Below are 70,401 nucleotides of genomic sequence, written 5' to 3' on the forward strand. Positions count from 1 at the left end.
CGTTCCTAGTCTTGTTAGTGGTGAAGAATCGTGCAAATCTTTGAATGAAAAAAAAAGGAAAAAGACTCCGATCCGTTAAGTAGTAGACAAAGACGCGCGGGACTATCCTGGGGTGGGGGGGGCAACTCTCAAGCGAACTCCCTCTCGCACGGAGATTAAAGAACCGACGTCCGCATCCCAGTCTCTCCGTGTCAGCTTCACGGCTGCACGCTGGTACGGTTGCCGTCGCCTGCTTCGATCGAGCTCGTTGGGTGTGTATCATGGTGGTGCGCAGACGGTCGAAAGAAAGAAGTTTTCCTTGAAAAGCGGTCCAAGAAGTGTACCGGCGGTCATGTGTGCGTGTGTATGCGTTTACCGAGAGTGCTATACGGCGGAGGGAATAAAATCGCAACAGGCACCACACCGGGATGCGCATAAAAAAAGGGCTAACGCAAAGGTACGCAGCGGTCCACGGTTTGGAGCATTCGTCGCCGTTGTTAAACTTTGCGAGCCCTTGCGGAACAGCTTACGCACACACACACACACACACACACACACATACATCGAACCTGCAAAAAACGAACCTCCGACGCATGTGGCCCGGGGGCGGAGGGATCGTACAAAACAAAGGGAATTTCCCAATGAAAATCGGTTCATCGCGAGCATACGGTGTGCTGGGCTGTTGAAGACGAAGCACACCGAACCAAGCAAGACCGGTTCCGCGTTGGTTAAGGTCACATCTGGGCGATGATGATGCCAAACGTCGTAAGAGAGCAGCCAGTAGTTCGAAGTCAGTAAAAAAACCGCTTGTTCTTGTTGCGAAGTTTTATTTTTTTTGGCAAAATTTGTGCGCAATCAGAATCCCAATTCCTAATCATACTTTTGACAGTTCGTTCGCGATGTGCGCAAGGAGCTGTCTTTTTTTGTTGGGAAAATCTAGTCCAGAAAATAGAACCCCGAACTGGGGGTTTAGCGATCGAAAACCTACACGTTCTGCGTTCCGCTTCTACTCTTGCCTTGGATCCTGCGGGCGAAGGGGTCTCAAAGCGGAGTTTGTCAAGCCGACGAATCAGATTTGTTTTCCCGACCTCCTGCATTCTCGGCGGTGCTAGATGGAAAGAGAGAGAGAGAAAGAGAAAAATAAAACCCCTAAAGGTGGTGGCCTCCTGCGCCGTCGCCACTTGGCTTCGTCGCGGTGTTCCATAATAGCTGGTATTTACCGGGGTCGCCCGCAAGTATGGATAGGAGGGCCTTTCACAAGCAGCATTGAGCAATTAGGTTGTTTTTCCATCGCATTTTTTCGTCCATGGATCTTGCATTTCGGAATCGTAGTAATCCGTGATGGTTTAACGGTTTTCCAACATCCCCTTCAACTGCTCCAAAACCCTCTGCAGCTGTGCGGTTGTGGTGGTTTTGGGTGCTTGTGTGTGTCGTGTATTTTTTTGTTGTTGCTCTGACTCCTTGCCAGCCATCCTGTGCGTGTGCATCTATGCGGGAGTGCCCGCCGCCGTCATCGGTTCGTTGGGTACACGAAGGGTCTCTGCACCAAAAAGGCTCGCCTTCACGGGAGGGAGGAAAATGAAATTATTTTCCCCCGAAGCAGCTCTCAGGCAACATCGCGCGGGGGAACCATTTTTAGTTTCTAGAGCCTTTTCGAATGTATGCTGCTCAAATGATTGCTTACAATCGAAGTAGGTTAGCTCATGGTTTGATTATTTGGGCGGATTTCTCCGTGTCCTTATTGTTTTTGCAAATTTCCCGGGGCTTTTGTCCCCTTGGCACGCGTACATTGGAAATAATGTGCATGGGTGCGGCGTATTAGATGTACGACGTGTGTGTAAGATAACGTAGCTTGTGAGGATACGGATTGACAAGGACCAAAAAACAAAGCTCTCATTACGTCCCTGTGTGCAGTTTAATTGGTCAATAAAACAGGCTAATGTAAGGTAACATATTCGCGATTACGCTCAGACATTTTAAACATATTTTCCATGTTGTGGATTATGCTGTAAACCGCGTAACGTCGTGGTACAAGGTACAACCACGTAACATTTCGCTTCCACTGTCTGCGATATCGAGGTCGATCAAACTGCTTCATGGCTGCCGCTTTTTATTTCAAGTGTTTTCCCCATCGACAGTTTTGAAAAGGTTGCTAAAGGTTGCTTTTTTTGCGCGCCGCGCGACAACGTTTTGTTTCCGGTTCTTCGGGAAAAGAGGGCGTATTGCCTCGTCGGGGTCATGTGTGCACGTGTGTATGTGCGTGCGGTTGCAGTGTATAAGTGGGCTGTTACCTGATGTTAAGGTGTGTGCGAGTATGTTTGTGCGTCCGCAAGGATAACGAAACACACGACAAATCACGTGCACTGTTCAAAAAGGATACATATGCGCTCGCTGCGCGAAAGAGAGCAGGCTCGACCCGAGTGGCTGTAGTGGTGAATCGTTTGTGCGTTTATTTTCTTCCTTTCAAGTGCGTACGCGCATTGGTGTGTGTTTGTGGGAGAAATATGTGTTTGTGCGTGGGCTCACTGAAGTGTGTATAACATCCTGAACGGGTGTTTATGTGTATCCTTTTTTACGATGGTGCCCGATTTTAAGGATAATCATTGTATGCCACTCGCGCTGGCTGGCTTTTACAATTAATGATCCTGTTTGTGAATCCTAACGATATTTATTTTCCTAACAGGAGCACTAAAAAGGAGGCGGATGTGCGAGTGTGTGTGAGTGGGTGTAGCGAGAGGAGTGCAAAACGGCAGTCAAATGTGTTGGTGAGCAGCGGTGATTGAAATAAAAATAAATGAATAAGACGTCCGGCGACGGGAAAGTGAATGAAAAACAACCCTGCGCGGGACGCGGAAATTTGGGTGGTTTTGTTTGTTGTAGAATTATAAGCGCAACACACATTTTCTCCCGGTGTACGGAGCAACGGGTGGGTTAGTGCTTTTTTTGTGTGTGAAAAATCCACCGCCCGTCTTCGTCGTGTAACGGAGTGAAGTTAAAGTTAAGAGTGGAAAACGCCTGCCTGGTGATATTGTCCTTTTACACCACCCGTCGCTGATGTGTTAGTTTGCATCGTCAGTGCTCCTTCGTCAGCCGTAAGTAGGCTACGAGATTTTGCGTCCAAGGATCTACGCACCAGCTGCACCACTACTGCTGCATCTTCATCCTTCGATAAACTGCAGCAGCCGGTTCTCGGTCGACCGCTTGCACCACTACCATCGCAAGCGGCTAGGTAGGGCCAACCGCAAGGAATCGCAACCAGAAAATCCCCTAGCAGGGGAAATAGACGTATACATTTTTCTGCCACCGGGAGAACCGGCCTAAGGGTCCGGCTGCCGCCTACCGTTTCTCGTCAGCTGTTGGGTTGTGCTGTCCTTAACGCGGTTTTGGGCCAGTGTGAATTCCACTGACGACGGTGGAAAAGCAAACGCCCAAAGGCTGCTATCCGCACAGCGAACAGGCACACCTAAAATTCGTCTGTGCAGTGAAACCCGAGAAAAGGAACACAGCAGCACACGGAGATGAGGTAAGTTTTTGCAACCCAGCAGTTTATAGTAGGGCACAATTCGGAATCCCATTTTTGCTCCCTATCCAGCTTTTTATGTGTTTCCCCCTTTTTCCGTCACTCCCTTTTACGTCATTGCGTTTTCCCTTTTCCTCCGATGAATTGTGCATCCCGATTCGCCCTGCAATTCTTTCGGCTGTGAAAAGAACACTAATAAAATAGGGCATCCAATTAGTGGCGTGCTTGACCGTTACCATCCTCTTCCTGGTGGTGCACGGTTGTATGATTTTTATGATTTTCCTAAACATTCTGAGGATATAATGCAGGGGGGTGAAGCGAGATGAAACAGAGTGGCTCCTCATTTATGATTATTAAATAATGCATTATTCATTTCGCTCGCTATCTTTCCAACGGGTGCTGGAATGAGTCTGCAAGTGTAATCGAATCCCAAAGCAATGAGTATTAAAGTTAATTATTTTCATCGGAGGCGTTTTAAATTTTGTACAAAACGTGCACTCCCAACAGTGCAAAAATAATTCAGAAATAGTTTCGTTTTCCATATGATTCATACGTTGCTTTTCCGCCATTACCATAGGTTCATTTTCCACCAGTCATGCAGTTCGAATCCATTTCGTTTTAGTTCCCTATCGCTGGAGGACTTTTCCAGAATTTATTCTTAGGGGACGTTTTGCCAAAATTTGTGCATACACACCCCGCCTTCCGCGGGTCGAGGGTGTCTAGGGAATCGGTTATGTTTGTCCTCCAATTTTCACCAATTCTCGCCCGCAGGATACTTCCGCGTGGTCTCCGGCCCACGGTTGGCCTTGACAATAAAAAGCAATTACCTCTAAACGGGCGGAAATCGATAAGGGGGAGTGTGTTAGACAGGGGTGACGTGTTCGCGTAGGGTGTCGAAACTGCCTGGTCGAAAGGGACAGTCCGGTGACCGAGAAATGGGTTGCCAGTAAAACTGAAAGCGAGCTCTGTTGGGGTGGAAAACCATAAATGCGAGAATCGGGTGGAAATTCATACCGAATGGAAAAAAATGCCACATGACTCACTTCTGATTATCCTTTTTTTTATTATTAGTTGCTTCCTCAATATACAGATGTATCCGTTTCCCCGTCCTAGTTCCATTAATTCTATTCCATTCTGTTCTATTTTACGTCCCAGTGAGCAAAGCATAATCGGCGCCCGGGCTTCGGTCATGGTGTACGACGATGTACAGAAAAAATGGATCCCGTCCGGCAGCTCGTCCGGTCTCAGCAAGGTGCAGATCTTCCACCATCAGCAAAACAACACGTTCCGCGTCGTCGGCCGGAAGCTGCAGGACCACGAGGTCGTCATTAACTGCTCGATCATCAAGGGCCTAAAGTACAACCAGGCCACGGCCACCTTCCACCAGTGGCGCGATTCGAAGTTTGTGTACGGATTAAACTTCTCCAGCTCGCAGGATGCGGAAGCGTTCGCCCGCGCCATGATGCATGCCCTCGACGTAAGTAGCGCGCATGAGAGAGAGAGAGAGAGAGAGAGAGAGAGAGGGAGGAAAGTGATCGATACAAAATGGATATTGATTGACTGACCTTTTTTTTCGCGGTTGTATTTTTCATCCCCTCAGGTGTTGAGTGGACGAGTTCCACCACCGTCATCGATGCAAACGACCAACCCGAACCCAAACCAGATGTCGTCGGCGTACGAAGAGGACATGGGCTATCGTACGATGACCCGCGAGGATGCGGCCATCATGCAACAGCAGCAGCAAATCACAAGCCAGCCACCGGGTGTAGGACCTCCACAGCCACCAAACTCAATGCCAGGCCCGGGTGGTGGCATTCTGTCCCCACAAACGCCCACTTCACAGACGCTGCCCTCACAAGCCGGCCAGCAGCAGCAGACGCATCATCGTACAAATAGGTAAGTCCGGATGCCGGCAAACGTTTGTCCAGCTGTCACGAAACTCTCGGGTGTTTCTCGTATGCAATCTGTAGCGGAGGACTCTGGCAACGTGGATGCTGCTACTAAATTACACTACTACTGTCGAGTTGGACACTTGAGTGGGTCGCACTTTCGTGGGACTCGCAACTACTCATCTATCAAAAATGTTGACTATGCTTCTGATGAAGGATTTGAATGCCTGAAGGCACTTCATTATTCCTGACCGGGAAAAATGTCTCTTATGGATGATATTTGATACAAAATTGGGTTGATTCAGCGAAAAGCTCGAGATTTGATATAATGATAACATTACGCCACATTAACATACGCCATTGATAACATACTTCTGATAATGTTCCGCCAATCCAATGAATGATTAAAATCATGTCTCACAAACAAGAGCAATGGTTGAGGACTGTTATGCAATCCTTTTTCTGAAAATCTAATTTTCAACAACCTTCTAACCGTTGATAATGATTTAATCTCCGCCAACGTGAATTCATCCTCTTCTCATGTGAGATTCCTCGCGCCACGCGGTCGAGTATTGGACGGGCGTGGCATCCTCCCGGGCAGAGAGGCACGTACGCTTTAGATTCCATTTTAGGTGAGACCGGAAGGATGGGTAGAATTCGCCCTAGCGTGACGAAAACGACGCTGCTGCTACTACTGCATGCCACACTGGCGTGCCTGCGTCATTTTTCACGTACCCTTTCTGAAGGTCCACATTCGCATGCACGATGATGGTTCCACGGTGCAAATAGCGATTGCATATCATCACCGGTCTCAGCTTCACGCCGTCGGATCGGTTTCAGAAAAAGGGTATCCGCTCGAGCGTTTATGGTGCGGCGCATTTCTCCTGCAATGGAATAAATAATACCCCCGCCCGATGGGTTATTGCTTCCTTGCCTGCGAATCGCCCGGCAGTCGTATACTTTGAGTGGGAGTAATGCACATTCGCTCTCTCTGGCACTCACTCGTGCTTAATTGCTATCTGTTGGCGTGTTGCAGCAGCATTCCTTTGTGCAGCTGTTTTTTTTTACTGTTTTTATGATAAGTCTGCCCGGCAATCTCGAAGAAAGTGAGCTACTGAAAGAGAGATTATAATAAAACTTTACTGGACACATCTGCTTTGAAGTACGAAAATAAGGGAGTAAAGGATAACACAGATGTTAGAATAGGGACCATGGTTAAATTGTTGATTTTTGTACAATTTTAGGAGCTCATTGCACCATTTGGTGGAGTACAGCTCAGAACTGTATGTTTCTTAGCGCACTCGTGAGAATATATTGACGGGTTTTATTATACTTTCCGATTTATAGTGCTGAGAAAGAAGGCCACAGTTACCATTTCTCGTTTTGCTAGATTGCAGCTCTCTACTGCCCGCCGTCAATCAACGGCCGAGGTTGCAGTAGATTGTGAACATCATCTCAACCGGAACCGGAACACACATAGCACCCAAGTATTGCACGGGCGGCGTTTAAACCGATCGGATCCAGCTGAAAGAGAAAGAGAATGAGGCGGGAAAAGACGCGTATGAGTAATTGTTTTATTAGAGTGATTTTCTGCCACTATCCGGATGGAAGAAAGTGCCCAAGAAAGTACACCTTTCAGCGCTGTCTGCTCTCTTTTATGCATGCGGCCAACCGCGCCAGCATAGAGTCCTCAATTATGATTGAACGGTGAAGGGGAAAAGCATTTCCACTCGCTCACGCCCCTCACACCCCATGCCACGGCGGCATGCTCGTTTGGGTACATATTGACTTTGTCTGGCCGGGTTTCGTGTTTTGCGGTGCGATGATGCTATCCGGATCGTTCTGGAAATGATCCGGACATGGAAAGTGCCGAAGGTGATGACCTTTGACGAAGCGCAATCTCGCTGCGATGGTATGAAGAGAGAAGAAAAAGCAACATCACGACGACAGAAGTTGATTAATCTGATTTGATATAGCCATTTGAGGATGGTTTTGCATTTTCTGTATACTCTCGCCGTCCTTGCCACTGATGACGGATAAATTGAGCTGAAGGCTGAATATGCATTATAGGAGAAGTATAGTTATTATAGGTATTTTTGCGGGTATTTTCTCTTCTATTTGTTGCAATTGAGTAAATTTGCCTTATATTGAAACAATCAGCAGTACAATTTAGACATTAAGTTGTGTGTAAAATTTTCATTAAGGTTGGATTATTTATCTGAAAGCTGAAAATATATTCATATGATTCTGTTGTATTAGTTCATTTGTCAGTTATGTTACTGAAATACTTATTAGTAACGTTCAGACTTCATTCTCTGTTGATGCCCCGCTAATCTCTTTCTTTCGTGTTCCTTTGGAAAGGGCTACAATTGTATGTGGTCAGCGGAACAAGAGAAATAAATTGGGTATCTGAAAAGTAATCTCTTGTGTCCGTCGCGCTCGAGGGTTGTGAAGATATCGTGAATGTGCCACGATATCTATGCATCATCTAGTGCAACTTCTATCAAGGATGCAATTCAAACTTCCTGCTACTTTCCCTTGGGTTGTTCTTCATTCTCGTACCTCGTACTTGTCGAATGTTCTGACTCTGGCCTGCCTGCCTGCCGTATGATTGGAGTATTTTTTGTTCACTCGTTACCAAACGGCAAGGTTTTGCTTGTCTAGGATTTCTCTGGGGGCTCTCACTACCTTCCCCTACAGTAGCCATGTTCCTGAGGCTAGGCCACGCCAAGTCGCTTTCTTATCACATCCCACCGCCGTCATAACTTACAGTTCCCCCTTCGTGATGGAAACGAGGAACCTTTCTTTTGATTATTTCCATAAAGTGGTGCAACGCCAGAAGAGTGGCAGGAAATCCTTCCATAGATCCTTCCCATTGAGACACCATCATGTCGGTCGAACTGGGGATCGTTGAACTTTCACTTATCACTCTTGAGTGGATTGCAGCGGACGGTGGGGCAACAGCGTGAGATCGGAAAGGCTTCCTTCTCGGGTGCGTCGATGACCGCCACGCTATCCACAGCGATAAAGGGGACGCTCCCTCGCTGGCTTAGCTGGAGCGTGGATGGAAAACTGATAACCGAACATGCCGGAAGGGCTCTCCTTTCTCGGCGAAAGAACTTGAACCACTCATTTGCAGCGCAGCACGCGGTCTAAAACTATACTGCACTATGGAACACTGTGGACGGCATCGGGCTTCTTTAGAGGGCCAGCTTCTCAAGAGGACGACGAACGCCCTTTTCCGCTCGCGTATGGATCGAAGATTGATCGAGGAAAATTAGAACAACCCAAGCCACATGGGGGAAGTAAAGTTCGTGCATCGAGTAGGGATATGTAGCATGTGTGCGAGGGTTTCGTGTTTCGTCTGCAATAAGGCCTATCGCGGGATGTTATCTAATAGTGTCGGGGTGCATTATGAGCATAATTATGTTTTTTTTTGTGTCGTATTTGTATGCTCCGTTCATTTTCTTTCTATCACTCTTACAAGTGATTGCCGTTAATCAGTAGCTAATGGCGTTGGTTTTATGAGCTCTTTTTCTGGCCTGTATTTTTCATGTGTTTTGTAATAAAAAACATTATTGGAAAATAACTAGGGATTTTTGTTTACGATCGTGCCGTTTGTAGATTAATTAAACGCTCTCGTTAGGAGCATAATTTATTTCCTATCTTTTTTTTTGTCCCGCGTATGATAAGAATTTGAGTTTTAACTTCAACACTTTGCGCCACGTGGTTAACTTTCTACGCAAAAAAAGCAGCTTACGCTTAGTTGTATTCACACCCGACCGCTTGTGGGTGTTACGCACAAGCGCAAGTGAATAATTTCACCATGTGGTACTGGTTTCCACCCTCGCGAAACTCCTTACCGCCGGGAGAGGTGATGGAGAAGTAAATTTAATTTATCTACCCCAACGCCCACTCACGAACGGGGGATGACCACGGGGTGGCAAGATCTGACGGAGATGCGTACGAGCAAAGGCGCTCGCGCACACGCCAGTTAATCAGCATACAATCAGCCGCTCCTGTTCGCGGTCCAATGCGTCGCGCCGGGCCTTTGGTTCGTTATGCCTCTTGGCACAGTGGCCCGGTTTACGGTTTGGATGATGGGATGTTATCGTGTAAGCGGCCTCCCACCGATCGCCCCCCACCGGTGGCAGGATTCATAATTTCCAAATGAAATTCACGGGCAATTTCTGCCTCGCGTAAACGTGTGTACGAGACTTTTACGACCTTGAATTTGGGGCGGCTCGTGCGTTTCTTCGCTCGCTAATCCATGACTTACGCACCCGGAGGAGTTTTGGTTGCACGCATAGTATGCAAATTTTTATCATACCTTCTCTTTTCTTCGCTCCTATCCTCGGTGAAGTTTGCATGATGTGAACGGGGTGGTGCTGGTAAAGAAATTGGGTGCCGGCTTCCAATTCCCGGGCGTAATAAAAGCGTGTTGGACGAGCATTAACCGCGAAGCCGTTGGTCCCTAAAATGGGGAGCAGTTTAAGTGTAACTAGGCTGTTAAACACGCACGCTTACGTAACTCTTTAACACGCCAATCAAACCGTATGCTAATGTTGGCCACAATGGGATACGGCCATTTGCAATATGCTCTTTAATTTTAATGTACTTTTTAAGCACAAATATCTAAATTAAGATAAGTTTAATTAAAGATTTAACGTCTAGCACAACATCTTCACAATGCAGAAAATGTTTGCACTCAACATCGTCTGCGTATTTGCTCAATTTAAATGCTACATATGTAGCATTCTCTCTCCATCATTTCACTGTTATTATTTCCCTGTCGGTTTTATGCGATCGCACAAAACAAAAGGTGCGATTAATGTGTAAGGTTTTTTCGCTGATCGTGATGAAGAGAATGCCGTTCAGGAGGGTTGTTTTTTTTTTGTTATTTCCCCATCTATCTTCCTGCGGTATCAGTTTTAACCATACGAGCCATCTCGAATAAAACCGCGGAATGCAATCCATTCTCAGTGTGTTAATGGGAGTTGCTGCTCTAGTTTTTGTTTTTGTTTTTGTTGTGTTTGTTTCCCTCTTTTTCTTTGGTCCATTCGCGCTAATTGGGTCTGCGGCCGTTTGTTCAATAATTTCTCTTTGTTTCTGTCGTTTTAAAGCACGTGGTGTTAGGGTATTGCATTTCAAGGATTGAATGGCTTAGTGATAATTGTTTCATTTGGGAATGGAATCCATTTGTTGATTAAAAGTGTGATGAATTGTTCGATCTGTTTGGTGTTTCACATGGTGATGAAAAATTTGTAAAAAAAGTTGAATAAATTTGACAAATTTTCAGCACATATGTTCGAAAATATCACTCTGAAAACAAATGATACGCGACACCAAAAATTTCCTGGAATGCCATCTTACACCACGCTCTCCCGACATTACTTAACCCTGCAATTTGTGGTTTCCTTCGCGCCATCGACGGGGAAACATCAACGTCTTGCCTTACGCCACAAATCGATTACACTATGTCCCAACTGAGCAAGCAGCAGCACGGGACGATGGTGCGCACCCTTTGCCAAACATACCGAAATTGAATCACATTCAATTATGCTTAATTTAACGCATTTTGTCACCCAGATGTCGATCGATTAATCGAACCACACCCGGCGTGGTGTGCGAGAGACGAGAAGAGAGTTCACGTATCGCCTTTGATAAATGCATTCCTTTCTCCCCTCACATCTGACCCAATTGGGGCCATTTGACGGGCTTGAGCGCGTGGTGTGCTGCTCGTTGTGGGATTAATGTCGACTGTTTGTACAGTTTTTTATTGGAATTATATTACTGCCCCAATTGGGGTTGGTTTTCACTCTCGAGTGTTATTTACGAGCCAATAAATTACACAATTCAACTGCAATCGGGAAGGGTTATCTTTAGAATTATTCTTCAAATTTATGGTAAAAATTTTTGCAAGATCGAAAGTCCGTAGCTCGCTAGTTCGTTGAATGTAGCAACTACATGCGATGAAGGCATGAGAACGAAGCCACTTGCCGCGATCGACGCTCAGGAGCAAAGTGAAGCACACTTCCGCGAATTAGCCTTACTTTCAAGCGCGCTAGATTATCTATCGCATCGTTACTGTCTCTCGGCATCGGCGAGGTTGGCTTTTTTTCCTCTTCCTGCTGGCAAATAAGTACGTAATGCCTGGCGCGCTTATGTGTTGATTGAAAAATTAGCCCTTCAAGCTCGTTCCGCGACGACACAACAACCGGGGTGTTGGCGCATTCTCGGGGTGAGCTGTGCGGCGCCACACTCTCGCCCAGGGTCATCGAGCCATCGTCTCGAACACCCGTGGAAAGTGCTTCTGTGGGTATGGAGCACCTTATCACCACATCATGCCGTATCGCCATTATCGACGAGTACTATCACCCGGGCGTGATTTATACGTCCGATGTTGAGCAGTCTAGACTAGATTTTTTCATACTCCAAAGTAGCAAGGATATTTTTGCTCTATGTTCAACGGGTGCGGATCTTAAAATCTCTAAAAATAATAAATCATAACCTGTAAAAATACACCTCTCGTTTTGGGCGCGAGAAGGAGAAGAAAAAATCCTCATAACATAATCAACGACTAACCGCGTAACACATATAAATGCCTTCCGAGCATCGGCGTATTGCCATCAGAGGCTGGCATGCGTTCGTTTCAGGAAGTTATTTCAGGGCCGCGAACTCTGCGGCACGCGGGCAATGTTGTGCCGCATCTTAATGCAGGCGAAGATCGCGAGCCCTCCCGGAAGCAAACCGGCGAAGGGTTTAGGTGGTAGCAACACAGGGCAGGAAAGACGGCGGATAATTGACGGATCATTATCGCCACGCTGTGTGGAGTGAAATTTGAAACATTTTACTTTTCACTCTCAGGGAAGTAACTGGCGGGAATCTATGCGATGCACTTGCAAAATTTCAACCTCGTGGACCGGGGGAGGGATGATCAAAATATGTTTCATCACGTTTTTACACGAAGCGAAGCAATCCGTCGCTGTTTGTTGTTGCCATTGTTGTACGTGAAGAAGCAGCAATTGAGAGCACGCTAATTGCGCTAGGAAAACCGCCTGGCTTATGTCAGCTTCACTGATGAGTGTTATGCGAGCGACGATTAAGCAGTGAGCTTTGGGGCTGTATGCAGAATAAAAATTGAACCAGTGAACGGGGTGAAAGGGACTGACTGTTGTGTTGTTTTGACTTGCTGGTGGATCTCCGTGACATGGGAATGTGGTACATGGAAAAAGCATGCAATACGTAGCACAATAGTTTTTGGAGATAAATACTGGAGATGATCTTATCTTGAAGATGAGAAGGTTTACCTTGAAGAAAAGTATACTATTATCACCTCTGTTATCTAATTAACTTTCACTTTTTAGTCAGATCTCGGTAGATATACGACAGTGTGAAATGTCGGTAATTTTGTCGAAATAGAAGACGTAATATGTACAGCTTTTTTCGATCTGGACATCGATCCGGCAATATTGTTGTATAAAACAAAACTTGAAGAAGGAAAAACAAAAGCTCAAGCTCTCTATTCTGCCACATAAAATCATTTTAGTTAATTGAATTCATAGTGATTAAGGGAAAGGCTATTCGATTTCAAGGATCTGCTTCCTTGTGATGAGCTCCATATTCTTATTTTTTCTATTGCACATTTCCTCACTAGTCTCATTTTGTATACGCTTATCCTCATAGAGCGAGCAACCCAACCGGCAAAACTCTCACAGTGTGAAACCAGCGTCAACAGTTGACCGTTTCTGTTCCAGGAATAATTAGAGAAGCCTTTTGTGATTTAATTATGCTTTCGTTTACCTCCCATTCACTTACGGTGTTGAGGGCGTTCTGCAGACGTTTTTGTTTTTGTCTGAAACCTCTTCGTTGCCGCAGGGTAATTGAGTGCTCCAGTACAAGAAGTGTTTCTTGGCACTCTCTCTCTCTCTCTTGTTCTCTCTTTTTTGTTTTGCACAAAAAAACCTTAGCGAACGAAAAAATAAACGTTGGCCTCTGGTTGAAGCGAGCTGAACGGCAAATGATTTATCATTCGGACAACCGCAACCGCCACCGCACTGTGTTTATCACCCTGGGGTCACTACAACCCCCGCATAACACTACTGCGGCCCTTTGCGGTGGTCTACAAAGTCCCATGGTGCCACGGTGCCACAATTAAAAAAGCTTAAGCGAGCAAGAAATCCGAAGAGAGCAAAAACAAGCAACGAAAACGGAACACGAGACAATCGCGTAAAGATACTGATGACACAGATTCCGGAAACGGACACGCTCTGTTCTCCGGTGCAGTCGCTGGCCTCTTCTGGAAAGGGTTAGTTCTGGGGAGTTTGCGTGAGGAAGGAAGGCACGTGGGAACACTCATTACGCGCTTTGATGTTTCTGTTCCGTATTTTGACCCTTCAATGTCCAAGAAGGGCCTCATGTATGATCTTAAGAACCTTCTCCGTCGTTTACTTGGCTATTTGAATATTGTAGTTTTCACTTAACTTTTTTTTCAATTCTTCAAACTTTCAAATGCAAATTTAACTATTGCAAGCTTGTTTGCTACAAACGAGTATACATGCGTATGTAGGAGTTATTCGGAGCACATCAGCTATAGGACTTCTTCACAAAGCATGTATGTTTTCAGAAGACTCCCTTCTTCATAGCTGTTCTACTTCCTGACCACCATCGGAAGTGGACTACTCAAGCCGGGAGTAATGAACATCGCAACGCACTGTTAAAGTGGGCTTGGCGCTTTTATTTTGCTTTATTATTTTTCCTGTAACCTTTCTCGAATGCTACCAGTCGTGTTGATTGTGCAAAGCTTCCTCCATAACCCGGTCACACCACCGTTGGTTAGTGTGATGTAGCACACACTCGTTCCGTAGTGGATTTCTCTTTCGTCTCCTAGTACCACTCTGTTTCAAGCTGCACTCTCAACACGACAACCGAATCTCAGTTCCTCTCGGTTGCAAGGCTGCACCGGAAGTGTGTGAGCGAGTGACTTACTATGCAACTTTTACAGTAAAAACTTGAGCACTAGGTGGCTGCGCTGGGTCTTCATAACCTCGCTATTTTTTTTTCGACGACGTCTTTCGTTCACTTAGGAGCGCTCGTTCATAGTTCCGTAGATTCCTGTGGATAATTTTGTTGCGAAAAGTTTGCACAAAAAGCAAATGCACATCAAGAGCGAGGTAGAGTGGTGAAGAGTTCATTTTTGTTGTCCAACACTCCAACGGACGGGCGCATGTTTTTTACCATTTTTTTCACGATAATAAAACACCTAGAGCCTCAAGGAAATCGGCGCTTACGGTGTTGTAGAATCGTAAAACAAGGCCTGGCGATCATGACGACTCGAGCGCTGCTTATGATAATCCACCGGTTGGAAGCTTTTTCGCTTGCTTTGCCAAAAAGATGCTCATTTAATTTGCGAGATACTTAAAACGTGTGCTGGGAAAAAGCTTGACCTAGGTGATGAAAACATTGAAATAAAGAACCGTGAAGCAGCCGAAGAAAGACGCTATTAATAATCCTGTCTTTTTATGCTGCGAGCTTCATTATTCTGCTCTTCTTTTTAGTGATTTTTTTCGCTGTGTTATCAATCTCGCCGAATGACGAGGTTGTACAGAAACTAGGTGTATCGAGGAACAAGTTGTATGAAAAAAGGCCCATTTTTATATAACCACAAACTCGTTCTACCTCATCTCTGACCACGTGCCTGTTGAATGCACATTGCACATTCAGCATTCATAGGCGGAAAGCAAAATGATATGGAAGCTGTGAGTCATTAAAACACCTTGGATGAAGGATTGTGGTGCAACTCGTTACATCCGCTGTATTCGTCATTGTAGCAATTTTCTGTGTAATAACCGGTGAGATGGTTACCTTTTACATACTTATTCACTCAATTGGCCTCGGTCCTGGGGTTATTTCGAAACCTTTTCTGGGAACTTCGTTCGGTGCATGCTATGATTCGCGTAGCCCGCTTATCAGCTAAACGGCAGTACATTTATATTTTTATCCATTCGTTTTATACCATATCGAATTGCTTATGAATCAGCGTGGTATAAATCTACTTGCAAAGGCTCACACCGTCTTTGTATCTTTTTATCACATTATTTGCGATAAGATAAAACGGGAACTCATACGAGGTGAACATTTGCAAGGAATGTAAGCTCCTTTGTCGTGCTATTTACGCGCAATAGCACGTTGAAACCAGAATTATCGAGGTGTTGTTCGTAGGTTACGAATGAGCAACCACACGAGGCTGCGGTTTTCTCTCTCTGTTGCGTTTCTGTAAAATAATTAACCCTACACAGAGTGTCGTGTTTAAATGTGTGGTTAATGGCTTCCCGCCCTAAAAATTGGAACTCTCGTTCCGAAGCATAATTATGCGACCGCTGTGTAGTAAACAATCGCACCAAAATTTTGATAGCTTGAAGCGGGTTATGTTTCATTTCCCCGGACGATTTTTATGATGGACTCCTTCACCTCGTGCGCCACCGGAACAACTGCAGGCAACGAGTATTGGAATAACACAGGTTTTAATGAGCTCTTGAACGGAGGAGTACGAAGTAGTGTTCACTATCGGGTGTTCTAAAGGCTACGCCATGAAATCTGGAACGAACGAAATCTGGAGCGGTAAAAGCATATTCTGTTGCTCTTTCGAGACTTTCCGTTCGTTTCGGTGTCCACGTTCTTCTGGAGGGGAGCCAAGATTATCCATCATTAAGGCGGCGGTAAACATTCTCTTTTTTTTACCTAACTACGATCCCTTTCTGCGGTTGTTATGAAGTAGCACCCGTCTGGATGGGATGTTTACGATGGGATTGAATTTTTACTCTCTTTCTTCCCCTTTCTCTCTCTCTATTGCGGAAGAAATAATTATTTATCATTTAAATGCATAGAGCATTTGAAATAATTGCTGCGCTTTTCCAACGTAGAGAGGTTTCCATGGAGACATTTATCATTTCGCTTGTAAATGTAGCATGTGAATTGATTGAAGTTCTTCATGAAATATGACTTTTTAAAACTTTGTGGAGATCTTCGTTCAAGTCTTGTGAAATAGTCAAAGAAAGATCAGAGTATGATTCAATATAAAAAGAATTCAACCAACGGTCACAAAATAGCCGTTCCAGATGACGAAGTATGACAAACTTCGCGAGTATACGGTCTCTCATGTGCTCTGGAATTATTGTCTGTTGAGACAAGCAGAGTTACACGGCGTGTTGTTTCGCTTTGTTCGAAAAGCCAGGCCTGTTGACATTATCATAATCATAGCAACGCGTCCGACCGGTTTTCCCTAGCCTCGACGAGCGCTATCGGGGACTGATGGTATGTGTCTTCTTGTATGTAAAACACAAGCCAGCAGCAAGCCCCCCTTTTAGTACGTGTGTGACGTGTGGTTTCTCAGTACTCTGGCAGCTCTGTCGCGGTTACGATGATGATAAATGAACTGCTAAAAATGCGCTTCGCACACAGGGAGGCTGTTTGAGGCTATTGCACTACACCGATCCGGTGTACGGGCTTGGTTATAAGTCCCGGTTACTGAGAAATAAACACAACACCACCATCCTACAAGGAAGGAACGGAACGAGTGAGACTGGTGATGGGTTTTCTTTAGCATCGAGTTGGAAAGGACGCCAAACGAGGGAATGTGTTGATCGCAAAACGTGCACATCATCATCATCGTCATCCTAGAACGTCCATTTCCTGTTGCAATGCGTCTTTGCTTTGCCTTGGAGGGATGGTAGAACGGGAGCACGTTGGCTTTTATTTCCGCCCGTGTGTGCCCAAAAGCTGAAAAATGGGTCGCCGTGGCTCCACCCGGAAGGGAATCGAGCCCCGTTTGGGTTTTCAAGAGGTAATGCAAACTGAACCCACCGGGACAGAGAACGCGTTAGATTCACTCCAATTCTCGCTGAAGTGGGAATTTTCTTGGGGAACCTCCAGACGTTACGTCTGCAACGTTTGCTCCCCAAAGTAGTAGTTGGGTTCGGCTTCTATTCTGCGGCGGGTGTGTCCGCAAACTGCTCTTCTGAAGCACATTTTGCCTTCCATTAACTCGCCCGCGAGTGTATTGTTTTTTTTTCGTTCCTTTTTTCCTCCCAGCTCGAAGCTGCTCCCATTTTTACATTGTGTTCGCTCGCTGAATGGATGTGCTTTTTGTGGATTTCGATCGTGTGTTCTTGTTTAACGACTTTCCAAAAAAACAAAAAAAAAAAATACCGCAAAAAAGCGACGTGCGACACGCTACTTTTTGCAGCATTAAAAGTAATGTGAATGTGGAGCATTTTTGAGAGTTATTGTATCGAGGGAAGGCATCCAAAGAATGCAATATGTGGTGCAGCGATAGGAAGCTACTTAGAAAGTATCAGATATTGCAGCACTGATTTTCCATCCCCCATTTCTGCTTTGGGTCGTTTTTCTGGCCCAAGAAATGGAGACCATGGATTGAAATTTTCCCAGAACCTTAGATGGGTTTCGTCATTTTTCATTCCCTGGAAAGAAAACTATTTCCCCCGTATACAGTTTCTCTTTCTTTCTCGTTGCTCGTCGTTTTTCTTTTACTCTCTCTCTCTCTCTCTATCTCTGTCTGACTTCTTATATCATGCCTGCGATTGTTTTTCTAACCTAGTGAGCTTCTCCTACTCCCTCTCGGCACTTGGGGGAAATTTTGGTATGAGAACAGCAAAACATAGGAAACCTTTATAACCACCAGTCTTCGCCCCTCGCTCTACCGCACCCCGGAACTTTGGGGAGTGCGAGAATGATGGGTTAGACCCTCCGTAAAAGACCTAAACCCACCCGTCTGCACATTCTGGAGGTTGTAATGCGGGGGACCGTCTTCCCCAGAATTGGAGAAACGGCTTTCTTTAAAGGCCATATGCAAAACAGAAGGCAAACGTTGCCCTTCCCCGAGCCGGCAAGGATGAGCGAAAGCAGTGGGTGGGTGGGTGGACAAAAAAAGGAAAGGCAAAGAAGAAAAACGCGAGAGCGCGCGCGCATTTCCCGCCATGATTCATTAAAGTGTAAACACAGCTTTGGCTCGGTGGCGCAAACTGAGCAGAGGGCGCAAACCGACAAGGCACACCAGCAAACATGCTGTGCAATGAGCTCATACGCGCACGGTGTTGTAATGCGTACTGAAAATGAATCCAGCCAGCCCCCGGCGTTTGGTATTGCCTCGAAGAAAGCCGGCAGGAAATGCGATTTGTTCGAATTTGTCTTTCCACATCGTTCCACGAATGGCTCGAAAGGCGTGGGGTTCCCTTCCAATGGGCGTCACGTTGTTAATGTATGGAACGAGTGCCATAGATCCATTGCCACCGTAACTTATGCTCTCTGTCATTGTGGTGCGAATGTATGCAAATGATACGGTGGTGGAGTGAGCTACTGAAGAAGAATGAAAATTAATGTCTGTTAAATGTCGTATGTCGCATCAAACTGGTGGAAATGGCCAACCTTTTTTCGCAGGTTTTCATAATTTATTTGAAAAGAAAAACGCGATCTCTTTTTAAAAGGGTGCTGCGTCAGCAAACTTTTGGTTTAACAAATGGCATATTATGTCCAAAGTGAATATTGCATGACGAATTGATCTAGACCGGCTCGTCCTGTAAATGTTGAAACGTAATAGCTAGACGCTTTTGGGAAGAAAATTTGAACACTCATTCCAAACAAAGAAAATCGTTAGCGGAAATTAAACATCGACAAGCCGAGAAACGATGACGGATGGATATTTTCCGTCTGTTGCGGTTGGGTTATTTCAGGGGTTGGTGTTTGTCTTTCGATAGAGTTTGCTGTGCGGACGTAGGGACACGTTGTTTTTATAGTAGAGTGCGTGATCGTGTTATTGGAGGTTTCGATAACTACCTTGGTGTGCAGTCTGATAAATCTTCTATAATTCGTTAGTTTATTTTCTGAATTGAATCACGCCATTTGTTCAGCTACATTTGTGTGTTTCTAGCCAAAAAAAGATAACTCAACAGTTTTGGAAAGTTCTCCGTTCTCTCAAGTTCAGTTGGACCCATGGAGCGAAAGTTGCGATCATATTTTTCCCAGTGGTAATCGGGCTCTTTAAACCAATTCTGGTTCGAAAACCACGGAACCAGCTGCAGCAAAGCCGTCGAGGTTTTTGTTGTGCTGAAATTGCACTTTTTCCGGCTTAAAAGTAATCCCACCCTACCCTGAATGCTGGTGCTAAATATCCATATATTACTTGAGCTTAATTCGCTTTTCCGAAGGAATTCTTCCTTCCGTCGATTCCCTCGTCGAGCTCTTTTAAGCTTTTGGGTGTGCTAATGAAAACAAACCATTGTGCATCGATTTTTGGGAATGCTCCACAAAAACCAACCCGCCGTGTTGTGCTGCGCGCGCCATATCGTCGGGAAAATGTTCCACCGACGTATTGAGGCGAATAGGCTACTCTTTGCCGATTTTTTCCACCCCCTTAGGGTTATAGGTTAAACATAGTCCCCGGGAACAGGTGTCGGGGTGGTGCCACCGGGTCGCCGTGTCGCGGACACTGTCGAAACCTGGTCGGTAAAGCGTGTCATTAGATTTTGCCGTCAACCAAAGGTACCCGTCGAAAACGAACACCTTTTCCGTGTCAGTCGATGCTCCTGGCTTTCGTTATCGCGCCCTTTCGAGCGGGTTCCGGGTGGCTCGTGGGGGTGTAATCCGCCGGAAACGATGAATCGATTGTCATCTAATTAACGTCCGGTCGCCCGGACGAGGAAAGCGCTCCTCGATGACGCCGATGGAAATGACGAAAGCAATAATGATTCCACCCGCGTCACCAGACGGGAGGTAGAGACAGGTTCAGCGCCCACCACCGAAAGGAACCTGTTTTCCTCGTGTGCCTTAAATGCTGCTTCCGGCTTCCCGGTCCCGGGGATTTGGGTTTGTAATTCTGTCGCATCAGCTTTAGCTGTATTTGGCGCGCTTAACAACTCTTCGGTTCGTGTTGTGGAAGCGGGCCCTACCAGAGACAATGGGATTCTATGTGGTAAGGGAACAAGGGCTAGAAGAAAACAGAGCCGGAGAGAAGGCGCAAGGGAAATAAGGGTTTTGATTGCGGATGTTTATTTGTTTGCAAAGTGGCCTTTACGGTGGAGGTGGGTTGGACGTGCATTCGATCGAATACTAAGGGGTGCCCCAAAAGTGTCGGCTGACCGATCGGTCGCGTGGTTTACGATTTTATCGCCATTCAAAAGGTAATGATAATTGTTTATTGCTTTTGTGTTTGCATTTGGTGTACCGCCCGGTTGCCTGTCACCGGGTGGAAATTTAACAATGTTTACGTTGCCTCATTGTGGGCGGATGGCTATGCTTGATTAATCACGCGTGGGACGCTTCATTCATTATGTTTGCAAATCGCTTTCGACAAAAAAAAACGTTGATAGTAAATAATCGTTTGCCTGGATAGGTATCCAAAGCAGAGCTTTAACGCAATCGTACAGAATATGAATGAAAAGTCGGTCGTTCCCGTTGCTAACATTACACTCGCTGACAGCTGTCATGTGTCAACTTCATCCGGAACCCTAAGGAGTGTTCAAGCTTCCAGCATATTCCGCTTCTCAAATCCTTATGAGCGGAAAGGAACCAGGAAAATTTAAAATGGGCACAAATTTTCCTCCCAGTTGTTGGGTTGTAGTATGATATTTATCTAGAACGTGCGGCACATGCTTAACATTCCATCGTGGCCTACTATTGTAAGGACGTCGAGAAAGAAAGGAGTATTAAATTGAAGGAGTGTTGTATTCCACCCATTTTCCGACCCCCTCCGGTGAGGCTTTGGCGGAATTTTCACATCATCGCCGAGTACGGTGACTGCGCAGTGCTGTTCCGCTCCCAGGAAAAGAATTCGGTCAACATTTCTTTCGTGCGTGTGTTTGCAAATAGCCCCGGTTTCCATCACGCACGCCTACCGCTCCACGCTTTGGTAGCAGTAACAGAGAGGGCGTGAAAATTCTCTGTTTTCCTGTCTCCTAGGCAAGGCGCCGCTCTCTTGCCTCGGGTTGTTAAAATGACAGGATATGCTGAGCGATAAGGATGCTCATGCTCGTGCTCACTCTTCGCGAAACGTGCAAAATGATATCAGGTCGCGAGAGAGAGGATGTCCTATTTTGTCGGAGAAGATGGTTTGTTCAACGCGGAGCAGCGACTGGCTGGCAATCCGTTGGGAGAACATCCAAGGGGGCACACCCTTAATTATTCTGGGTGTTGGCGGGAAAAACTGTGACCACATCAGGAAAGGGTTGATGGATAGGAGGCGCGAGCCATAGCGGGATGCGCGGGATGATATTATGTACTCGTGCATCGCATAAGAGAAGAGATAAATTCGCACGACACGCGCTCGTCCTTTTTTTGTTGGCTTGAGGCCTACTCTTCCACATCGCAGCAGCATGTCGTTCAGGCACGCGACAATCTTTACACTCGGAGCTGCTGCCACGCCAGTGGGTGATGATTTGAATGAGAGAACCACCTAGCCTAGAGAGAGCATCCCGACGAATGCACGACGAAATGTACACATGGGGCAGAGCATCCAGCTAGAGAAAAGAAACAGCACCATGCTGAATATATAGGTGGTTCGTTTGTGCGAAATGTACACCGCGATTAGTCCGCTGGTAATGTAACGCGCTGGATGCAGTTGTTATTGTTACCCCCGTCCGTGTAGTATTAGTAGCATCGGAAGAGCAGCATCCGCATCACGATAAGCTAGAGAGTTTCAGTTGCACGCTAAAGTAGGGAACAAAATCCGACCCTCTTGCCTGCCCTTTATTCGCGTGCCCGACGTTTCAATCAACCAACCTAAACGTTTTGTTTTATTTGTTTCTACTCGAAAAAAAAACACACAATAGTGCACCACCGGTTCCGCCAGCGCTACCGACACAGCAGGCACTGCAGCAGTCGCAACAACAGCAACAGCAACCACAGAAACCGATCTATGCATCACAGCAGAGCAACAGCAGTACCAACAGTATTACGTATGGAACCAATTCGGTAAGTGTGCCATTCTAGGGGTAGTGTTTCGTTTTGGAATACAAGCCTTCCGATAACAACCAGCTATAGCAAATGGCGGGGTAGTTCTTTCGGTCCAAAGCAAAGGTGTTTCTGTGGCGTTTGGCCGCTTGTGAGTGCATTGGAGGGCAAGTGTGCGGAAATGATGACCTTGAAAACATTCCGAGCCGAAAATTCGATTTTCCGTCACTGGGAGAATGCCTGTCATTCAGGGAATGGGCTTCGATTTATGATGAAAAAAAAAAACACACACAACTATGGACAAAAAATAAGTGACGAATAGGCGGAATAGGGTGGTGGATAGTGAACGGAAGTGAGTGTTGAATTTTTCGTTCGCAATGTGCTTTGCCCCTTAGCCGGGCGAGCACGTGACTAGTGTTCGAGAGAACGGCCTCCTCCCTAGTTGAGTGGCATTCGATTTACAAGATTCGGAATAATTTGACACTTCACGATGACGGTTTGATTTCGTGACACATTTTCAAAACTCGATCACTTTTTTTGTTGTCGGCGTAGATATTACCTTTTTTCAACACGCGCCAACGAGGCCTGCCTTCTAATGGAACCCGCTTCCCATTCCAGCAGCAGCAGTATCCGCAACCCATCTACGTAGCATCGAATCAAAACCATCAAATGCTGAACCAGCCGGTGTTGCCACCGCAACCGCCACAGCAACCACCATCGTCACAACAGCAGCAGCAGCAGCAGATACCGATACCGCCGAACCTCTCGAACGGTTCGATATACGCGACGGCCACGTGCTCGCCGAGCGCGACCAGCAGCAATCCGCCGAATCCGATCTACGCCGGCCAGCTCGTGTCGCAACAGCCGCAACCACCACCACCGCCAATGATGATGCCACCGAACGGATACGGACCACCGAACGGTGTCGGTGGTCCGTACGGTGTTGGGCAGCCGCAGTACGGCATTCCACCGGTAAGGATGCAAAGGACACGCACACACACGGTCTTCAGTTGCATGTTTAGTCCGCTATAATGAGCAATTTGTTTCCGCTTTCTTGCAAGGTTCCTCAGATGCCAATGCAACCGCTGCAGCAACCACCGTCGCAGATGCAGCAGACGAATGCCCCTCCACCGCCACCAATGATGCCACCGATGTTCTCCATGTCGGCACCATCTAATGCACCGCAGGTAATACTTGAAGGATTCACATTTGGTTGACACTTTTTTAAGTGTGCCCAAATATATCACAACATAAAAGCTGCTGTAGTGGCTCTCTAAAATTTCACTAACATACTTTTATCCTCTCCGGCAGCCGCCAGCACCGCCCATGCCACCAAACCTAAGCCACGCGGGAGCTCCACCACCCCCACCGCCCCCACCCGGCGCCAACATGCTTTCCTCGAAGCCGGGCGAAATCAATTCCTTGGCCCTCCAGTTGGCCAGTGCCAAACTGAAGCGCAGCCAACCCCCGAAGGGCTCGCCGGGAATGGGTGGTGGCGGGGTCGGTGTGTCCTCCACCTCGTCGCTGACATCCACCAGTGGCAGCAACGCCGTGTCTTCCACCGTGACGGAAAACAGCGGCAGCAGTACATCGAGTGGAGGTAGTGGTAATTATGGAACCATAGGTTAGCTCTTACCCCTCATACTTACATTTCGTACTAATCCCGGCCTCATCGTATCATCGCGTGTACGCATCGCATGTGCTATGTGGCCCTTTGTATGTGTATTTGTGTGCGTTTTCTTTTTTCACATCCTTTGGCCTGCTCGCTAATCTCATTCCATCGTGTGTGCCACCACTGTGGGGCAGAAATCAACTGAAATATCTTCACCAAGTACACTCATTAGCAATAAGGATATGTTGGGTTGATTTTATATGTTTATTTATGGAAGAACAGAGAAATATGGGGAATCGGGATCCCATCGGGAGTAGTTCAAATAACTGAAATGCATAAATGCAGCGAATAAGAAAAGAAATGCATAATAATTGGCTGCTATTTAGAAAGTGTTACATCTTTCAACAAAGAAGTAAGATTTTCTTACAAATATTTTAAACGACAATGATTTCAACATAAATTGAATTTATACGTAGTAGTTATGCGTAGTGATATAATTCTATGAGGACAAATTTAACTTATATATTTTCTTTTAATGATTGTGATGCATCATCACCTTTAGGACGATCATCATCTGGCATGGCGTCGATGATGGATGAAATGGCGAAGACTCTCGCTCGACGACGAGCGCAAGCGGAAAAGAAAGAGGTAATCGATCATTTAACGACTGTAGAACTGTGTAAATTCATTGCCTAAATATCGCTTTGTTCCATTAGCCGGACTCTATCGACGATGGTGGTCCAGGAGGATCAGGAGGCCGCCAACGAGCTTGGGAAAAATCTAGTACTTTGCCACATAAACTGGGCAGCAATAATGCCAGTGGGGCCGGAGGTAGCAATTCCGGTAGCGGTGCAGGTGGTGCAAGTCTGAGCGGTTCCGAGTCACCGAAACCGTCACGAAAACGTTTTGGCAGTGCCAGCGAGGAGACGATACTGAAGGTTGGTAGTCGTTGAGTATACAATGTCGTTGAGTATACAATGATGTTAATTACTATTAAAACAATCTTTTTACTTATCATTTGCATGGCATCATATTTGGCGTGGAACAACACAAATAGCAGATTAATGGTGGTGATAGTTTTTCCCTTCCTACTGCTGTCGAGTTCGACAATTTGAAGGAAGAAATATTGCGCGAAATGCGCAACGAAATTGCTAAGGCGAAACAGGAAATCATAGAAGCTATCAAATCAGAATTCAATCGCAGGTAAACGTCGCCTTTCAGCTTTTACATGTCCGTGCTTGGAAGGAAGGCACACACCACTTCTACTACACGGCTATATCTACTATGACCTATTGAAACTGCTATTGTAACTCCTATTGCAACAAAATAAGATGCTGAACGCCCAGTCGTCGAGGGATTTTAGCTAGAAGGACGAATAGTAATAACAATCACACGAAGAGTGGCGCATTTGGGAATAATCTGGGCGCATTTGGGAATAATATGATATCCGGTACCAAGTGGCAACGCTTTGACAACGTCAACGAAGGACATGGAAGATAGGAAGGACACGGAAGTGTCGTATTTACTTCTCATGTTATGTATTTGATTTTATGACATTTATTTTCGCTTTTATGTACGTCCTATGAGAAGACGTATGGTATGAAATTTCAAGAAATTGTTTTTCTTCAGAATGTAGGATGTTTTAGATTCTCCATTGATTGAGCACTATACCTGTCAATAGCATTGGGATAAAAAAGGGGTCTTATCATTACACTCACCCCATTTGAGTAACTGTTATTATGTCAATAAAATAAATTTTCCTAAAATTTTGGAACAGTAGCAAGGAGCATTGAAGTTTTTTGCTGCAACAAATCGTATACATACAGTCGGCGTTTGCTTTCGGCGGTTGCTTCCTATTTTAGTATGCTTGGAAAATGAGTGGCCGGCTGATGAAAGGAATGCTGAAGGAGTACGGTATCTCTGGGCTGCAGGTTAAGGTAATTGACCGTTGGAGCCTGTACGAATGAATCGGGTAGGAAATTTGTGAAGCAATCTTATTCCGAGTTCTGTTCAAGTGTTGGTAGATAAAAAGCTAAGTGGTTGATGGCTCAGCTCTTAAATTGCACGTTCGCAAATATTGGAAGAATGGTTGCATTTCTAAGGACCTTTTAATTCCCACAGAATCGTCCTTGAAAGAAAGGCTGAATGGTCCCCATCATCTCATCTTTAACTTGTCTTGTATTGACTTGGTTGAAACTTTGAATAAATGACTGTATGTTTGCACCGGGCGTATACACGGAGTAGAGACAAGTTCACCCACCAAGAGTAAAGCGTGTAAACTTTATCCATAAACAAACACACCATTTACTTGCGCGAAGGAAACTGATTTACAAGACTCGAAACGGTGTTTATATATAAGTCATAAAACTTGGTGTAGGAATGATAGTTAAAATCAGCATATAAAACATTAAAAGCGGTCGCACCTGTAGGATTCATACTTCAGGGGGCGAAACGACGAAATGAGGAAGTAAAAGAGCTGTTTCCATGTGTGATTTTGCATCAAGTTTTTTGTGCGCCATTGTTATTAAGTGGTGAATCTTCAAATTGGTAATTTAACGGCATCGATTTTGTATTGCGTTGTACTTGCAGATCACATATAAGTTTGAAAACGAGCGTTTATCTCTGCTATCCAAGCGATTGATAAATAGTAGGTGCTTGAACAGGAAATACATACCTATCGAACGGCGCAAAATGTATCTAGAAATACAAAAGGGGTACGAAGAAAGGCGATAAATTCATTCCGGAAGGTACCAAGCGATGGTGCGGATGAAGAAACAGGGAAGAAACGGGATCTTGAAACGAATGTCTATCCATGTGTCTCTATGTGTCAGCCATATTATCTGTCTCATCATTATTACTCTTTGGACTCGAAGGAAAGAATCGTAATAAAACAAGGAGGAATAATTCAATCGTCGGGAACACGAATTAAATTAACATTAAAGGTACTACTTAAGAGAGTAAGAGTAGGCGTAACATGTAATGGAAATTACAACTGGTTCGAAGGCTATTAGCTTTGTTTATTTTTTATGATTTGGTCCAATGCGCAAATAGTAAAGAAAATCTATAAAATATATGTAATAACGGTGAAAACATGTTGCAGTACTTGCATTAAACGCTGCATACATCCGTATGCAAACTATGCTGATTAAATCAAAATGTAGATTAAATGTAGTGATTACACGAAATCGAATCGAACATGGGAAGGGATTTGACTACGGTGTGTAATGTAGAAAACAAATGCGCACTTTTTTTTAAATGATAATGAAAGTGTAGGCATTTCAATCGTGGTTGAATATAGATTCATTATAAGCCGTAGCGTATATTTCAGGCGGCTGATGCCCGACGATTGACACGTGTGTAAGCGAAAAAGAAATCACACGTTGGGCTTTTTTTTGTACATATAAAAAAATAGTATGACAAGCATGCATAAGTTGTGTGATGAAAATGATAACTGAGTTGGAACGGTAGGAAACGTTGTCGGTAAGGACGGTACGTGAGAACGAAATCTTTCGTTATAGTCATGTCGATCGGTAGTCAAAGGACGGTACGAAGCATAGAAAGGATGTTGCGCTGCAGATTCGAAAGGCGCTTTCGGTGGTATCGGTTGTTCGATAGAGTTAAATATGTAATACGATACAAAACGCGTTGAGAAACATGGATCTTCCCTCGGAACTGAACTGACATTTTGTGTGAGGGGGACCCTCTCCTCTCCTCATGCGCCCCCCTGTCGTGAAGTGGGGATGCGATTGTAGGAAAACGAAGCATTTAGTGCTTATAGATGTATGTTTAATCAACTTCTTCAGCATACATTTGTGCTGTCTCGACGAAACGTAGTTATGCTCTCTTTTATATTTCCGATTTGGTGGAACGGTGCGTAATAGAAATGAAATGCATACATTACTGATAAAGTTAGAAATAAACCACGGTCAGGATCGTTGAAAAAAATGTAAGAAATTCTTGACAAAGTTAAAAGAAAAGAACTATCCAATACCAATACCAATCTAAATATGCTAAACAAAACGGCCGCAAATGAAATCCACTCGCATTACGGAGGAACAAACGCACACGTTAAATAAACGCGCCATTTGAACAACAGATTTGAACCGATCGAAAGATCCAAGCATATACACACCGCGTAAGCGTATTCAATAGATACTGATACACGAAACTTTGGTAATTCAATGAAACGAAAAAGGGGGTGCGTAGCCACAGGACTCCTAGGCGATAGCATAAACTACATCTGAAGATTTCTAACCGTTCAAAGAACATAACCCGTAACACTTACAGTTTACTCGAAATTTATTTTTACACGGAGGAAGAAGAAAATGAATATGAAACTCCTCGTACATAGTAAAACGTGGAAATGGAATCAAGTAAACACGAAGTAGAGGAAATATTGTTGAACCTAGGCGAAGATACGCGACTGGAAATGCATAAAATACACTAGACTAAAGTCGAGAGTCGAGAGAATGAAAACTAAATGACGATTAAAGCAACAAAAAATAACAATCGGTTAGTAACACTAAAGAATCTGTAAGAAAACGTAGGAGATAGCACGTTTTATCGATCACGCGGATTAAGTTGCAGATTGCATTTTGGCAGATAGGAAAACCAGATCGCCCAAGCGTTGTCCGAAAGTTGCGATTTTGTTTGACGCGTCACAAGAAGGATAACGATTATGCGTTAGGCTGCTTCGTGCATTAGAATTTCTATTTTGTATTTTCGTTTTTCTGTGTATTGCATACCCAACATGTTGGTGCGGATTGCATACGATGGCTCGCAACTGACAAACAATAACAGTATTAAAAGACGGGGAACCATCACGATTCCGGTTGACGTTGATGGGTCCAGGAGAGAAGGAACCGTTGTAAAACAAACAAACGTAAGAATGTTTTGAGTTGCGGCCGATATTCATGGCAGGCATGCGATAGTACTTCCTGGTACTTGCTGGTCACTGATATTTTCGCTTCTGTATTGAAAATTCGCAATTTCCGTTTTGTTGCTTCTGGTTTTTGGATTATCTTTTGAAATAAATTTAAACTTCATCTTCGTAAAAGGATTAACATGATCGGATGGATCCTTATTTGCGATGATAGCTATGGCACCATGACGGTTGCTATGTAATGGAGCAGGGTATTTTCTTTTATTTTGATCTGCTACGTTGATGAGCACTTTCTTTATCCGATGGTTTTAGGCGCACACCGGACAAGCACGTGTAACATATGTTGGAAGTAAAAAAGGATGAAAAGAAAAGTAGGAGAGCAATTAGTTTAGTTTTTAGCAATGATGCTCATCGCAGAATGCACACAATGTAGAGATATAAGTACCACACATTATACATACACATAAACGAACCCTATCTGTGGCAGATGCGTCATACTATTATATGATTTGTGATTTTATATTAATTATAAATTTGTATTATTATTATTATTTACCTTTAATGAACGGAAATGCAAGAAAAAATGAGTGGATAAAATACATACATTCATCGTATTACTCGCCAAGGGATGAACAAAAAAAAAGGATGCGAACACCGAGAAGTAGCACAAGTACGGAAGAAAGTGCGAGTAAAAGGGAATCGAAATATTAGGGGAAATAAATTGAACGGACTCTTGACGAGAGCGCAGCATCAGAATGCAAAGAACCAGGACTCCGGTAACCAGTTCGAGTGATTCAAAAACGAAAGCAAAGCGTACAATGAAGAATGTGTGGTACCGTAGGTCAAGCAAAGGATTATGAGCGGTCGAGGCCGTGTGAAAGTGCAAAACGAGGAATGGGCAATCTAATATGAATGTAATATCGAGTGGAAAGTCAGCGAAGGCGAAGAAAGGATGCGAAAGCATGCACGGCCACGTGATGCACAGGAGCCTGTGCTCACAAACACGTACACACACACACGATTATTATAGATAACCTACAAATTTTATAAAATTAACAAACAAGAACAACAAAAAACATATTGCGATTAATAAAAAAAGCGAAAAACAGACATAAACGTATTCTGAAAGAGGCGTTGGTTTTTTGAATTTATATTGATCGTTATTTAATAACACACGTGATGTTGGATTGAGTTAATTTGGTTTATTTCGACACGGTGTCATCAACGACTATGCAAGGTTTCAATAAATTAGCAGTTTTTCGAAAAAAAGCTTCTCTCGATTGTGTTCGTTTTTACAAACGCGCTTGGCGCTCCTTCCATACCCATTTCGAATTTACAGAGCCGTCAGGAGACCGGCCAGAACGCCGGACACGCCCAGCATCGTGTAGCCGGTGGTGTACACTTCCTTAATGGTCAGGAATTTGCCCATATCCCAGAACAGATGGCGCACCCCATTTACGGTGTGGTAAGCAAACGGATAAGCGAGTGAGAATTTAAGAGCAATCAGCGTCGGTGCGCTGAGGCCTTCCAGCATCGTTAGGTAGTGCGTGGCGTCGTGCGGCAAGGCCAAAGCGCCCAGACCAATCGCAGTAATGTACCCCGTCAGGGCCAGTCCGGTGAAGCGGTGCGTAATCGAGAGCATGCTGGTAAGCTGGAAACTGTAGATGGTCAGATGAGGAGATTGCGGTCGCTTCAGACGGGCGTTTCGGTCATCGTGTGATTCTCCCGGACGGACATCCGCTTGCGTCGGCTTAAGAACGATTGTGCGAGCAGCTGCCAACGGAAACGAGACGCTGGTTCCATAGCCCTGCAGCAACGAACGACGGCAGGCGTTCCTGAAACGATGGCAACACCACGTAAATTACTTTGGTCCACATTATGTAATTTCACCCAGTAAACGATACAAATGCTGGAGGGGGTCTCTAGGCCAGTCGCCTTGACACGCAAGGTGGCTTCTTACCTGAGTAGAAGGGAAGCGGCCATAGTCGAGGTGTATAGTGCTTTGCTTTAAGGAAGAAGTCCTCGGAAAATTCGATCTCAAAGAGAACGATTCGGAGAGAAGAAACAGCGAATGGTTGAAAACAAATACGCGACCGCGAATCCGATCCCCTTTTCGCAGACGAATAACTGTCAAAAATAAACTAGGCAAAAATAAAATATGCGATGGTAGTTTACACGGTGTACGAAAGATTGCTACATAAAATGCAATCCGCGATGTAAAGTATAAATTGAGAAAAATTGTTAAACTGAACGGTTTGATGATTTACAAAATAGTTTGACATGGTTTTTTAAAACTAGAATAAATTTTAATTAATTGATTCTTGCATGCTTTTACTGATCATCATTTGTCAGCTGTCGTACCCTAAGTAGAACACTTATATTCCATGTTTTGCTGTATTTATAAGTGCCATATACAGCTGGATAATATTTTCCCTTTTTACCAAGTATTTGCGAATAAAAAAACCACCCCATTATATGTGTATTGCTCGCATAAATAATGTTGTTTAGTTCGCCCAGTGAAAAAGCTACAGCACATGCAGGGAGCAAATTATGTTCTTTTTCCTGTTGCAAGGTATAATTATCCGATGTACGTGCTGTCTCTTTTCCGCTTGGCTGTTGTTTTTGTTTAGGTTTTCCTGCATCCTGAAATTGGATTTCGGCTGTGAAGATTTTCTTCCTCGAAGGAAATAATTAATGGCCGAAATTTATTGACGCATTGGTTTGGTTTTGTGTGTGCTAAACGTTTCGGAGACCGCGTGCCAGTGCATGCAGTGCACGAACCGAATTTACCGGGTCTTCCACGGTAGCCATCGAATCCAGCGTGGTAGGAAGCTTGTGATTAATGACGGTGGCACGGCAGGTGCTAGCGTGCTGCTAATTGGCACCTGAAGCCAGCACGTTTTGTGAACTTGATTGCAAACAAGACAAGATTCAAATGGTAACATAGTGATATATCCTTTCGAATCGACAGCGCGCACTACATCTCCTTTGTGAGGCGTGCAAGCCAAAGTCTGCAGTACCCATACAAGTGCGAAAGGTGGAGGGGGGAGGATAATTAACTGCGAATAGCTTTCAGAATGATGACCCGCCGGAAATCGGTACAAGAGTCTAGCCTGCAGATGCAAATCCAGCTCCAGGAGCGGGCAGCCGAGGAGCAGCTTGAGTTCGGAGCCATCGCGACAGGAATAGCTAATATTCTTAGCCCCAGCAGCTGCAGCAGCAGCACAGCCACCGCCACCACCCCGAGTGGCAACAGCAGCCCGTACAGTGTAATCGGAACCCCGCAGAGCGGTTTATCAGGCTGTTCCGGTGGTATGTTACCACAGCAATCAACCACAGCGCAGATCGTCGCCAATGGGTTGGACACCAAAAAGACTGTCAGTATATCTAACGTTTCATCAACCGCAGGATGGAGTACGCCTAGTTCCGTCGCTTCGATGAGTGCAGCAACCGTCACGACAAATATCCCGCACGCCACGGCCACAAAGCCTGCCACCGCAAACAGAAGTAAAACGCCCCGGGTTTCGAAACGGAGCGCACCGGCCGACTCTCCCATAGGACAATCGACGAGTTCGTTGGCCAGTACCACAACGAACTGCACCAACACGGTGCCCACCACCGGGCACGTTACGGGAGGAATTGTTGGAGCGACCGTCACGAACCCGGTCCAACAGACGCTCGCCCAAAACGGCATGGATCCGGACGAGATTCCAAACTTTAAAGGTTACCGCATCATCGAAATAGACCACTTCCTGCAGTGGGCTGCGTACTCGCAGTTTATGCACTCGAAACATTGCCCCGGGGGACTGCTGAAGCCGTACCAGGAGTACATCAGCGGGTGCTACTCGACGTTCGCGATGAAGTGCAGCAAGTGTTCGGCGATCATCACGCGCTCGTCGGAGAACTACATTCACCACAACAAGCTGATGAACCGGCTGGTCAAGGGCACGGTGCAACTCGGTAAGGACTATGATGAGATGCAGCAGTTCATGGATTCGCTCGAGATTCCCTTCGTGACTCGCGAGGAATTCCAATCGATACGGGGTCAAGTGAGCTCATCACTTGAGGATCAGTCGGCACTGCAGCGGGCCGTCGAGGAGCTCGAGCGAGCGTCATCGGTGTCTTCTAAGCGCAAGCGACACGGCAGCTGCAAGTACCACTACGAGGTCCTGAAGGTGTACCTCAATAAGAGGATGAAGAAGATCGAAGAGAACCTGCAGCTGTCTGTGAACGATTCGGTGGCGTTGGCAGTGAATGCGCACCTGAAAAACGTGTCCCACGTGCAACTGGTGTAAGTAGCAATGCTGGTGCATTCGGCGTTGAATCTGCGGAACCAGAGAATCGGCATAATACTTGATTATACTCTTCTGTTTGGTTTTTTCTCTTGCACAGACCCAACGGTCATAACAGCACCACAACCTGTACAGCCATTAGCGGTACGATGAACGGATATAACCCGTCACCGGGAGGCATTGTTGGGAGCCTCGGAAGTGGCCTGAACGTACAGAACAGCCCGGTGACGTTGAGCGGTAGCAACAGCAGCATGTACAGTCTTAGCAGCGTCAGCAGTAGCAGTCGGTCCGGCATTGGGGGGCTCTCGCTGTCGGAATCGGTGATCGGCGGTGGCGGAGGTCGACTGCCGTCGATGAATCACTGACCACTGGAGCAAATGGAATGGTTGAGCTGTTGGCTGCCGGACGGCTAGGGTAGGCTCGGGTTAGGGCGGTTAGCTCGCACAGTTCTCTCCCCACTGGTTCCTGCACCATGCTGTGTAAGGGCGAAGAAGAATCGATCTCTGTTAGTGCTAATGGCGGTATTCGGCAGCACGGAACGGAAGCTATACCAAAACGCTGTGCCAATGTGAAAAAAAGGAATCAAGCGGGTTGGAACCGCGTCTCTCGTCCCTTGCTAGGTACCAGCGCGGTTCTATTCAATTGCAATTAATAACGCACAATTCGCGCTACGAGAACATGAGCAAAAAAATTGAGACGAGAGACGTTAATGCTGTTACACTATGTCGTCTGCTACATTGATATTATTACCCCTTACAATTGGGCTACTTAACAGCTCTCATCACTTAAAAGGGGCTAGATTTGAGTGGTTTTTTTTATAAACGTAAACATTCGTCAGGGTTATCAAACAGTAGAATAATAAGCACAAAACAGAAACTTTATGAAGGAAACAAACTGTAAGTAAACATATGAATGGTTAGTGGACTATATTTTTTAAACGAAAACGTTCCATTCAAGGAAACTAATACGAAAGGGAATATTAACTAGGATTAGCAGAACGGAAAGGAGTATTTTCTTTCATTTTCGGTGCAATGCCTTTAGTGGTTTTGGATGGTGAACGAAATTTAGAAAGCAAAAACAAATCCACACACACCCGTTAGTGAGAATGTATTGCTGGATAGCTTGCTCAGCAGAAGGGAATAGCGAGAGAGTAGGCGCGAGAAATATTCTTGCCAGCTAAAAACCGAATAGTCTTTACCATGTACGTGATTTGCAATAATGGATGTGTTACTTTAGCCAAGATCATCGACCATGTTCCTCTGCAATTCGTTGCAATATGTCCCACTAGAGCGGCATGGCGCGTCAGCGTTCAAGGGGTCGACACACGCACATTGGGAGCTTTATCTTTCAAAGGTACGTGTAAAAAAGGAGGTCCCGTGTGCGCTGTAAGTACGTACCAGTACTTCGTAGATTAAGTTCGTACTCCGGTTGCTTGTTGATTGAGCAATCGGAGCCTTAACGTTTCCGTCGATAGATATATGTTTTTTTTTTATTTTTTTATTTTTTATTATATACACGAACTACCACAAACTCACTCATATACAAAATAATAACGTTTAACATTGAAACTACGCAAAAATTTAAGCTAGAGCCTAACTCTAGCGTATCGAATAGGTAGTTTCTAAATAAACAAAATGCAAATGATGTATCAAACGATTGAGCTTACACCGCTGTGCAGGAGTATTATTCCTTTAAATCCTGCCTCACTCCCGATCGTCATCCGAAATGCGTGCGTAAAGCGGTGATATGTTTGATGGAACATAACACGATCACAAACAATGGAGTAAGCAAGGTATCGAATACACCATACTAATGGGTTTCGATCATCACCATCAAACAGTGTTACATGTGCGATAATCAATCATCCGACAGGAATCATAAATTCATCCCTCGCGCCTCGCTTTTGTGGCCCAACCTTTCGTTCGGTGGAATCCTTTCGTTTCGTTACTCAGCCAGAGGATGGATGTGAAAAACGGCGACCCAAAATAATGCCACGTACAGGTGACGCTATTCCGGCTACAATTTAAATGCTTCATGTAGGCGAGCTGAAGAAGCATGGAAAGAAATAAACAACCATAACCGAGTACCGGTGCTTTCATTTTCACGCCACCGACCGCGGTCGTGGGTCGTCCAAAATAATTAATTCACCCAGCTCCTGTGCTTCCTTTCCCGTACCCCGAGAAGTCGCTATCGCAAAACCCTTCCCAACCGCTCGTATCGTAGCAGAGTGTGTTCCCAACAGGCTGTATGTTGGCCAGGAGTACGGGCGGCATGTAATCACGTGCGAGTGCCCCACTTTTCCCCGGCCAACGCTTAATCTTGTCGAGCGATTCGTTGCGCTATCAGGTGAATGAGAATAGGAAAACGAGTGTGCAGTGTAATAAGAAAGAAAAAAAAGCAAATACACGAAACTCGCATGTCCTCACGATCCGCGCCTTTGGGTTCCTCTGGGAGTGGGTTGGAGTACGATTCTAACCCCCCTCCAAGAGCTGGCGGAGAGGGGGAAGAACGAAAGAGAGATTTAAGAAAAATGGTCCAAAAGTAGCATGTAATAAAATTTGGCGCGCCTCACATCGTCCCCCACGTGCCATGCAAACAAACGGGTGAAATTCGGCGGCTAATGGAGGCGCCCAGTGGCGGGTGTGTTTGTGTGTGACTGACCGGAAAATTTCCGGCCACTCATTCGATTGGTGTAGCACGGGGAATGAGGTAACGAAAATGAAACCAACTCTTCCATCATTCTTTCCTTTTTGGGCCCTCCTGACTGGGTCAAGCGGCTGGTTCACGAGCGTCACGAGGTTCGTTACACGCTGCCAGTACAGTCCGTTACAGTAGCACAGATGCAGAATGATTATTAGTAATACTATTTTTCCCACAATAAACAGACGAACAGATCTCTTCAATCTATCATCAGCATATTATGTGAATGAAAAATTTCCTCCAAAGGACATTCTCCCTATGGCGGAAAATCGAAGCGTGCTGTAAATGTAACTTTCCGCACATTTACACCTCCCTCTCCAATGGCAGCGAGTGCCATTGCAAAGTTCGGGCATGTGAAGTGTGTTCGACTCCTGCCGGCATTCCGGCACCGGGCTTTGACCCAGATTTTAATCCGTCCACATCCGAACGCCCGAACTGGAACTGAAAGGCGTGCGATTAACCGGGAAAACTGTACCATGTTTTTTTGTTGCTTCTGAAACACGTGCCTCGAAAGAAGAGGGGAGAAGCTGGAAGGAAAAGGGAGGAATGATTACTGAAAACAGCAATTTATCAATTTGTATTCGGATGTTTTCATACAAGTTGCTGTAGAGGTGTAGGGAAAAGTCATGCCCTCAAGCATGATCGGCATGATTTGCGGACGCTGCTTTCTTCAACCGGTTGAACCGGTTTGAATGAGTAGAAGCTTCAATGTACCGTTATGAAGGCACAATCGAAATACGAGCGTTATCATCGTTACTGCACTACACTAGGACACGCTTTGGAGCGTTACACTGCCGAGCGTTCGAGCATTTTGACAGCTCCAAGAACCGGCTGCATAAATGGGACCCCTTGTGCTACTTAAAGAACCGGCATTCGAACATAAACATCTACAGCACGCTTATGTACCCGTAGCGATGAGTGCTCGTACCTTTTGGGTGGTTAGTTGAGAGCGTTGGCGCTAGTGTTTCGGGTCTCTCTTTCTCAGGGCAACTTCCCAGCAGGTTCATGGGAGCCATTTTCCAGTGCCGCATGCGAATCGCTTCGGAGCTGGCTGTCGGTGCGCATCAGTTGCTCCTGCCTCGAAACGCCGGACCGTACGGAGGACTGAGGACTTAGTTCCGTGCAAGTAGTGACAGTAGAAAGTAGGCAATAGTGGTGCATTTGTTTATTGTTTGCTAACGTTTAGTAAATATAACCCATCGAGGGACCTGTGAAAACGAATTTTACCTTTCGCCATTCTGTAATAACTAGCTGAAACCTGCCACTAACGGAAAGGTAAACCGATGCAGTGTAGTTCAAATAAATGTATAGGTTTTGTTCCACCGAAGCATAGAAACATGGTGACAATTTATAAGACAAATACAGCATCACATTCCACAATATTATCGTGTTCAACGTGTCCATCTGCAATCCAAGTAGCCTGACGTGTTCAAGGCAGAATTCCACGTGAAGCAAGTGCACCATTGGAAGGAAGTGTTTCCGTATTCCTTTTTTCAGGTCGACATAAAAAGTGTCACTCGGGTTCTTGTGGGGATATCCGCACCCAGCGCTTACATAATTCCCTTCCACGTGCGTTTAGTCGAACAAGTGCTAAGGGTGGGGATGATGGAATAAATTAAGGACAGTGCCATCAACGCGCCTGCAGGTGCGATTTTAGGAGTGCAATTCCAGTGTCCGTGTGACGTCGTTTTCCACCTCCAAACGTTCGTGCTGGGGGAAAAGCCTCAGTGCTCGGTAGCGTATACTGCGATTGGAGCTATGATTGCAGTGTGGATCAACGATCGCGATTCTCTTTAATTTCCCGACTCCTTTCCCTCTCGTTCCTTAATTACGCCTAATGGAAGCCGGGTCTCGAGCCAGTCATCAGTGGTAGAGGTCATTTCGCGATGAAACAGTGCCCTCGTTCGAAAAGATTTATGGTTTCCCAATATCCTAAGTGAATTGAAAAGCAGGAAAAAAAGGCTGGGTGCAGCTCACACACCAAGGCATGCTACCCGGGGGGGGGGGGGCTCGTGTAAAATATGTGCGGTTGAGTGAAAAATGATGTGTTCATATCCGGTCCATTTCACTCGGGTGGAGCTGTTTCCACGGCTTTTCCTGCTCTGTTCAGTTCGTGCCTTAGACCATCATCAACTGGTGGGCGAGAGGACGGAGACAGGAATTAGAATCAGCCAAGCAGAAAAAACCAACTAATGAGTGCAGCGGAAGCAATCGATCATTAGGTGGAACTGCATAAATCGCGAAATTAGCTCAATCCATCACCGGGCCGACCTAAGTGACCGTGAATGATGGTCGTGCAGTTTTCGTTTCACGCTTGATTCCGAAGGATTATAAAGTTGGTTAAGAGATTTGTTTTTTTTTAATGGTTTAGCTGCCCGACAGGAATAGTGAGCACTTTCCATTACGAGCTGCGTGACGATCTAGTGTGCATTGAAGGAAAATGTACCCGTGTCAGTGATGGTGACAGTGATTATAGTGACAATCCCAGTCACCGCACCAACTGCAGCAAGGATGTCCGTGCGCCCAACCACCCGGAGGTGCTGATGAATGCAGTAAGTAGTTCACGCTGTTTACATGCATATCCTTTCCCACCTTCACCGTCACGTTTGCTTTTAAAAGAGAGTAAAAGGCACAAAAAAGGCAAAAAGTGTACATTTTGGAAGGACCCTTTTTAGTGGAAGGCCACAGGCGAGGGTGAGTTTGTTTATTGGAGCTGTTTGTTGGAGCCGACGGTTTGAGCATACGTTCGCCGCAACGGCACGGGTACAGTACAGCGGACACTTTCCTTGTACTTCCAGCGCCCGCATAAAGCAGCCAGGAAAAAGCCGGGATTTTGCGAATGGGATTGGCGTTCGATTATGTGATTCTATTTCGCATTCCAGGCCTGCCGTTGACAGGGCTTTGTGCAGACTGGTCGGATCCGGGCCCGGCGGGGGCAGTTGGGGATTGTTTATTGGAATTTCCACTTTAAAGGAGGCTATTCACCTGGTTTTCCACGTGTACAGGACACGATGCGCCTCTGTATACCCTAGAACGCTATTAGGGCTGAATGTTGTTAGTGAGCAATTATTGTGTTATGCGCTTTTCATGATAAATTTAGTGACTTTCGTCTATATTATATTGTCTCATTAAGTCATTGGAAACAGGTAGTAATAAAGGAAGTCTTGAATACAGTAAAATTAAATACATAACACATGTTTTAATCCGTTTTCCGCCGTTTATTGTACGAGCGTACACGGGAATGGCTTCATTGCGAGGCATGTTGTTGGTGTTTAATTTCCAGTTTTGCTGCGGAGGCCTCACCCTTGGTCCTGGGCAGGGCACTTTTGATTGATTCCACTAAACGGTACGCAACAAGACAGCTCGAGCACGTGTCACGGCATGCAATGTTTGCCTTCACACATCAACCCGAGTGGGGAGGTCTGAAATAGAGAAATTTTAAAAGCACCGTACCAGGTCTGGCAAAATGCGAGGATTGTAGATTTTTCTTTTGAAGTATGGTTTGTCCCATTTGGAGAAATGCAAATAGACTCTTTGACTTTTGATACTAGAACCAAAAGGGGTAGACTTGCAGCTGTAGGTGAACCGACACCGACGTTTGCTAAATAAATGGAACTCTTGCCCAATCAGGAGTAGTTTTTGGAACTACGCATAAGCGTGCGATTTGTCATTGTTTTGATAATTTTATCTAAAAGAACAGAATAATCAAAGTAAGTAAAAGCCTGTAGCAAGTTATTTAGTTAATTCTGAAGTAAAATTTATTCTCCGCATTTCTGTTTCCTTACATACTCAGTAAATGTTTCTTTCTTCATATACGTAGAAAAATAAATTTTCTGAATCGTTTTTTACACGACACATGCACAAATTTTAACTTATTTGCTGATCCTTTCAAACAAGGCGTCGGATTAAAGTTTCATAATGATTTAAACGGAAGATCCTTGAAGCTTCAGGTAGCTCAGCGGTTTAATTTTCTCTCAATATCATCGAGCCTAGTAGTCTAGTCCCAGTCTAAGTCAGTTAGAGTCCAAGGAAATTCGTCGAACCCCAAGAACTATCATCGCCGTTCGGTTGGACCCTTCGGTTTGGTAAGGACTTCTGTTTGACACGAAACGAGGTCACTCCATCCGGTGTGGCCGATCGATATTGGGCAGCTTGGTCCGGCTTACAGGACTCAAGTGTTGGTGTGGACCTGCTGGCTGACTCCGATGGAGGTCCTCATTTGTCGAAACCCACCGTGCAAGAAGTTCGTTCACCCTCGTATCGGAATTGACCAGCAATGTGGCCCGTTTTTCACCAACGCCCGGCGTCCGGCATGAGGCACGCCAGAAGTCGAACCCCTGAGGTGGTCCTCATTCAAATGAGGCGTTCGTGTGTGAGTGTTTTTCCCTTTTCGCTGCATATCTTAACCCACTGCTGGTACCTCGGGTGGACTGGGGTTAAGTTGGCCGGCAAAAGAATTCCTTTCCACCGGTCCAGTGTTGGTGACCACAGACGAGCACATATTGGGCAAGTGTTCGTGTGGCACTGCCTGAGGTGCTGAGAGCGTCACCGGGCTTTCAAGAAAGCCCCCTAACTCCTGCTAGGACCACCTCGACAGAGGCAGTTGTTTGCGTTTGCGCTTTTTTGTAGTGGTCAGCAGCAGTTGCTTTGCAGTTGTATCCCCACCCACCCTATGGGGGAAAGGAGTCGTGTCGCACTCCATAGCGGTCAGCATAATTTGCCTACCCACGCCACCAAGACGTTGCCAGCGAGACCGCCTCGTTTGCTCCTGCTGACCGATTTCAGTGCCTTTTCGCTTGGTTCCCGTGAGGGGGTCACCTGCGAAAACCCACACAACTTTTAGCAGTAGCGGAGTGGAAGGTAAAGGAGCGAATGCTCAAGCGAAATTCTTATGGCACTCGACATCAGCGACGCTACAGGACGACCTACATCGGAGTCAGGAGATTACGTGTAAAACGGGAAATTGTACGTGGGACTGTATGAGTTTGAGGTATGTTTGCTTCACTGTACTGGACATGATTTTTTCGTTCACTGTCGGTGACTAATTGCTGAAGAAATTGCTCAAACTCGAAGAAAGTATGAGGAAACTATGACAGAGAGCATAGAATAGGAAAAGTAATATCGTATGAAAAATAACATTAAGCAATGGAGTAGCTGCTTTATTTCGATTAACACTAAACTGATACTTGATAGGAGGCAATTTGGGATGGCTTGAGGGTTGTAGTTACTCCAACAATACTAGGCTTATCCATAAAATCGGCTGCAATAGGTGAAACCCCGAACAGAATGTACTGGTTTAAATAATGCCACATGAGTTTTCTTAACTTCACACAAGGTTTTCAAGAAACACTAAAAACTAAAGGTTGTATCCATGCTTGCGTATCGATTGTGATGAATTTCTGGAGGCTTAAGCTGATCAAGATTTCATTGACGTTTGGTCAAAGAAAATAGGGTACAATTCTGCGCTAAAAATAGCGCTGATTTGCGGTCGAATCTACTCTAGTCCGCGTGTTACCGGTAAATAGTGACTTGGAAACGGTCCACGTGGCTCGGTATTTTCATAATGTAATCATGCCTCCGGCCCTGGGCAAGTTCGGGATACAGAAAACGGGCCCATTTCTGCCTTGAACGCTGGCTGCGACCGATTTATGAATGAATCTCGATGTTCACACTCGCCGCACCTGAAGTCTACCACGTGCTGCGTGTTCGAGGAAACTGTGGAAGGAATGGTAATTTTTACTAAAAATAAATCCAATTCCCCTGTATGATGTGGGTAACATGGGCTAAGTTAGGTAAAGATGAAACGGTGGGTGGCTCAAGGTGGGTGATTTGATGTATGGTACTGAACGGTGTGCTTCGAGGTCTAAACGAAGAATGGTTATTTTGTGTTGAAATTTTATGTTTGAGTTATTTTTGTGCTGAAATTGGCACCATTAAAAGATAAACTACTGATTTATGGACTTCGTATCCTTGTTGAAATTTTGGAGGATTCCTTTGGTCATCCAAAGGGAAGTTGAATTGAAACAAAGGTGCAATGTTCCTCGGTGTTAATAAATTTAATTAAAAAAAAAACTTTCACTTCAGGACAATAATTTGGAGCTCACGAATCATTCTAAATTGCTCCCGGATATGATAGTGTTGAGTCGGGGTCTTATAATTGTCAAATTTTAACGAAAATCGTCCACTTAACGTAATTCAAGCCATTATCACGTATCGAACGAATGCGGAAGAAATTAATAATTGAGAATAATTCGTAATTGCGCCCATTTTGTGATGGTATCTTTCTTCTCCCCTCGAGCTCTGATTAAGGATAGCTGTACTACTTTTGCGGTAAAGAAACACATTTTTCTCCATTTGCTATCGTGACCGTTTCACCAGCGAGGGTTGAAAAATTATAATTTCTCGGTAGTTTCACGCGAAACCGGGTCTCGAATTTGCTCTCCAGCTCGCAGGCAGGAGGAAATCGCTTATCGCGGTTTCCTTTCGCGTGACGCCGGTCATGATTTTCCACCGTATTTTGAGACTGTTGCCAAACAAAACGGCTGCCGGTGAAAGTGAAACGCCCAGCTAGAGTGTTCGCGGGCAGAATCCGGCCAGTAGACCTCACACAAATTTCTCGGATGGTTGTCGACTAATTTAACCAAAGGGGCTTCGTACAGAGTACTATTTCAGTGCTACAGCAGGGAAAAGTTGGCTCGAAGGGTGGTAAAACAAATGTGTGCCTCGAAAATGTGTTTATATTTCTGCACGTCCCAATTAGCTGGCACCAGCCGCACGTTGTCGCCGAGGTGGAAGCGTTTTGGGTGCGTAATTTCGGCTATAATTTGCATGAAAATAGCCCCTTGCCGGGTACGGTGGGTTGTGTCGTTTTTTTTCACTTCATACCACGCCTGGGGTTAATTGTGTTATAGTTGTTGTGATTTATTTGCAATTGTGCCCGGTGCTTCATTGGGGGCACAGTGATTGGCCACCGTTTCAGTCACCTCATAAAGCGCAAGTGCTTGGGTTTGCGTGGTGGCGATTACCCGGTACGGTTGTTGAGCGTGCCAAATCGAGGACAGCCCTATTGGCAAACACTTAAAGGGGCCGGTATTCGGTGGAGGAGACGCACTATCTCTTATCAATTACGAGTTATGAAATGTTTTAATTATCGTTAAATTTATACACAACCAACAGAATATTTTTTTATCGTTTTTTGATATTTATTATTTTTATGCACCTATTTTTTAAAATTTCAAGTGGTCTATAATCGAACTAAAATTATATGTTAAATTTTTATAAATCATTCATTAACTTGAGAAGAATTTAAAACTGTTGTTTATTATGCTCTCAGTTGTTTATTTGAAATTCTATATTTGTTTAAAATACCCCTACTAGTTGCTTGAGCTCCTGCTGGTAATTATTAGCTCCCTTTGCCAGTGGTATATAATCATAATTATAATATCGTTATGCCACCCGTGGCCATTTCACCTCCTTGCTAACAGCACTTAATCCTTCCTCTCAACTTAGTCGTTGCAGACGAGACCGGACGCCTTGCCCGACGATCCTGCGCCCGACCAAAGCGACCTGCCAGCATGTACGGCCAGAATGACGAGCGAAGCAGCACGGCACGGATGTCGACAGCTTCCTCGGTGCAACAGCGTTACCACGGACCCGGCCGAACTTCTAGCGGGCTCGGGGTGGGTCGCGGATTCCTCGGCAGCTACGGTTCGTCCTCGACGCAATCGTCCTCGCTGGAAAATCAGCACAGTGCCAGCACGAGTGGGACGGGCACGACGAGCCTGTTTGGTGATCCGGTGCTACCATCGACGCGACACGCTGACCTGCTCGGGGGTGAGGATCTCTACCAGAACCTAAAGAGCAACATCGAGCAGTACCATGCGAAGCTGTATAACGAGCAGGAACGCCAGCGGCAGGCTGAACGGGATGCGTTGTTCGATCAGTACGCCAATTCTGGCACCCACAGAGGATACCGGTCGGTGTCGGCGGCTGATCCTGCGGTGATGGTTGGTCCTCGAAAGCCTTCGGTTGGAAACAATGTGACGACGTATGGAGAGGGTGTCCGCAACAGGACCTTTGGACGGACTCAATCAGCCAGCCATGGCGTCGATATAAGCAACAGCAGGTGAGTTATGGGAAGAAAGAAAAAAGATGTATGATATTTATTTTTCATAATTAAACTACAAATTGGTAGGAGGTCCTTTAGCGATGTTGTTGAAATGCCCTATTTTTGTTCAATAAATAGAACCGTAAAGCGAAGAGAGGGTTAACAAAACCTCCTCATGTTAAAAAAAACTACACCATACGAGTCAAGAGAAGTAGATCTGCGATGTAGATAAAGGAGCAGCATAAATATAAGTTCCCTTAAATAAATCAACCGTCGTCGGGGTGAAACAAAAAAAAAGGGTTGTTAAACAAAAATAGGGCAAATCAGGAAAACAATTATATCGTTACGTCATTAAATAAACGACCCCACCGGTTTCGGTTACGGTGGCATGACGGTACGCGATCACAAGCCATACCACAAGGGTTGCTGCCGGTCATAATGAATAAATACCGCACGTCTAACACGGTCTCCGACTGACTCGGAATGGTGGATTTTCCGTTGAGGAATTTCCCGCCCCTTCCGTCCGAATCTTGCTGCCCTCTTGGTACCAGGTTGGGCGAAAAATGTCATCACATTGATGACGTGAGGCGAGTTCCAGGGTGGATTATTTTTTATACCCTTCCAACCTACCTCGTTGCCCCAAAAGCAAGTGTCCGATTTTAGAATACCCAGAAAAGCCTGAAGCGGCAGAGTCATGATCTCATTGTGGTAATATTTCGCTAAACTATTTTTAATGGCCTACCACCGGGTGCTTTCCTTACTCCTGTCTCGTGAGTTCCGTGGTTCGATCGGAAGGAAAGTGGTTTTATCCTATTACGTAGCTCAAGGACGAGTGGGTATTTGTTTTACACACGTGGTCACATTTCCCTACTGGGACGTGCATTCCAGACTGGCAACCTGTGCATGTACCGGTATATTGTTTTTTTTTATACAAGTAGCATTCCTTCTTGCACTGTACTTCGCCGTTTGGTGATTTTAGACAAGGTAGTTTGACATTTTTCAAATGCCACCGGTTTGGCGAGCGAAGCTCATAGTTGCATGAGTTTATATTGTGTAGTTTGCTAAATTTATAGAAAAAAATGTAAAGGATTGTTTTATATTCAACAACTTACTTTTCTTATTGTGTTGTGTATTTGAAAGATAACCTTTGGCTACAAAGTAGCTATACTGAATGTTGAGCTTGCGTAAAAGTATTATAGTTCATTTTCTCCTTTTCTACAATAGGGTAGGAAACAAAAGGAAAATAAAGCAACCCCCTCCCATAAAATCACCCCAAAAATACTTTTACTGTCCGCAAATATGCAGCTCAACAAATGGAAGAGCACAAAGCAACACCGCAGACACGAGAAATACCTAACCCCACGCAGGGTGCCCAGCCATGACGTCCGTTTTGACGGTCAGACCCGGCCGGAAAGGCCTTGCGCCGGTGTCCAATTCGGTGCCGTTTTTATCGCCTTGCGCTACCCTTCATTATCTCCCCGTGAACTTATCCTCCGATTCGGGCGCTGCAAGGAACCAGGTGTGGTCAAGGAGAAATGGTGGCAAAGATCCGCGTCCATGGGTCTTGCCACAGGGTGAGAGCCACAAAAAGTGGCTCGAATTGACCACGAGCAGGTGTTATGTGCGTTGGTCTTCATACTCGCTATGTACAGCGGTGAACCGGTTCACTCAACCGGTTCGCACGACCGATGCCACTCAGCTCTTGGGCATAATTGTTCTTTGTTCTTGGTCCAACCTCAACAGTGGGTCGTCGGCGAGTAGCTTGAGGATTTGTTTTGGTTGTGATTCTATGTAAACGCTAACGCTACCAACACACGCGAACTGCTGTGACATACTTCGACAGGCGAGCTTTTGTGGCTAACGGTTGAAGCTTTTGGGGTCACTATGTATTCAAGCTCGTGCTGGTGCTAAAACCAGTTGATTTAGCTTGGATAGTTAGCTTATCGTGCATTATGAAAGTAGCAAATTTTATGACTAATATTTGTTTGTTACCTTTGGGTTGGAATTTTCCTTTTATAAATTAGGGTTTTAAGAAATTTTTGGAAGAATTAATAATACAATCAATCTGAAATCGAAGTTTTACATAAAATGGTATTAAAGTGTAACAATATTTCTCCGTATTACACCAGATAAATATATTCAAATAATTTTTTGAATCACTAGATCGAACATCTTCGACATGGATCTGCTGAAGCAGAACGATTGGATTGATTTTTCTGAGCACGAGTACCAGCACAGCCTTATCCCCACCAATAGCCGCGCGGCCGCTGACGTGCAACAGTTCACCGGCGGTAACATAACGCGCCGGATCGAGAACGGAGTCTTCCAGAATTCCCGGGCTGCAGCAGCAGCTCGAGCCACGCGGCGCAACTCGATCACGGATGCAAGTGCGTACGGAATGCGTGGTGAGATCGAGAATCGAATCGGTGAAGTGCCTACCGGGACGGCCACGTTCACCGTGTTGGGTCATGGGCCACCAGGACCGTTGGGCTACGATGAAGGAGGAGTTCGCGACCTGTCGACGTCGAGTGACGCCAACAGCGATTTGGAGCGTATGCTACGATACGGTCGGACGGATCCATCGACTGCCATTATCAGGGATAAGATCAATACGGGATCTAACTTTAGGTAAGCAATTAATGAGAAAAATGTGAAAAAAATAATAAGAAGCCGATGGAGACCGCCACACATTTTACTTGAAAAAGACTGGGCGTCTCCATCTTCTGATTATTTGTTATGATACTTATTTCTTTAAACGAAAAAAAAAAATGATTTAAATCATTTTTACGGTTTATTTAAATATACAAAACTTGTTTTATTATTCGCTTTAGGAATCAATAATGACCATATGCCTTTTTTAAGTTTTTAAGTTTAAGTTTGTATGAAGTACCAGGCGCCTCCATTAAAAAACGTGGGTTTTCTTGGAATTGAAATTTATTTAAATTATTTTTTCATTTCATTCGTTATTCATTCATTTAGACATGAGTAGCTTTGTTTAATATTCATTTTATGAATAAATGAAGATCATGTATCATTTAATTTGAAATTTGAACACATACGTTTGTATGAAGTACCAGGCGCCTCCATTACAAAACGTGGGAGTTCTTGATTGGAATTGCTTTAATTTTTTCTTTCCATTGCCATAAACTCCCAATTATTTAAACATGAGAAACTTTGTTTGATTACCATTTTGCGAATAAATGATGATCATGTAATATTTAATTGAATTGATACATACATTTGTACCGGGCGTCTCTATTATGAAAACGGGCGTTTTTAGAAGTTTTTTATCTTCAATTTTTGGTTTGTTTTTATGCATGCGTTATTCGACTGATTGTAAAATGAACATACTAATAAGATCTATCTTCTGCTTTTAGAGTACCGGATGCGCGACAGCACAAAAATACGGCATTCACGATCATCAACGAAACACAACCAAAATCCGGTTCGTTCGATCTAACTGGCAACCTCAGGTACTCACCATACCGCGAAAAACATCGGGCTGCCTCCTCGCGTATCCTTTCGGCGAGTTCTGCCACGGCTCATGGAGCAGCAGCTGCTGGCTTTTACGGCTACGATTACGACGAAAGCACCACCCCGGGTAGTGCGCCCCACGGTGGGTCACGGAGGCGATTCAGCAGCTCAGAGCTTTCACTGAGCACCGTCGGAGGTCGTACGAAGCGCCCGGTCAAGTCGAAAACCTCACTCTCGATTACGACCAACCCGGGCCGGAGGCAACGCGGCGTACTCGAGGTGATCGTTCGCAACAAATCGTCCGTGCCAAGTGCCAAAGTGACAATCACGCAGCCGTCTGAGGATGGCCGCTCGCTCACGCCGACCCCGAGTGAGTCAGGCCTGTCCGGGACGGGAACGGAGAGTGACGCACGGATCATCATTCCTGAGCATCAGCTGAGAAACCTGAAGCTGTTTGGCTACAAGCCATTCTCGGGCCGGCCTACATTATCTCCCGTCCCTGACAAGGGCTCAATGGAGAGTTCTCAGGCGGATCTGAAACAGGAGGGTGGCGGTGCAGCGAAAAAGAGCGAGAAAGGAGGACTCCGGGCTCCCGTTTTTAACATCCGCGGGCTGCTGTCACCCCGGCGGGATAAGAGCAAGGACGCGCCAGAGAGCGCACCCGACAGTAAAGAACCATCGGTGGAGCGACAACCCACGGCACCCAAGGGTGGGGAGCCACCAGCGGGGAAGGCACCAGAAGCGCAGGGTTCACCACCGAAAAAGCGCCGTTTCAATCTCGCCCGCGCCATCATCGAGAGTGCCAGGAAGGGTACGATCCCCGAACCGGAGCCAGAAAAGCCCTCGAAACCAACGGCCACCAAGTCGATCGAGGAACCGACCGTAGGAGAGGGCGAGCGGCGCAAGATGGCGCTCAAAATAAAGCTGGGCATTGTACGGTCGGGCGTTCGTAAGGACTCGGAGGGAAACGGTGTGAAAGAGAAGCGTGGAGCGAAGAAAGGCAAGACGATGAAAGCGGCGGCAACGGCTGCGAAGACGACAAGTGCGAAGAGCAAAAAGAAGGCCACCCCAACGAAAAAAGGAGCACGCGGTTATAACGACGATGATGACGATGACTACTACGATCCTTACGCGCCGGATGATCGGTCGAAAAGGACGAAAAAATCCACTGGAGGTGGTGGCATGCTAAAGAGTGCCCTCAACTATGCGGCTAGCTTTCGCTCGAAAAGTGACCGTGTTGGAACGGCCGGTCCAGGTGGACGACGGAAACCGACCGCGGCTGAGCTTCCGAAAGGTGCAAAACCATCAGGTGGTGGAATGCAACGGGGTGGAGGCCGGGAAATGGAAAAACTCACCCCCACCTCACGCAGGCGGGACAAAAGCGCGAAAGCGGATGGACGGGCGGGAGCCCGAGTGAAGAGTGGAAAACGCCCTCAGGACACGGGTGGCAGGGCTAAGTCGGCGGCGGGTGCACGAGGAAGACAACTAAGACGGAGCAGCTCCGCTATGGGACTCGATCCTGCCCAGCTGAGACGAGCCAACAAGCTGTACGAGAAGAACCAAAAAGGTTCCTCGGGGACGGGAGGTCCTGGTGGTGCGGGGATGGCAGGACGTGGAGGTGGCAAGAGCAGCAGTTCTATCATCCAATCCAAGGCGAATCGTCAGTCGGCAAATGAGATGGGTGGTGGTCCAGGTGGAGGAGGACTTGGAAAGAGCGACAGCCGGGGGGAGATCCGCTCAGGCAAGAGCAAGATGGCGTCAAGCGATGGTGGAGGGTCGGACCCAAGGGAGCGGATAGAGAAGCGGGATTCAGAGCGATCGCTTAAAAAAAGTGACAGCAACAAATCGCTCGCGAATATGGGTGGAAAACCGAAGAAGAGCGACTCGAAAAGCTCGTTGTTGAACAAACGAACGGACTCACGCTCGAGCCTTCACCAGACGGCGGGTGGTGCAGGGGATTCCTCCAGTGCAGCCGGAGGAGACGCGTCCGGAGCCGAGCTCGGTGGCAAGAGTCCCCTTAGCAGCGGTGGTGATGGTGGAGCCGTTGAAGGAGGCGTGAAATCAGCCCGACCAACGCCCAAACTTCAGAGCAAGGGCTCGCTGTTGAGTCTGATCAGTCTGAAGGGCAGCAAGCGCAACTTGGGCGGTGGAGGTGATGCAGGGCAACGACCTGATACGGCTACGTCGATGGCAGGAGCAGCGGGTGTTGATGGAGCGATGGCATCCACAACTCGGTTACATTCGGCGTCGATGAGAAACGCCGCAGGAGCAACCGGTGCAGGGATGGAAGGAACCGGTGAGGATATCGGTGGGTCGCGGGGAAGCGGTCTAAACGAGAAACCAACGAGCACGAAAACGATGCGTCGGTTGCTGAGCAAAGGCTCGTTGTTGTCGATCAAGAGCATTGCGCACGCCCGCTCCTTCACCAACATTCGTCCACCGACGTCGGATGGGGGTGAGGGTGGTGCGATGCCGGCGACGATGACGAAGGTGACGGAGGGTTCGCAGGAGCATGACGACACGACCGACACGGAGACGAGCCATGGTGGAGCGGGAGGTGGAACCGATGGACAAGGATCGATGGGTGTGGCAACGCACGAGCTGACGGTGGCTGGAGATGGCGAAGGGGAGAAGGTATCGAACGAGTACAACGGGGAGCACCGCATGAAGTCACCGATGGCGGAGCATAGGCAGCAGGGAGGTAGCCGGAGCCCGGGACCGGACAACGTTTCAAGTGCCAACACGGAATCGATGCGGGATCGAACAATGGGGCAGGAGGGTGGCGGTGGCAGCAACAGGTAAGTGAAGCGAGGGAAGTGGGAGGGATCAATCCTCCGAAGGATTTTTGTAGCAGATAAAGAGAAAAAAATATATTTGTATTCATTTCTTATATTAAGGAAAAAATTAGGTTCGTCGCTTAACCGCACGTTGAAGTCTTTCGTTCATTTTTGTGGGCGATAGCCTACTGAGACGCGATTTTGCGCGGTAACGCACTAAACGAATAGAAGGCCTTGTTTTGCGTGAAAGAGAGCGAGGTTTTTCCGTCTATATCGTGCTGTTTCACTCCAGCCTGGTCGTTTGGTGACATATTTTACCTTTTTTTATGTTGCAGGCGTGTGATTCGTTACGCTTTTGTTCGGGGTTATTATTCATTGGAATGTTTCCAGGACTATACCATGGTAGAAGTGAGCTTGTTAATGAAGTTTTTTGCTTAGCTTTCATGAACATTAGTAAGAGGATAATTAAACTAATGGTATATTTTGAATTAATTTTAATATATCCATATGAAATTAAGAACAGTTTTTAATAGTATTCAACGATTTTTTTTATTCGTTTCCCTACCATTGAATAATCACAAAAAATAAAGTTTTATTTGAAACGTTCTTTCCCTCCCTTTTTCTGTAAAAATGGTAGTCAGTAAGCAAAAAATGGCACCCGACATCTGACAGGCCAATGGTTTCTCCGGCAACAGTGCCAATTAGAAAGCACCTCAGTTGCCACTGCCCAGGCTCATTTGTATTCATAATGTACCGCAATTATCTAGCCGAACGGGCTCGTCACGAAACGGAACGCACCAACCTGCCTTCTAATCGGACGCCGCCTCTCGAAGCGTGCCTTGTGGCTGACATGACGTGATAAGAATTAGCTTCACTTTCGTTGTTACTGCATGTGCGTGTGTGAGTGTGTTTGAAAGCGGGACGAAGGTACGCTCGTTTAAAAGCGAATTATATGTCCACGATCCTGAGACAGCCCCCCTTGGGTGAATTATGCTGCCACTCGACCGGAAGTGTGCTCATGCACACCCTTCGAGGCTTTCCCTCGTTCGAACGGTGCTTACGGAGCGAAAATTGGATGGGGTGGAGCGATGTTCCTGACGAGCCTGTGCGGTAGTTAGCGAATTTGCATATTTCCGTCGCCCGCTCATTATTGGGGCGGTTGGGAGGCGTTTCTTATCGCTGACGGTTGGGCTGAATGTGCACGCGACCGAGTTTAAAGCGTGAGAGCTTGTAGTGAGGTCAGATTTGTGGTTGTGTTGGTTGCATTGGGTGATGCGCTAAATTGTACAATTACCTGAGGCACATAGCGGGTTCTGATTCTCAATTAATTTGATTGAAATTAATTCCCCTTTAGTGGCAATCGGAACGGCATTTCAATACAATAAATAGCTGTCTTTGCTGTCTTGTACAGATAAGTAATAATGAAGACGTCCATTTTCGAAAGATAATGAATCCAATCCAATCACGACACGCACATCGCGTTGCAATTAAATTGTTGCACCCTTGTGAAGACGTTCCTTTGTGCCAACACCTAGAAGTCTCTGTTGGCCAGCCAATGTGTCTCTTCCGTCGTCCCTTTGCCGACCTTCTTCCTGTTGCGCCGTCATGAACATGTTGGTCCTTAAACAGAAGGCCGTTCCGGTAGTACAAAAAGGCCTGGAACCGCTAGCGTGACAGCGAAGTTTGTTGCAGTTATTTTATTCCGTGTTTCCTTTTCTCTCTTGCTCCTTTCCCTCGGGGGTCCTTTCGTCGTGGAAAATTATTCCGGCGCGATTTTGCATTTGCATTTTGTTTTGCACTTTTTAAACGGCCCTACGTGGAAAGGGAAATTGGTTCGGAGAATGCAGATTTCCTCGCCATTGCAGAGCTGTCCAGTGTGGCTGGGGCGTCCTGTTTTCTCCTTCGTTCTGCCGATTGTGGCGTGTAAACGGTGTATGGTGTATGGGAGAGAGGGGTGTAAGTTTTTTGTTTATATTTATTACACTTCTCGAGTGGTGGAAAGTGGCGCCTGGCGATGCCGGCGGGGGTTTATCCTTGTGTTTGGCACGTGTGTTTGGCGCACAAGTGCAAGGAAACCGAGGCAATGAAAGCACCCCGTTTGCGTTTCTTAAAATTGTGGAATTTCGTTTGCAGAAGAAAACAACAGCAAGATATTTCACACATATAGAAACTAAAAATGTTAGAAAAATTGTTTATTTCATATCGTTTGTTACAATATGTAAAATATGCATTGATTTTTGATAAACTATCAAAAAAAGAAATTAGAAAATCAAGTAAATGAATAGAAAACAAATTTTGATTCCAGCTTGATAGGTTTGAAAAAAAAAACGAGCAAAACGATAAATTACTTTAGGCGCATTAGATGCAGCAGAAGAACAAATGAGCTCCATTTGTGGTCGTATTTTTTCCTCTCTCATTTACTCGAATGTAACCTTACCATCAATCAGTGAACCGGCGTGTGGTGATCTCAATTTTTGGCAAACCGGAAGCCGCACCACTGATGATGATTAACGACCACCCGAAACGCTCCGCCACGCTTTTCTTTGCCGTGTGGCAAAGCAAGAAAAAGCTCCATCAAAGTCAAAGTCACGCGAGGGCTCCGAGGGTCCTCGAAGGGACTTCCCGGAGCGGCAGGAATCGTCCTTCCGATGCCGGGGGCACTGCGGGGTCTGACCGCCGTTAGAGACGGAAACCGAACGAGGGGATGAAAAGTGTAACCGAGCGCGAGACCTTGCCCGCTGGTCAACGATCGATCCTTTCGGTTTCTTTTTGCCGCGTGTCCGAATGACCGCCTGTCGGACCATGGTGATGGAGGGTGGAAAGGAGAATGGGCGAAAGGCACGAAAAGTGTCACAAATCGATTTCTTGTCCCGCTTGTGCGAGTCCTTGTCGGTGGTCCGTCAGAGGGACAGTGGGAAAAAGTGTCTTAAAGAAGGTGGAAAAATCAAAATTATTAGAATCATTGATCAAAGGTCAAAGGTTCAAATAGCTTTAAAACAATGCATAAACTCGAAAGCAATATTAGTTGCTATTTTTGATTCCTTATTTTGTATGAGTTGAAAAGTATAATTAGGAAATAAATTAAAGGGCTTGCTGTTAAACGACATCATAAATTAACATACTGTTTAACATCGAAAAAAGTATACTAAAGACTTTATTCGTCATTTGTTGACCACTTCGCGCTTCTCTTGTGCAAGAAAATGTATGTCCTGGCAGGAAGAAAAGAGGCTGAAATTTATTCCATTTTCCCCTACCATATAGTCTCGTCGGGGAGGGAGGCAATCCAAAACACACAAAAAAAAGCAGGTCAAAAGTAAGGGCTGGCAAAAATTACAACCATTGGCAGGAGTAAAAAAAACAGAGTAAATGTAAGAAGGCGAGGAAAAAAAAGGAACGTGAAATTGAATTTCAAACAGCGTTCCTCGTCGCTTCCTGGCCACTTCTCCCCCGATCCCAAGCCCAGCCAGTGCACTGATTAGGATTCTGCAACGGAATTCGAATCCGAAAGGAAAGTGACCGACGCGAACGTGCAACCGAACGTTGGGCCCCGCACGGTGTGACGAACCGGTTCGGCTGTCCTTGCTGGCCTGCCGCGGGTCCTTGTTTACCGTGGTAGACTTATACCGGTTCGTTCAGTTGGTCTGACAGGGTCGCGTCGTGTCCTGTGAATGCGGCTCAGTTTAGGACCGGTTTTGGGGGTTGAATTGAAAATCCCAAATTACAACCGCGAGTGGGCATTCTTTATCGCGAGGACCGCTTATATCCATGCGTTTATCGATGAAAGGACGAGTGTGTTTTTCTTTGGTGTGTGCTTTTTAGTTCTTTTAAACCGCGATGGTGGACGCGTGCAATTGGTGTGCTAGTGTGCAGTGAGCCACGGATTGCGTTATAAACACACGTATATACGTGCCGACGGGACACACATTCCGCGATAAGTCCTGCGGGCTGCTACCGTTGCTCTACTTACGCTGACCGGTCGTGATACGCCCTCTCCCTCCTCCAAGACGACGACCCTTTGCGGGCGTGATTTTACTATTTCTTTTATAATTATTCGAACCCAGTGTTTGTGGCCGAAGTTGCGTGTGCTGGTGGTGTGCTGGCCTCATTTTTATTTTTCACCACCACGACAGCTGCACCGGGGAGCTGCTTAGTGAGATCGTTCCGGGGCGATATCCTGCCGCCGTGGTGGACTGATTCGCAAAGGCGGTCCGTTCTCATCGCTCCTCCGGACGCGTTGGGAGGGTGAATGAAAAAAGGAAAATAAAAACGCCCTAAAGCAGTGCCCCTATCGGCAAGGAGCAACAGCGAACGCGAAAAGCCCGCCGACAGGATCCCTAAGAAACGAGCGGGATGATGGCGGACGGTGGCCGGTCGGTCAGCAGAGGGTCCTCCGTGTACAGCGTTTCGCTGCACGACAGCCAGAGTGAATTAATTCGTACGTGGCACAGGTTAGCAAAACGGGCACCTTTTTCTTTACGGGGTTGTGGGAAAAGGACCCCTCCTCCGAGAGGGTGGTCCATCTGTGGGTCTGGGGTAGGCGGTCCTGAAAGCGAAACGGATGCGGATTAATAGTGGGCCGGTTGGGGATTTCAGTAGCGCACGAGCTTACCAACAAGTCGCACCCCAAAAATTGGTGGGGAAAAATTTTGCGTTTCCTGACGAGAGTTAACGCCGAATCCGTGTCTAAAAAAAGCCGAATCAATTCCACGCAACGGCGAAGTGTGATTCGGAGGTCCTGACCCCCTATAATCTGGCGTGCTATTTTTAGCAAAGGTACTGGGGGTCCTAAAACCGAAATTGCGTCGCTCAGAATCGACGTTCGATTAGGCGGAGTGGAGTGATTCAATTGAGGTGAGCTTATACAACGCCCCGATACTACGTAGAATTGGGCAGAATCCTTCCCCGGTGTTTGGAAGAGAAAGCTCCACATTAACTGGATACCGTGGGTGCGTGTGAGGTGGATAAAACCGTTCCCCGTTCGTAGAGCCGTACAAGGATAACGGCTAAAGTTCAGTGCTTATCGGGCGGACACGTTAAAACAAACATTCCGCGTTGGTTCATGAATCCGGTACAGCTTGAGTGAGCACGCCGATTACAGAAGAAACGAGCATGTTTGGTTATGATTTAGGGGTCTTAGGAAATGTTTGTGGTGCGTTGTAGCTTTCTTGTTAAAACTGGTGTTCGGGAATGGAATATTTAATTTGGAACATGAACTCAACAAAGCACTAATGCTATTAATGTTTGTATGGAACAAGATCCTATAAACCTAGTGCCAAGTGTGTAGGCTACGCTAGTGAAGTATGTGGGGGCTAACAATACGAATTTTCACGTTGTTTGGTTCTTCAACAACTTCTGTTGGATTTTAGAATGAAATTAAATGACTTTTTTAATTTAAGCCTTCACACCGCTAGCTAATGGCCGGCTGTGTTGGTGTTGTGTTGCGTGATTTTAATGCCATGGAATTAATGTTGCCCAGTCATACACTGACGCGTTTCATTTTAATCACTGCGCATTTTTTCAAATATGATTGACGGCATTTTTTCCACCTTTAGCATGAAATAGTTTAAATTCTTCTTGGCAAAAACGCATGTTAAAGCATTAAAGGGTTCGAAAAATAAGGACTTGCTTTGAAGGATTAAAAGCTACAGATTAATTATGTAAACAAGTTGTAGACTCCATCGGCTGCCCTTTTCCCCAAGGAAGCTCTCCTTGGAGTGCAAGGAAAACCCATCCTTTTTAGCCCCCACGGCCAGGCAGAGACGAAGGTCCGTGACGGCAAATAAATAAACTCTTACCTCGCGAAAGGTCGCCGGTGTCCTTGAGCATGCCGGACGTCTCCGTCACAAAGCGGACCTCCACATGCACTGCAAAACGCGACAAAAATCGCAACCCCGAATGCCTTCCCGTGGCACGTGAAGCACGTGGCCAGGTCGATGTGTGATTGGGAATGTCCTGTACCGTGCCACCCAGTACCAGTCTACTCGCAACCGTTCGTCCGTTCGATCACGCACGTGTGCATGTGCGGCGAGCCAGGAAGTCAACCGCCAGGGGACACACTTTGCATAAACGCCTCTGTGGGTGGTGAAGTCCACCGAGAGGGGGTGGCAATAAATTTTAATTGTTTTCATTTTGACCACCCTAGCCGGTAGCACCCGGAACGGGAAGCAATAAACGTCTCAACACTTACAGCTGGCGGATCGGTTCTAGATCGTTTGCTGACTATTTCCGCCGGTTCATACCGTGCGCGTTTTCCTGCGTCCTTCCGGTTGGGTTGGCGTTCCTAACCGTCTGTTGTATCGCGTTCCATCTCTCCCCTATAGCGACGAGTTCGACGAGGACGAGCAGCTCAAGTGTTCGAAATGCTGCTGCGCCTGTTGTGCGCCCTGCTGGACACGGACCTGCCTGCCGTTTAGACGATGCTTCCGGGGCTGCAGCAGCTGTTGCGGTGGTCGGGGCCGGCTCGGGAAGCGTAAGGTGGACGGTCAGCTGACGAAGGACACCCCACCCGGCACGGAGGAACCGTCCCGTCAGGGTTGCTGGTCCCGGTTGTTCGGTTGTTGTCGACGGTGCCGTAACTCGAAAACGGCCCCGGAATCAACGGCGATCGCTCAGCGTGCACCGGGTCCGGCTGAGGCGAAACCAAAGTCCTCATCCTGCTGGCAATCGCTCAGCTGTTGTGCCAGCTGTCGGCGGAATAAATCCCGGGAGCTAGTGGTAGGGAAACGACGCACGAAAGAGTCCTTGTTCCCTTGTTAACGATCTGTTTGCTTACCGTTTCAATAGCCACGATCCTCGATCGATAGTGATCCACCGGCGGAGGATCAGCAGTCCGGATGTCGATCGTGCTGGAGTAAGCTGTTCAGCTGCTGCCGCCGGCCTAAGCCTGCCGAAGGGAAAACCACCCGTTTCGGGCGCCACAAAATGGAGGAACCGGTCGAGATGGAGACGGTAAAGTGTTGCTTCTGCTTCAAGCGGCAACGCCCGAAGGTGAAGGCGAAACCGAAGAAAAAGGTCCCTGTTAAGTCGACGTAAGTATACAAACAAATACTCCCGAGCCTGCCATCGTCTAACGGCGAACGACTGATGGTTCTTTGACAGCTTCAACTGCCTGAGCTGCTGCATGATGTGCTGTAAAAAGAAGGGCGATAACCAGAGCCGAAGGACGAGCAACCTGAGCAAGAAGCAGAGTATCGCTCCGACGATTCCACCCGAGGTGAGTGATGGCCTCATTTCAGCACGTTAGGGTCAAGCGGAGTATATGACACATTCAAAATGCTTTCCACAGGACTTGCGGCCAAAAATCGACATGTCGCTAGTTGAGCACTCCTCTTTGATGCGTGGTGCAATTCCGGTGTTGCCGATCTGTCTAGCCTACTTCTGCTTGGTAAGTTCAATGCTGTTTTGTGTGGTACAATGTCCTTCAAGATCTAATTATGGCGTATCCTTTCGCGTTTTCACAGTTCCTCAACGTGGTTGTGCCAGGCTCGGGTACGGTGTTGTCTGGCGGTTTGTGTTTGTGCATCGGTAAGCCCCGCTTTTCGCAGCACGACTCAATCAAGGGCCGCATCGGCTCGTTCATCATCAACTGCATCGTTGGGGTGTCACAGTGCTTCACGATCATCTTCTGCGTCGTGGGCTGGGGTTGGGCCATCTGGTGGGGCACCATCATGTTGCGGCTTGCAAGTGAGTCCTTGTGGTTCTTGAGTGGATTCAGGTTGTGTTTCATTGCCTTCTTTATGCCACAACAGAGCAACATCGCAAGATCCTGGAGATGGAGGCTGCACAGGAAGAGGGCGAAGAACAGACGACTCTCTCCAACCGGACCGGAGCTTCCAACCCGCCGGTGGCGCTCGTTTCCAAGACACACCGTGATGTCGAAACTGGCCGGTAGACGGGCAATGGATAGGACATTCAGCATAATTAAGCAGGAAATGGTTAAGAGAGGACAAAACCTGCGTCGGTCGATGAACGTTTTCATGGGTTCCACGGCGATGGCGTGGAAATTGCTACTGCCTGCCCTTTTTTGTACATTTGCCAGTAGTGGACGGCACAAGGTTAGAACCGACCGTGGAAAAGACCTATGGACTGTGCATAGCTACAACGGATACACTGTAAGCGTGATGTAAAGAAGAGAAAAACCGAAACAAAACACACCTCTTTCCTCTATCATCCTCTGTTTAGTGCGCTAATTGGGAAGAATAAAGTAAAGTCGTTTAACTTTTACACAAAACTCTTTCGTCCTTCGTTTTTCTTTCGGCCTCCTGGAGGGAGTTTTTCGTATTTCGAGACACACACACACACTGCTGGTTACAATCCACAAGCATCGACACTTTATTTTGTTTAGTTTTCACCACTGTCCGTTTTCGCTTCGCTGCGACTTTGCTCGGTCTGTAGGAAACCTACTTACAAAGCACATGCGTCGTGTACGTGAGTAATGTGAATGAATGCATGTATATATATATTATGAGACAAAATATATATATGATTTTTTTTCTTTTATGTATAAGTATATGCTCATTTTAGAAGTAATCAATGGGTGTATATATATAATGTTATATAAATACAGCTCTGTGATGGTAATCTTTTGCTTTCTCGCTAATCATCAATCGCACTTCACCGTTCATCTGCGCTAATAATATGCTAATCTCTCTTTAAGTTTTTAGATCCTTTTTCTATTTCGAAAAATATCGCCATCTCGTTAGGGGTTGTTGCAAAAAGGGAAACGTTTCGTTTTTGTTCACTCACCAAATTTTGTTCACCTTGCTCTGTCCAAAGTTTCCAGGAGTAATTTCATAGGCTCCGCAGTGTCGTGTAGCGTTAGGTTACATCCATTTTTACGTTGAAACTGTTTCCAAAATGTCTACTTCATGTTTTATCGTTTTTTCTTCGGTTCTGTCTTTGTTTTAGCTCAAACATGCGTAGGTGTGCACTTTCACTTGCACTTGCTAGCATTCACATGGTTTTCGATTGTTTAAGCAACGAGCGTTTGTCAAAATTATTTATGCTACCGTTGTTCGAAATTCGTCTGCGTAATTCGATCGCTTTTATCTACTATTGTTTACTTCTTTCGCTGCTGTTCACTATAGTTTTTCGCTATTATCTGCTTACGAAGGCAAAAGTTATACTTTTCGTCCTCCAATTCACGTTTCCTATTCGTCCGTTTTATCATGATCAAGGTTTATTTTTCTATGCATTTTAACGAGTTTTTTCTCCGATTGTATGATGAAAAGCCATGAATTTGCGATTACATGTCGTTATACTAAACCTTTCGTGTTTTCAAATATTTTACCTATCTTGTAGAAGAGAGTGACACTTTTCATCCCTAGTATTAGCGTGAGTGTGTGATCGATTGTTTAATGCGTAATGGGCAACTTTTGCTGATCTAAGCGATGTGTCGATATTTTTTTGTAATTAATGTATGCAATATGTTTGTGTGACTATCAGCAATTTGTTACATGACTATTGTCGCTTCCTACTGATAGTATGAGTTAGAACACAGCTTTAAAAAAAATTAAACAGAGTCACGTTGTGTTTCCAAATCTAGTAGAAAGATCAGCAAGTAGTAAGTATACGTATCTAAACGTAATCTTTCATTGTGGGGGGTATGTGTTTTACGTATTATCAATTGCGGTGGTGTATTCGAGACGCCATCGAGCCAGCCGAAATGAAACAAACTAGCCACCAGCAATCACCACGGGTGCAACCGCATGGTTCCCTTTCAGAATGAAAATTCTATTCAAACTGAGCGTTAGAGATTGATGAGCGTATCCAAAGAGGAAAAACAATCTTCATCCATCAATCTACATTACGTCGCATTTCTTTGGCTCATATATATTCGCTTCGCTCAATGCTCTGCTTCTAGGGACAGTGGGTTTGGAGAGCGAACGGTATTATGTTCTTGCCAAACTAGTTCAATTAATTCTGTATCGGCTCATATAAGAATATTACTTCTGTCGTAAGCCAACTAAAAACACCCTGTCAACCATCACCAGCATTCAAGTTTACGACCTTACTCCGACAATTACTGTTGTATGCAAAATGAAAGAAGTACTTCATCCTTAAGACAATCCAACGTTCGTCATTCTGTTGCATTGTAGTGATGAAATAGCAATCATAAAAATGCCAAAAAATCGTCGCATAGCAACTGTTTCGATAGCATAGTTTTAGATGATGTTTTAAGATAATTAAGATAGGTAAGCAATTGGATTGCATCATACGGACGAAAGTGTCTATCGAGATGATACGCCACTGGAAATTTTCATATCCTTTCAACATCAATAAACGGAAATGTGGGAACGAAACTCTGATCTATATATCTATTTTCCGGTCGAGAGGCCTTTCCGCTATGACTAGAATGTTTTCTCTGGGTATTAGGGAAAGCAGCCGACCGACGATCGTTTCGCTTATACGATGCGAATATTTCTGTAAGTGCATGTACGCAGTAAGCAGAAGGATTTGGATTGTTGCAATAGATATAATGAATTAGAAGTGATACAGATTTCATGTTAAAACATTCCATTGGGACTTTTAAAATCGATTTGAAACGGCCATGTTATCTTCCTAAGCCAGAACATCCTTGTAAAGTTAGTATTTACATTGCATACCATGGGGTTAAGTTTACCCCTTTTGGAAATGTGTGCCGTCCAGTGCGGGATGAACGAATGGAATCTATTATAGCCGCATTTTTCGAACTTATATACAGGGAATAGTATAAACAATCACCTTGAACGTTAACTTAAGATATGTGAATCTACCCTTAGAAAACGAAGCATGATAGACAGTACACGCGTCACAGTTTTAGTTAAAATCAACATCCGTTCGTAGATATTTCGTGGATGCTGATATAAAACATCGGTGTCTAGTGGTAAACATTCTACCTAATAATTTACCAAACCATCATCTGCTTGCTTGTTATTCATCGCGTCCTGAGAATAGTAAAAGAAGTTAATCTTAAAAAACGCTCACTCGTTTGCCTCGTTCTAATATCACTTCGAATGGGTTACTACATTTTTCTTCCTTTACATTCCCGGTCAATTACCGTGCCTTCTAACTTCTAACCGTTAAGTTGACTCCGCCACTCGTTCTGATGCCTGTCGTAGACGTGTTTGTCCTGCCCGTTGCCAGTCCGGTTTTTAATAATTAGGTGATAGGGAGACGCACATAAGATGCCGAACACCTGAAGGTCGGTAAGCGAAACGTAACACGACACGCGCATGATATATTAGGTACAGTTTTTTTTTTCACCGAAAACGGAAGAGTAAAAGCTAGCGGTAATTGAATATTATTGCAATAAATAAGCATTTGCACGTGGGACCATTCTGTGTCACTATACTTGATAAGCGTTTGGCCAAACAATTGCGATCTAATTAAGGCTTGATATCAACGACAATGCACTCTACATGCTTGTCATGACAAATAAACAGAGCCTTCCGGCGCCTTCGACGTTAAGCATTATGTAAGCAAAGGAGCTGCATATGCCTCAATCATTGGTTAACGAATTACATCACTAACAGAACGTCACAGTCGATCGTTCATCGATTTTAAATTATGTTTACCTTCCCCCATGCTCACTTGATATAAACTGGCAATCCTGCTAAACGGACCATGCCGGTAGTATTGCATTATGAGTAAGGTGTGTATCTCCTTGCCGCAGGGAAGGATTAGTGATCGATTGATCTACAAGATGATGTGATAAGAACCACAACTCAACTAATCTCCTACTGATTCCATAAATACCACTTGCATCTACAAACTCACTAATCACACAAAAACGTACACACACCTATTCAGCGGACGGAATTGATTACGAAAACGGAATTCAAAACCCGGAACGGAAATGGCTCTACGAGATATAGGCTCTGCGGTTGTCGTGTGTTAAAACGATGATTGTACTTGTACGAGTTTGCGGTTTGATGCATTTGCTGCATGTGGTCTCACAAATTGCGAGCTCTCATACTTGGAGTCGGCAGCAGCTTATGTCCTTCTATAGTCATAGTATACTGCAGTGTTGAATACACGACCCTCGCGATATTCGCAAATGCAGCACGTTTGCTGGTTTTGTCTGATTGGAATTAGACAAGTTTGCTGAAGATGAACACACGTTCAAATCTAAAAGTATTACCAAATTTAAATTACAAAATAGTACTTAATCGCGAACACAGAGAGTATTCAGCGTACCTGATTTATTCACTGTATGACACACTTTTCGTCTTTCTGATTGATGTCCACAGTCTCCAGCTTTCGCTCAATTTCGTCGTCGTCTTCGATGCTATGGGAATTCAAAGCGGTTAATTATAGTAAAGCACTCTGACAACAACCCCACTTGAATACACTTACGCCTGTTCCTGGCTATGCAGATTTTGTACCAGCTCATTCCGCTTATCAACGATCGCCACTAACTCTGCCAGAAGTAAAGCCTCCTTCTCACGCTGCTCCTCCGTCTTTTGCCAGTCTTCCACAGAAAGTGCGGCACGCAACTCCATGTTAAGCATCTCGTACTTTTTCTCAAGATCGTTCTCTTGTTCACTGTGATGTAAAAGAAAAAATATTGATTAAAAAAAACAAATGACATACATATGCCATTAGGGCACTTACAGTAGATTAAGTTGCATTTGACGTCTCAAGAGGGCATTCTTCTTGTTAACCAACGTGAACCATTGGGACATCAGTTGATCTTCGGTTTCGGAAACATCTGAAAGAAAAAAAGTGGATATAGAACAAGCATTTGGAAAACATAATATACTGTGACCAGCAGAAGACAGCGGACTCACTTGTCATCGTTCCACCCATCACAGCTCGCAGCTTCTTCTCCAGAGCATTGGCCTTCAAATCGATTGCCTCTTGCTCACGTTCCAGTTTGTTAAGCTCACTTTGAATGTAATTTACACGTTCAATCTGAAGAGATATGATTAAAACCAAGCAGATTTTAATTAAGACGGAAAAAACTAAAAGATTGGTATGAAGAACGTATTGATTTCCATGATACTGATTCTTTTTAAGATAAAAACTTGCTCACTCATTCTCAAACCACACCAATCCAACCTACCTGGCCACCATCATCCTCACTCTTTGGTCCCAGGAACTCAATCATTTTGCACGGTGAAGGTGAACCGCGCTTTAGCAGACTGCTTTGGTCCGATGTTTTGTAACTGAGACTGTTATTGTCCATCCCCGTAGTGTCGTGCTGCCCGGGAGTGGCTGTATCCTTCCCGTGGGAATGACGTGTAACGCCCGTGGGAAAGACAAACTCCGAGCCATTGTTGATGGGCGAGATGGCTCGATCAGGCGAAAGTGGTGGCCCTCCGGCGACGGAAGGCCGGCCACCGCCAGAGGGGAATAATTTCGTTGGAGAGGATGGCGAATCGAGCCCGGATAACTTAAGTTTCGCTCCGGCAATCAACTTTCTTGCTTCCTCGCGTAACCTAGCCTGTCGCTCGGCCTTTTGTGGAAAAGGACATAGCATATAAGCGTTCGACAATGCGGGATCACAAATGCAATATTCAGATTAGTAATGGTATTTAAATTGACATTACGTAATGTGGCAGCGTTAGTAGCTTCAATGGAGTATGAAAATAGTTAGTATGCAAGTCAGTATTCAATTTGAAACAGTTTTAAATTGATGGAAAACTTAATGCGAAAAAATATTAACAAAAAAAAAAACTCTGATAAAATAAGCAAAAAACAAACACTTACTGCATCCTTGTCACCTTTGCTATCTACGTGCGATGATCTAATCCGTTCTATCATGAGCTTGGCCCGTTCGCTCATTTCTTTGTGCCGTAAAATCAACTTCTAAAATCAGGAACAGGAACAAAGCCAAAAAACAAAACAAAACGTAATACAAACCAGCTAACTCAAAGATGATAAATAGTATATACATCGCGAGTATAAATCGACAACATCATTGACGATGATTGGAGAGAGGGCCCCCATTTATCAAATCAAACAAGAAAAATGTAAAAATCAAGGACAAAAAAGAAAACCGCAAAAATCAATCCATAAGTGCAAACAAAATCCTATCTACATCTCTGGGCAATGCAAATGCAACTTCAATCGTCTTTACTTACGCTAGCCTTGTTTAAGTCCAGCGGGTTGTAGGGTAGCGTCTGAATTTCATCACTATCGTCACCGTCACCATACCCGTCCATTTGGCTTCGTCGTTGAGCGTCTGGTTTGGGCGTATTATCCTCCTGGTTGGACGTTTTCGGTCCGCTAGACTTTGTGGGACTAGTGCTGCTTCCATTCATCGATCCAGCGCTATCTACTGCCGTGGGAGTGCTTCGTTCTTTTTCATCTACACTTTCATCTTCCTCGCTGATTCCGTTTTTCATCGAGAAAGAAGAATCACTGCTATTGTCTTGACTGTTTTGATGGCCGTTCGTTGCTTTGCGGTTGTTATCACTGTTACCATCTGATAGTGGGGCGTTGCTGGAACCATTGTTCGCTACATGGCCAGGACCAAGTGGCCCGTCCAGCAGGCTAAGTGGGAAGTTAGGAAGTTTATCTTTGGTTGGAGACAGTACGCGACCTAGTAGATGCTTTGAGTTTGCCAATAGGGCAGCTTTTGTGTCGAGTTTCGATGACAACGGATCGTCGTTGTTTGGTGTGATGATGTCGGTAAGATTGAGCAAATTTTTGCATAATTTATCCGATTTGTAGTTACCGATGACGTAGCTCGAATCGTCTGTTGTTTCGCCTAGAATGACAAACCAAGATTAATGCGTGTCGGCACACTTAAAAAAAGACTTCAGTTATGAGAAAACGCGCAAAGCATTTTGATGAAAGGAAGCTTGGCGGAAGCATCACTCGGTTTATTTTCTATATAATTTAACCCGTTTTTAATCTATGCATGACTACGAACTGCTGCAATTATCTTGTCACAACGCCTCTTTACCCATCATATTTAACCAGAACTTTTCACATTACCTTTTAAAATTAGAAACAAAATTATACGAACTATATTAAACTCTGGCACGCAATTCAGATCCAACAACTACAAACATGCAAGGCTGACCCGGAGTCTGAGAGTCCTTTTTTGCAGATCCGTTGAGGGTTAATTATGTACTGAACGTTATGAAAATCCAGAAATTTCCTATCATCACTCAAGAATAGCACTCAGTACCTTCTTCCGTACCGAACGACCCTGATCGCAGCTGATAACAGCATATTGCCTGTTCAGCCGCACGGCTGCATGCCCTGCACAGGACGCTGCCAGCTTCAATGCACGGAAGGAGTTTAAAAAACAGGCAATATAGTTGAGGGAATACGTTAAAAATAGCCCAGACAAAGAGAATCATCGAATCTTCACATACAAACAACCTTTACCGGGTGCTGCTGTGCATTGTACGCCTGAAGGTAGTTTCGTCTTTGGAGCTACACTTACCAATCGATTGCACCTCCAGCTGGTGACCGGTGAAGTGAGCCCGCAACTGGTACAGATACGTCATGACCGCTAGCTTATCCGGTACGGTGAGCAGATTCATATCTCGCGGTTCGATCACCCTCGGAATTCCGAGCTTTTCAGCGGTATCGAACGCCGTCCTGCAATTTTCAATAACATTCCCGGCAGAAAGTTTACTCATGTCACTAAAATGTAAATAAAATTAATAATCTCTGTCACATGAGCTTGGAACACCTGTGCTTACATTAGATTTGGATAGAAATGGTGTATAACCGCACAAAACGCCATTCCGTTACGCCAGCTGGTAGTTAAATTTGTCACCTTCACGCCATTGTAGTTTTTGGTTACATCCTTACACCACTCCAGCAGATCCTGACCCGGGGTGCTATCCTTTAGCGTTCCTAGCGGTTTCAACAGATCCCCTCCGACAGGCTGAGTGATAAGAACGGGCCTTTGAGGAGCCAGCGGAGGTTCTGGTTTCCGTTCTACGTCCTTCGCCACCGTTTCCACTTGTTTTACAGGTTCGTTATCGTAACTTTTGACTAAATTCAACGGTTTCAGATCGGATCGACTACTGTTGAACGATTTACTATCGGATGCGGGCAACGACCGAGGTTGCGACGGCAGTTCGGGAGATAGCGTTTTGTCCTCCGTCACGACTGCCGGAAGTGACATTGGGCTGGACTCATGGTTCGGAACTGCGATAACTGGTGTCGAGCGTCCGGAAGCTTCATCATCTTCGTAGTCCTCTTCATCCTCTAGTGTACCTAACGCATCGAGCTGGATATCTAGTTGGTCTTCTACCTCTACCTCTTCAACTATCGTCTGCACGGTTTCGGGTATGACTGGCGGGCCCTTATGACTAGGAGATGACAACGCGTCTCCTCCGTGATACTCTTGTTCCTTCTGCCGATGCAAAATCGGTTCTTTGTTGGCATTGTTCTCATTCTCGTCTAGCTGCCGGTCTAGCTCATCGTCCCGATCACGCAGCATTTCCATGAACATTTCTCTCGAACCACCGACGATCGGCGTTCGATCATCGGACAGTAGCGATGGGGCGCCACTCATCGGTGTTAGCAGTTCCGAACTGTTCAGACTCGTCGTCAACTGGTCTAACTGATGCGTTAGATCAGACATGTTCTCCGAGAAGTCGATCGAGTTCTCCAAGTCCGGAATGTCCTCGAGATCGTCGAGCGGGGCGATATCGGACACGTTGTTCACAGACATCAGCGAAATGATACTCTGCATGTCCTCGTCCGTCGCCTTGCCCTCTCGCAGAAACACGCAGCTCAGCGTTAGCTCGAGGTTGGCGGCAAGGATCTTTTTCGAGACGGGCCGCAACCGTAACGTGAACGTTTGCTGCGTCGACTCGATACTCGCGTACTTGCGCATGTTAATGGTTGCCGAGGCAAGAGCACGCTTCTTTCCCATCTGCGATACGTCCTCCAGCACGAACGTCCAGTCCTTATCCTCGAGCTCATGCGTGCGTATATCCTTGAAGAGCGTCACGGCGATCGTGCGGTTGTCCGGCATCGGCCAAGACATGGTGCTGCTGAGGGGGTTGATAAGATCCGGCTGCCACTCGAGAGCGCTCGACATGACCCGCCGCGAACGGCGCGTCCACACGACGTGCAGTTTATTAGGGCGCCTAAGAAACGCAACGAAACACAGGAGATACAAAAAAAACGTCAATAGAACAGCACAACCAAAGCGAACGAAAGGCGGTTACATTAATGAAATCAATTTTGTGCGGCAATTCCGTTAGTTGAGCGCGTGCCATCGTCGAACCATCATCGAGCAACAGACCATCGATCGGTTTTAATTGATTTGTTTTCTGCTGTTCAGGGGTTTGCGCAACGTGCGAAATTTTATGCATTGGCCGATTGCGGGCAAGGTTGATCGGTAGGCTCCCGGGAAATTCGACGTTTGCTTCGCGTGAAGCAACCGCTGATTGAATATGGTTTGACGGATTTATTTTTATACGTTTATCCTATCAAGTGGACAATTTTTAGCAATCAAAAAAAAAAAAATAAAAACTAGCTTTTTAAAAATAACGCCACATATTGATCCAAATCTCTAATTGCAGGCAATATTATAACGCTAAAGACGTTGTACTGCATTCGAAAGAAAAATCGACTATGGTGGTCCAGAGTAAATATTGAGTGACCCATTTTTGGTATACCATTCATTCTTCCGTTTTTTTCCTCAGCGCTCAAAACGTGAAGTTAAAAGCGGCAAACTCTTTCGACTGCACTTTAAGAGCTTCCAGAGTATTAATAGCGATAGGAGCGAGAAAATCGCTGGAGCAGCTGTTACTGTTCGGATTCTCTCGGAATCGGGGACCCGCTCGGGGGTGGGAACACTTGATGATAATGAACAAACCACCAGTACATTGGATGACCTATGAAACGGGCGCGATTGCGTTCGTCATCCCCGACAACCAACTCAAGGGCCTCTGACCCTTTGGCTTTGGTATGGTGCAGCTGGGGCTCCGTGAAACGCAATAAAGCGCATCGGAGTGCAGTGGGGCATCGGGAATTTCTGACGTTGATTGTACAACAACAAGCAATCGCATTCCTAAAGTCGATTTCAAGCTGTCCATAGACAGCGTAGTGTTTTTTGCTTCCATGAAATCGCTCCAACAACAAACAATATATGAAAATAAACACCGTTTCTTCATTTCCCTGCTGGCGGTATAGAAAAAATAGTATCACCACCGAACCAGTGGAGAAGGTCGTTAAAAAATTAAAAATAAAAATGCATCAACAATGAACGAACGAGCGTTGTTCGATATTCAGCAAACGTGCAACAGAAAATCGAATAGAAAATAAAAATTATAAAACGGATCGAAATGAAAATGCAACCTGCGGTTCGCCCTGCAGTACCGGGTGGAATAAAAATAAATTGACCGCAAAAAGCGCATCGAAAATGTCGAACATTGTAACGAGACTCCATCAAAACAAGAGCATCACAAGTGCGGGTGCAGACCGAACGTCCTCGACCACAAAACTATGCACCAGAGGCCGAGTACAACCTTTGCGGGCGGAAAGTACACTGCTCGCACGCGTCATCGTCCAAAAATAAAGAATCGAGATACCCCCCTATGGGAACAGTCGCATGGGCTTTGCTCTTGCGTTTCGTTTCGGTTTCAGAAATCCATCATCGTCCATCTGACCGTGCACGTGGAAGGGAAAAATAAATAAAACCCCACCCAAAACCCCCATCGCGCCCTCCCATCCCTGGGTGCCACGAGACGGGACGGGACACCGACCGGAGGACGCGAAAGGGTTTCACAAGGCGAAAGATAAACAAAACAAGACGCGGCGGAACTGCATCGAGCAAAACCGATGACGGAGGCGCGATGACGATCGCTTGTGCGATGATGTTGAAAATTATGATGTTCACTTCCGACCGCGATTACGTCGAGTTTGCGATGTTCTCGCTTTCTCTCTCCCTCTCATACACTCTCGTCTTCGTCTAGGTAATAGCCTTCAGACGGAGTCCATCTGGGAGCCTTTTAGCTCACGATTGTGCGTGAGCAATATTTTTTCAATGACGAATGCAAGCAAACGGTATCTGTCCCGTAATGGACGGTTTGGTAGGGTTCTTTTTCACATCCATTTCCGGAAGTGAAGACGTACTGAAAACAGGAAAGAAAGAAAATAGCATTATCAGACAAAATACCTACCATTTGGCCGTCGTCTCCATGAACAGTTCATGGTAGGACACGGTGAAGGAAAACTTCGCCGCCCGTTTGTTGACGCGCTGCAACCGCTTCCAGACGCTTCCCATTTTGTGTGAGCTCTCGTATGGACGATTAATACGTTAAAACGTTTGTGATTTATTTCCTGCGCGGGCAGATGCTATTCCGTGGTGCCCTTGCTCAGTAGATGCGGGGAATTAAGCTCGTTCCCTTCTTTACATTCTAAGAGGAAGGGTTCTCGGTTGGATGGTTGCCCTCACGTCGTTAGATACATCCACACGCGTTCGGTACAGGAATGTGTTGCAATGCGCTTAGCTAACCATTTTCTGCTAAGCGATAAACAATCGGAAAAACTTCCGCCAAAGGGATTCTCGCGTGTTAGCGCTTAGTGTCGATTGTTTATTTTTTCGCTAGCTAGTTTTTTTTTCTTCACTTTTTCTTTGTTCACACAAACGATGCCCGTTTCACACGGCTCACACTATCAGCGTGCACTAGAAGGGAACGTTCCCTTTAATCGTAGATCAAACCTACTCACCGACCTGACCGCGGACTACTTTTGCGACGATGTCCGCGCGGCCTCCCTCCGTGTGCGGTTTAATTTTTCCGATCTGCTGTTTCTTTGTGTAAACTATCGAGGAACGAAAAACATCCTTCACGGAACACGGGAATATGTGAAAATGTTGCGCCTGTAGTGTGTCGTTTTGCGTGTTCGCTCTGGTTCGTTGGTTTGTTTGCCTATTTGGACCTTGGTCTGGTCATCACCCACTGGTTTCTCCCTCGCCCAACAACCACAAACGGAATTGCTAGCACTCTGACGCAGTAAATGCTCGGCGATGGCTGATGATCGGCGAGACCAGTCGCGTCGTCAAGGTTGTTGTATTCCTGGCTCGGCAGCAGCACGAGACAGGACGTACGAGGCTAGATTCACCACCCAAACTAGGGCATCCCATCCGGGCGGACGTCGGACGGGATAGGAGGCTCGCGCTGTTTCGAGCTTCGTGCAAACACACCACTGTGCAATGTCGCGGTTTTTCACATCCTTCCTAAGCACTTCACACACCCAGTGAACACAGCAAGCGTAGCTCGGTTGCCGTGCCGTTTCTG

At 45.8% G+C, this 70,401-nt stretch overlaps 5 protein-coding genes across 5 annotated transcripts in view; 3 read left to right on the plus strand and 2 right to left on the minus strand.

Annotated features, from left to right (window-relative positions):
• The first annotated feature begins 3,497 nt into the window (after positions 1-3,497).
• Positions 3,498-25,169, plus strand: LOC128729977 (protein enabled). The gene is made up of 10 exons (XM_053823106.1): positions 3,498-3,502; positions 4,655-4,976; positions 5,100-5,395; positions 22,230-22,371; positions 22,972-23,322; positions 23,412-23,537; positions 23,662-23,974; positions 24,525-24,610; positions 24,679-24,900; positions 25,020-25,169. Exons 1-10 carry the CDS (start codon positions 3,498-3,500, stop codon positions 25,167-25,169), a joined length of 2,013 nt encoding a protein of 670 aa, XP_053679081.1.
• Positions 25,170-30,008: 4,839 nt separating this feature from the next.
• On the minus strand, positions 30,009-30,946 carry LOC128721739 (succinate dehydrogenase cytochrome b560 subunit, mitochondrial-like). Its single transcript, XM_053815521.1, has 2 exons — positions 30,805-30,946; positions 30,009-30,679 (listed from the first exon to the last, which is right to left on the minus strand). The coding sequence occupies exons 1-2, from the start codon at positions 30,825-30,827 to the stop codon at positions 30,178-30,180; spliced, it is 525 nt and encodes a 174-aa protein (XP_053671496.1). The 5' UTR covers positions 30,828-30,946; the 3' UTR covers positions 30,009-30,177.
• A 975-nt stretch (positions 30,947-31,921) lies between these two features.
• On the plus strand, positions 31,922-33,501 carry LOC128729993 (uncharacterized). The gene is made up of 2 exons (XM_053823107.1): positions 31,922-33,135; positions 33,237-33,501. The coding sequence occupies exons 1-2, from the start codon at positions 31,922-31,924 to the stop codon at positions 33,499-33,501; spliced, it is 1,479 nt and encodes a 492-aa protein (XP_053679082.1).
• A 9,909-nt stretch (positions 33,502-43,410) lies between these two features.
• On the plus strand, positions 43,411-58,085 carry LOC128730009 (protein stum). Its single transcript, XM_053823108.1, has 9 exons — positions 43,411-43,961; positions 46,107-46,571; positions 47,321-50,215; positions 56,515-56,908; positions 56,978-57,222; positions 57,293-57,407; positions 57,480-57,578; positions 57,655-57,877; positions 57,943-58,085. The coding sequence occupies exons 1-9, from the start codon at positions 43,411-43,413 to the stop codon at positions 58,083-58,085; spliced, it is 5,130 nt and encodes a 1,709-aa protein (XP_053679083.1).
• A 4,295-nt stretch (positions 58,086-62,380) lies between these two features.
• Positions 62,381-70,401, minus strand: part of LOC128730548 (EH domain-binding protein 1-like protein 1) — an 8,087-nt gene continuing 66 nt past the window's right edge. Inside the window, exons 1-10 of the mRNA XM_053823601.1 lie at positions 69,283-70,401; positions 65,839-67,242; positions 65,577-65,779; positions 64,261-64,889; positions 63,887-63,985; positions 63,240-63,632; positions 62,965-63,088; positions 62,789-62,885; positions 62,531-62,719; positions 62,381-62,462 (exon numbers count right to left, since the gene is read on the minus strand). The exon at positions 69,283-70,401 is cut by the window's right edge and continues 66 nt beyond it. Of these exons, the coding sequence (XP_053679576.1) occupies positions 62,381-62,462; positions 62,531-62,719; positions 62,789-62,885; positions 62,965-63,088; positions 63,240-63,632; positions 63,887-63,985; positions 64,261-64,889; positions 65,577-65,779; positions 65,839-67,242; positions 69,283-69,386 (3,324 nt within the window). The 5' untranslated portion in view covers positions 69,387-70,401. The remainder of the gene's footprint in view (positions 62,463-62,530; positions 62,720-62,788; positions 62,886-62,964; positions 63,089-63,239; positions 63,633-63,886; positions 63,986-64,260; positions 64,890-65,576; positions 65,780-65,838; positions 67,243-69,282) is intronic.

Source organism: Anopheles nili, chromosome 2, assembly GCF_943737925.1.
Source record: "Anopheles nili chromosome 2, idAnoNiliSN_F5_01, whole genome shotgun sequence".
Taxonomy (NCBI): domain Eukaryota; kingdom Metazoa; phylum Arthropoda; class Insecta; order Diptera; family Culicidae; genus Anopheles; species Anopheles nili.

What these genes read in the sequence shown, in the direction of transcription:
- LOC128729977 (XM_053823106.1), top strand. An exon ending in TGGTAATTATGGAACCATAG is followed by an intron (nt 23,975 to 24,524) that starts GTTAGCTCTTAC and finishes CATCACCTTTAG; the next exon opens with GACGATCATCATCTGGCATG. An exon ending in CGCAAGCGGAAAAGAAAGAG is followed by an intron (nt 24,611 to 24,678) that starts GTAATCGATCAT and finishes TTGTTCCATTAG; the next exon opens with CCGGACTCTATCGACGATGG.
- LOC128721739 (XM_053815521.1), bottom strand. Translation starts at nt 30,827, where the DNA reads ATGGCCGCTTCCCTTCTACTCAG. An exon ending in GCCGCTTCCCTTCTACTCAG is followed by an intron (nt 30,680 to 30,804) that starts GTAAGAAGCCAC and finishes CCATCGTTTCAG; the next exon opens with GAACGCCTGCCGTCGTTCGT.
- LOC128729993 (XM_053823107.1), top strand. Translation starts at nt 31,922, where the DNA reads ATGATGACCCGCCGGAAATCGGTACAAGAGTCTAGCCTGCAGATGCAA. An exon ending in GTGTCCCACGTGCAACTGGT is followed by an intron (nt 33,136 to 33,236) that starts GTAAGTAGCAAT and finishes TCTCTTGCACAG; the next exon opens with ACCCAACGGTCATAACAGCA.
- LOC128730009 (XM_053823108.1), top strand. Translation starts at nt 43,411, where the DNA reads ATGTACGGCCAGAATGACGAGCGAAGCAGCACGGCACGGATGTCGACA. An exon ending in ATAAATCCCGGGAGCTAGTG is followed by an intron (nt 56,909 to 56,977) that starts GTAGGGAAACGA and finishes CCGTTTCAATAG; the next exon opens with CCACGATCCTCGATCGATAG. An exon ending in AAGGTCCCTGTTAAGTCGAC is followed by an intron (nt 57,223 to 57,292) that starts GTAAGTATACAA and finishes GTTCTTTGACAG; the next exon opens with CTTCAACTGCCTGAGCTGCT.